At 49.0% G+C, this 65,298-nt stretch overlaps 3 protein-coding genes across 6 annotated transcripts; all 3 read right to left on the reverse strand.

Moving 5' to 3' along the window:
- Positions 1 to 21,974: 21,974 nt before the first annotated feature.
- LOC122385780 (cubilin-like) lies at positions 21,975 to 23,231 on the reverse strand. Its single transcript, XM_043374277.1, has 2 exons — positions 23,117 to 23,231; positions 21,975 to 22,925 (listed from the first exon to the last, which is right to left on the reverse strand). Exons 1-2 carry the CDS (start codon positions 23,193 to 23,195, stop codon positions 22,144 to 22,146), a joined length of 861 nt encoding a protein of 286 aa, XP_043230212.1. The 5' UTR covers positions 23,196 to 23,231; the 3' UTR covers positions 21,975 to 22,143.
- A 414-nt stretch (positions 23,232 to 23,645) lies between these two features.
- Positions 23,646 to 35,280, reverse strand: LOC122385781 (calpain-7-like). Of its 2 annotated transcripts, none has more exons than XM_043374279.1 (15): positions 35,073 to 35,280; positions 33,768 to 34,010; positions 33,382 to 33,542; positions 32,805 to 33,054; positions 32,221 to 32,495; positions 31,641 to 31,787; positions 31,021 to 31,227; positions 29,420 to 29,542; positions 28,984 to 29,088; positions 28,517 to 28,761; positions 27,787 to 27,859; positions 27,011 to 27,140; positions 26,579 to 26,784; positions 26,035 to 26,181; positions 23,646 to 24,974 (listed from the first exon to the last, which is right to left on the reverse strand). In XM_043374279.1, the coding sequence occupies exons 2-15, from the start codon at positions 33,994 to 33,996 to the stop codon at positions 24,750 to 24,752; spliced, it is 2,523 nt and encodes an 840-aa protein (XP_043230214.1). In that variant the 5' UTR covers positions 33,997 to 34,010; positions 35,073 to 35,280; the 3' UTR covers positions 23,646 to 24,749. The 2 variants fall into 2 exon arrangements, with proteins under 2 accessions (XP_043230214.1, XP_043230215.1); XM_043374280.1 differs by having other exon boundaries at positions 33,768 to 34,013; positions 35,085 to 35,215.
- Positions 35,281 to 35,778: 498 nt separating this feature from the next.
- Positions 35,779 to 58,664, reverse strand: LOC122385784 (protein-L-histidine N-pros-methyltransferase-like). Of its 3 annotated transcripts, none has more exons than XM_043374284.1 (7): positions 58,629 to 58,664; positions 56,739 to 56,847; positions 56,253 to 56,443; positions 39,700 to 39,909; positions 37,439 to 37,620; positions 36,946 to 37,055; positions 35,779 to 36,425 (listed from the first exon to the last, which is right to left on the reverse strand). In XM_043374284.1, exons 2-7 carry the CDS (start codon positions 56,838 to 56,840, stop codon positions 36,258 to 36,260), a joined length of 963 nt encoding a protein of 320 aa, XP_043230219.1. In that variant the 5' UTR covers positions 56,841 to 56,847; positions 58,629 to 58,664; the 3' UTR covers positions 35,779 to 36,257. The 3 variants fall into 3 exon arrangements, with proteins under 3 accessions (XP_043230219.1, XP_043230221.1, XP_043230220.1); XM_043374286.1 differs by lacking the exon at positions 58,629 to 58,664 and adding an exon at positions 58,210 to 58,217 and having other exon boundaries at positions 56,739 to 56,841; XM_043374285.1 differs by lacking the exon at positions 58,629 to 58,664 and adding an exon at positions 57,648 to 57,673.
- Positions 58,665 to 65,298: the final 6,634 nt, after the last annotated feature.

Raw genomic sequence — 65,298 nt, forward strand, 5'->3', positions numbered from 1 at the left:
GGTCTGTTTTGCTGTTGGGCAGCTGTAAGGTCATGTGACGTCATCAAAGGTCACCAAAGGTTTTTTGCCAATAACTCCTTACAGGAACAAGATACAGCCGCGCGGATGGTCTCATTGTGTTCAGCTCGTCAAGACGCATCGAATGATATACATGATGACCTCGAGGTCACGTGACCTGAGGTCAACCTTTGACCTTGACCTTTCGAGGTCAACATATATATCATTCGATGCGGATTGACGAGAGGATCACGATGATGCCCTTAGTTTGTTCCTATCTTGACTACTTCGAAAGTTATTCGAGAAAAACTCTCTCCATATCTAGCGCCGCCATTTTGACTTTTTCGACCCCTGTGACGTCATCTTTGACCTGACCTGAAAATGACCTTTGTAAAAATTGTAGACCTTGTCCGTGCGTATCCGATGCCGTTTACCGCTTGTCGCTATCTTGCTTCGTTCTCGAGATCTCAGGGGGGGGCGGTCATCCGCCCCCCCCCCGTCGGTACTAAGTTGGCGCAGACCCCCGTCGGTGCGCGGGTTAAGTGCTTGTAGTGAGGGGTGACGAGGCAGGCTGGCATATTTTCCGAAGATCGCTGTTCTAAAATAAAATTAGCACATTGGGGTAACCCCGGGCGAGCTTACCCCCAACCGAGAGCAATGCCACTGAACCACTGTGTTATAAACGTTATATATTAATAAACGTTATACGTTATAACGTTTATTAAAGGGACCCTCCCACCTTAACATTAGTTTTGAGTTGAGATAGCCAAGTTTGCGGCCAGGCTCAGAAACCACCATTTATCCTGGTCGCAACCCCCGCAGCTTTATGGTGTTCAAGAAATTTCTTCCCTTTACTTGCAGGGTGGGACCAGCGTGGTCCCTATCTCTTAACCATTACGGGAATCTGATGACGTCATCAGGCTTTCGAACGTCCGTTAAATGTTTGACTAAAACGTTTTGTAGCACGCGGTGGTATATGCTGCTTTGCGCGCAACAAATGCCGCACTTTCAAATAAAGTCGCTAGGAACAGCGGAGATCCCAAAAAGTAAACAAAAGTAAAAGTCTAATATCTTGAAAACCGATGAATATTTTTCGATGAAATTTGGTCGACATTCGTTTTGGCTCTTTCTGAACCAAGCGACATCACTTTCATGCCAATTCATTAACTTTTTTGAAGGTGGGAGGGTCCCTTTAATTACGTTACAACGTTTATAGATTAAACGTTACAAATGTTTTAAACGCACTGACTTCATGATTGATTTCTAATTGATGTAATTTTAGTATATGATGTAACGAATACTAAAATTCCCCTGCAAACGTGTGAGCCGTGGGCACTGCAAATGTGTAAACAGCGGACGAATGTGCATCGCCCATAGGGCTAATGTTAAAATGCCAAAATCAAAGGGGGTGCCAGTGCTCAAAACCAGTGCTCAAAACCAGTGCCCCAAGTGTCCTCCCCGTTCCGCCGCCTATGGCTCAAGCGGCCACAATAAGCGGCTGGATTTATTGATTTATTAAGCAGATTCCACTGTACAGCATTAAAAAATAAGTCCACTGCAGACCTACGCTGCTAATGGGTAGGTACATCGAATAGTGACTAGTTATTTGCTTAGATTTTATATGGCCCGAGTTTTGATATGGCCGTGAGGAAAACAGTGGGTTGTATTAATACCGCCCGGTCGGTATTAGAACTGCCCGGCCGTTATTAATACCGGCCGATTACCTACTGACCGGCCCGAATTTATACGGGCCGGCCTTCCGGTCATTATTGATACGGGCCGGGCAGTATTAATACGGGTCGAGTTTTCAAACAGACCGTAACGTTAAACCATGTTAAACCATAGTTAAACATACCTAAGTATTCTATAAAAAGCAAGGCTGTAGAGCTTTTGCGCTGTTGTTGATATTTTATTATACAGAATAATTATATTTTTGAAAACACTTTGGATTACGGGGCCATGCGGATTCCGGCAAGGGGGGGGGGCAGGGCATTTGCAATTGCAGACGGTGAAAATCCCAAGGTGTGCAAACTGCAAACACTAATTTTTGCACATCCACATTTCATTGCGGGGCTCATGCGGGCTAATAAGGGCTCTCACAGGCGCTTGCTTGTCTCAGCCCGATGCTCGAGAGTCGAGGGCCCCAGCCCGAGCCTGATGGCCCCGCACTGGAACTTTAAGTCCTAAACAGGTACGTGCGGGTGCTATCTTGCAGGTTATCTCAGGGCCCCATGCCAGTATCTAAAGGCTCTCGCCGGCTCTTAAGGGCCCCAGCCCCCTTAGGTCCTTGGGGCCGAAGTCGGAGGGCCCCGCACCAGTAGGTACCTAAAAAGCCCAGTTATCCCAGCTGGCCCCACGCCAGTTTCTAAGGGCCCTCACCGGCTCTGGAGTGGTGAGGATGACCCGGATATTATTTACTGAAATGGATAGGTCATTTGAGGTCAAATAAGGTAAAAAGTAGTTTTTTCCACGATATAATGGTGCTTCATGTCGATTGCTAGGTGCAAAAAGACCTGCTTGGGTCAAGACAAGACCTGACCTTGACCTGGGTCGAATAGTGAAAGTGACCTACTGACTACCGAGGTCTATCAAATACATATTTCGAACCATCTCGATGGAAAAAGGATGGTACAAATTTTATGTCTAACGAGTTCAAAACAAGCTAAAACGGTCGGAGTTTGGGCGGAGAAGCTACTTATTGGAAATAACGTCAGGGTGACGTCATGTTCGGCCAATTTCGATGCAAAACATGTCGGGCTTCCCCCGGCTTCCCCCACTGTACAGATCCGTATGTATTCTGAGTTCTCTCATCCAAGAAAAATGATTTAGTTAAGAAACTAAGCTATTGGGAGCGATTACCGTGGCTGAATGTTTTTCATCAAAATTGGCCGAACATGACGTCACTCTGACGTTATTTCCAATAAGTAGCTTCTCCGCCCAAACTCCGACTGTTTTAGCTAGTTTTGAACTCGTTAGACATAAAACTTTTACCATCCTTTTTCCGTCGAGATGGTTCGAAATATGTATTTGATAGACCTCGGTAGTCGGTAGGTCACTTTCACTATTCGACCCAGGTCAAGGTCAGGTCTTGTCTTGACCCAAGCAGGTCTTTTTGCACCTAGCGATCGACATGTCATGACAGTTTGGTACCACACTATTTACTAGCTTTAAGCACCATTACATTCTGGAAAAACTATGCTTTTTACCTTATTTGACCTCAGATGACCTATCCATTTCAGTAAATGATATCCGGGTCATCCTCACCACTCCAGAGCCAGTGAGGGCCCTTAGAAAGTGGCGTGGGGCCAGCTGGGATAACTGGGCTTTTAGGTACCGGTGCGGGGCCCTTAAGAGCCGGCGAGAGCCTTTAGATACTGGCATGGGGCCCTGAGATAACCTGCTAGATAACACCCGCACGTACCTGTTTAGGACCTAAAGTTCCAGTGCGAGGCCATCAGGCTCGGGCTGGGGCCCTCGACTCTCGAGCATCGGGCTGAGACAAGCAAGCGCCTGTGAGAGCCCTTATTAGCCCGCATGAGCCCCGCAATGAAATGTGGATGTGCAAAAATTCGTGTTTGCAGTTTGCAAACCTTGGGATTTTCACCGTCTGCAATTGCACATGCCCTGCCCCCCCCCCCCCTTGCCGGAATCCGCATGGCCCCATAATCCAAAGTGTTTTTAAAAATATAATTTTTATGTATAATAAAATATCAACATCAGTGCAAAAGCTCTACACGCAAAAACTCTACAGCCTTGCTTTTTATAGAACACTTAGGTATGTTTCACGTTACGGTCCGTTTGAAAACTCGGCCCGTATTAATACTCGTACTGCCCGGCCCGTATCATTAATGGCCGGAAGGCCGGCCCGTATAAATTCGGGCCGGTCAGTAGGTAATCGGCCGGTATTAATAACGGCTGGGCAGTTCTAATACCGACCGGGCGGTATTAATACAACCCACTGTTTTCCTCACGGCAGTATATCAAAACTCGGGCCATATCAAAACTAAGCAAATAACTAGTCACTATTCGATGTACCTATCCATTAGCAACGTAGGTCTGCAGTGGACCTATTTTTTAATGCTGTACAGTGGAATCTGCTTAATAAATCCTCGGATAATAAATCCAGCCGCTTATTGTGGCCGCTTGAGCCATAGGCGGCGGAACGGGGAGGGCACTGGGGCACCGTGCCCCCCTTTGATTTTGGCATTTTAACATTAGCCCTATGGGCGATGCACATTCGTCCGCTGTTTACACATTTGCAGTGCCCACGGCTCACGCGTTTGCAGGGGAATTTTAGTATTCGTTACATTTACTAAAATTACATCAATTAGAAATTAATCATGAAGTCAGTGCGTTTATAACATTTTCAGAATCAACCCTCGCCCGTATTGTTGTTTTGCCAGCCGCGAACGTATAGGGGGGGGGGGGGTCCGACTTGGACCCCCTTGCGTTTCACCCCTGATCGAACTACAGCTTCGGAAAAAAACGAGCGTGCTGCCCGTGACGAGACGAAGCCAGTGATACCCGATTTTAAGGTCCTATGTCATTGGTTAACCTTCCAGGTCAGGTCAATGACCCAAAAGTCTGGAAAATCGGGACCTGTTAGAACGTCGTAAAGCGTGGCTTCTATAGGATTTTCCGGGGTGCTGATCACGAATGCCATGTGGGTTTTGATCAAAGATGATGTCGTCATGCATTTAGGCCAGGTCGGTTCAGGTCAGGTCAGGTCAACCAGTAGGGGTCCACTTCCAGCCGGGTATTCGTATCAGGTGTCAACCGCCTCTGACAGCTTTGTAACATGTTACGAAGGCACGAAAACTACTTCGTAAATGCTCAAATGGCTGCTAAATTTAAATTCAGCTCCAAAAACTATAGCCTAGAAAAAATGTAAACTCGAAAAAGTGAACAGCTGTCATCAAAGGTCAATGACCTGACCTGACCTTCAGGTGACCTTGACACCCATCCTTATGCATGGGACCAACATCATTGAACATGCTCGAACGCTTGGAACCACGAAAAGACTGCAAACGGGCAGCTAATGCGAGCAGACATACGCCGAATCGCGATTCCGGCCAAACATGGTCTCGAAAAGTAGGACACCGGTCAAAGGTCATTTGGGTCAGGGTCATTAATTTTTAGGGTCGGAGTAGAATTGATTAACGCGAGGGTACTGAAAGTTTCGTCGCGATCGGCCGCTTTTTTATGCGAGTTATTCGCCAAAAACCGAGGGGGTCCGTTCGACCTCACTAGGGGAAGCCGGGGGAAGCCCGGCATAGTAAGCTCTTTTTCATTTTTATTACATACCATACGTGCTGTATAAAATGTTGATATCCTGCTAGCTAGCTAAGTTCATTGGCCGTGTTTTCCCAAAAATTCGGTTTCGTGGAATAAGTATAAGGTTGAGAAAATCGAGTTTTAAAAAAGTGTTGATTTTTCTGAGGTAAGCCCGGCATAGGGGTAACGCCGGCCACCTCCCCAGCGCTTTACAACGAGTTGATGAAACCATTATGTGTTTTCCAAATATTAACGGAAAGTGAAATATTAAGGTACTGATTAGCTCTGGACATCTTAGAGTTTATGTCACTACTGGTATTTTAGCTAGCGTCTACTACATATACAGTACAGGTCGATGAAAATCGTGATGCAAAATTGACAAAAAATGTGTATTTCAAAATTCCTTAAAATTTCTTTTTCTTTTTACCTTAATGCATCATATTGCATATCATTCGACTCGGCTGATGAAGAAGAACACAACGACACCATTTTTGAAGCTCTAGCTTCATTGTCTGTCGCGTTATCTGCAAAAACGTAGTTTGACCCTAGTTGACCTTAAGTGACATGACTGGCTTTGTCTATGATAACATGTTTATTTTCGAAATTTATCTTTGATCTAGGTGTAAACCAAACCTGCTCAGTACCTATTATCTCATGGAAAACAGTGGTTTAGTGGCATTGCTCTCGGTTGGGGGTAAGCTTGGCCACTCGCCCGGGGTTACCCCAATGTGCTAATTTTTATTTTAGAACAGCGATATTCGAAAAAATGTCATACTGAAGCCAGCCTGCCTCGTCACCCCTCACTACAAACACTTAAACGGTCCTTACACATAACATTCGTATAAATATTAGTACTGTATGGTATAACATTAACAGTGCAAGATATCTCACTTTTTAGCTAAAAACCCTTAAAATATCATTTTTGCGCTATAACTTTAACAATATGCAATTTTTGTCAGCCTTAACTTTTTTGCTGGCGTTACCTTAGCTGCCACGCTGAAAGGACAAACAGTTGAGCATTTTATTGTGAATAATTTAGCCGGAAACGGGGTGGCCGGGCTTCCCCCGCGCCCGGGCTTCCCCCGGCTTCCCCTATATACGGGCGAGGGTTAAGTTGCCATACCCTCTGTCCTCTGTGAAAACCACTCATTAAGATCAGACAACGAAGCTGATGAGATACGCCGATACTCACTGACCACTGTCGCCCCTCCAGCGGTAAGACTCAAATATCAGCGCGCGGCAATGTCGCACACCCTAAAATGACCTTGGAATGTGTTAGATCGGCTTTTATTCTCCTGGGCAACGTCTAAATCAGGGGTCGGCAAATGGTGGGGCATGCCTCCTTTGGGGTAACGGAGCCCTTTCGGTGGGGGTAATGAGAGATTCTGAGAAGGCCCATCTTTTTAGAGATAGGGGCTCCATTGATGGAACCATCGTAACTGTTGCATCCCGGGATTCAAAGATTAGCCCAGGCCAAAAGGCACAGCACACATTGATAAGATACCAATTTCACGTAGCTGTTCGCCTCACCATCTCACTGCCTCCGTATAGTCGTACAAAAGCAGCTGCAATTTTTAGCCGTCGCCCGTCTGTTGGCGTTTCCACAGCCGCTAACGTAAGGGGGAGGAGTCGATCGGACCCCCGCGGCCTCTCGGGCTCTGAGATGGAGCTGTGCATAAAAAGACGAGCGTGCTACCCGCAGGGGTGGACAAATGTGCTGAGTTGGGGTAGCACGGGCGCAGCAAATCCGCCGCCGCCCTAGCGGTGACCTTGACCTCCCCCGTCTGTTGCGGCTCTAAAGCCAAGCCGGCGTGGAATTGGGAAAGCTCGTGCTACCCCAACTCGGCACAATTATCCACCCCTGGCTACCCGTGACTATAGGAAGCCGCTGTTGCCCATTTTTAAGGTTTTTGGTCATTTCGTCTCATTCAAAGGACCCACACTGGCCTCTGAGGGCCCCAAACTGGCCTCTATGGGCCCCCAGCCGGCCTACGTGGTCTCTACACCGGCCACTGATGGCCCTATTATGGTCTCAGGGGGCCCAAGACTGACCTTTGAGCGTCACGCACTGGCCCGGGCCGTCATTGGCCTCTGGGGGCCCATACCGGCCTTTGGGAGGCCCCTCGCTTACCACTGTTTATCTTATACCTTATAATAAATGTTTGCTTCTCGGAATATTTATATATGTGTCCTGAGGTCAGGTCAATTTTGCGACCTCTCCATCATAAATCAACGTGAGAAAATGGAAATGCGCCTCTTTTGGACGAATGTCGTTTACCTACCTATCAGGGGCGTCGCCACGGATTTTCGACAGGGGGGACGGATCGTCCGACTAAAAACCCAGTATTAGGTATTGTTACCGTACTTTTTCGGGCCGATGCGTTATCACTCTATTGGTAATAGACCGAATTCATACACAGCACACGTTTGAAGTCAGATTCATTTTGACACTGTTAAGGACAACGCCTCTGGTCTTCTATCAGGATATACACTGAAAACACTTTGGAAGAACGTTAAGAACGTACAGGGGTATTTAGACCCTTGTGGGGTAAAATGTTATGCCACCGTTTTTCAGAACCCCCATGGTTCTTCACGTAGAAGGCTTTGCATTCTCATCAAAAGAATCCACATGATTCTTCCAAAGACTCTTATGAGGTTTAGGGTTTATAATAAGAGCGTTCTTAGCACCTAGATAAGAACCCCAAAGGGTCTGTGAAGAGGTCCCTGGGGTTTATAGGGAAACCACCCTGTGTTCTGAATATCGGTTGTAGAACCCTTTCAGTTCTATTGCAATACCGCAAAATCCCCGTTCATTCGCCTATTGAACCTCCCATGCATGGCTATCGACCTGCGCCGTCACATCTGCTGCGCAAACACAGTATTTGATACACCTTAAAATGTATTACCTTCCTCTTTACTCTGAGCAATCAGCCTGCAAGTCTCCAGTCAGGTACAACCAGCCCGCAACAAGCCCATGCGATCAGCCCGCAATCAGCCTGCAGGAACGCTTTCCCCTCGGCCGTGTCTCTTGCCTTACACATCCAAGCCAAAGAACTCCAGAGCCTTAACCCTATTCCTGGCGGGGGGGGCCTCAGGAGCCCCCCCCCCCCCCTGAGGTTTTTGGTTATTTCTCCCAAACGCGTTGAGCTAGGAAGCTCAAATTTTCTGACTTTTCCTAAAAGGCTTCTACGCAACATGTCTGAAAATTTTGAGTTGATCTGACCTCAGGTCAGGTCACCAGAGGCGGTTTGGCGACCCTACCTCAGAAAAGTTTGCAATCACGCCAGAGCTAGAGTTTTTGACCGATCAATTTCTTCTCTTCAGGCTTTAGTTAGGGTACCAGTATGTGCAATTTGTATGTCTCGGAATGTTGATATCGGTGACCTAAGGTCAGGTCAGTTTCGCGACCTCCCCATTATAAGTCAATGGGGGAAAAATCAACTCCCTGTTTTTACCACTAAAACGGGTCGGAATGGCCCCATATACCATACATGACTTCATATACGATCAACCTTCACTACCTTGAGGTCTGTTTTGCTGTTGGGCAGCTGTGAGGTCATGTGACGTCATCAAAGGTCACCAAAGGTTTTTGGCCAATAACTCCGTACAGGAACAAGATACAGACGCGTGGATGGTCTCATTGTGTTCAGCTCGTCAAGACGCATCGAATGATATACATGATGACCTCGAGGTCACGTGACCTGAGGTCAACCTTTGACCTTGACCTTTCGAGGTCAACATATATATCATTCGATGCGGATTGACGAGAGGATCACGATGATGCCCTTAGTTTATTCCTATCTTGACTGATTCGAAAGTTATTCGAGAAAAACTCTCCATATCTAGCGCCGCCATTTTGACTTTTTCGACCCCTGTGACGTCATCTTTGACCTGACATGAAAATGACCTTAGTAAAAATTGTAGACCTTGTCCATGCGTATCCGATGCCGTTTACCGCTTGTCGCTATCTTGCTTCGTTCTCGAGATCTCAGGGGGGGGGGCCGAATCGGCCCCCCCCCCCCGCCAGTTTCTTGTCCCGGCGGAGCCCGCCAGGAATAGGGTTAAGGGCATGTTTAATTATTCAGGTTGATTCCTTCACGCTCAGGGTTGCTTTCTGTACAAATATGAACACATTTTTAGCTTTACCTGCTTTAGCAAGTGGATGTTTTCCCAAACACAGTATGCGCTATCGCCCATGTCAGCAGCCGGGTGGCGATATCGCATTCTCCCAAATCACATACAGTTTCTCCTTCCACCACCAGCTTCAAGCCAGCGTTTTCGACGATGTCGACGTCTCCGCGCGCCAGGACGCTCTCCTCAGACTCCAGGGCCTCAATCAGAGCGGAGATGGCCTCGTCCCCTAGAATGAAGAGTCGGGCGGATGCGTTATTCAACAGGCAGGGAGTAAAGAAACTTAGATTGACTTCAGAGACCATGAGCCTACTCCAAAAATAAAATAATGCACTTAACATATAAAGTGCAGCTAGATAAAATATTGCACTAATCAGCAAAAGCATATGTTTATGAAAATCAGCCAAATTTAGGTATAGGTACCAAAATCAGTTGACCCCAAAATGGCAAGCTGATTCTATTCCTGATTTATCTTCATTTGGAAGATTTGTCTAAACATCACATGCATAATTTAAGCTATGGGGCATTTATACAACATATAAATACTTACTGCATTGATTGGTCTTGCATATGAATTTTCTTCATCCAATGCATTCATCCATGCATTTGAAGAGCGTTGTGATATTGCCTATCATCGTCAATCACAAGTAATATAGATAATACACAACACTTGACAAGCCAAAAATTAATCTTATTTCAGTTCTTCATTATTCGATTACTTGCCATTCACCCAATCTTGCACCAGCCGCTCGTCACTGCACAAAGCGTGATCCAACGCGATCGAAAAATGGCGATCGCTTCCGGTGGACGCTAGAACGTGGTACCGCGGGCGTGGTCTTGATGAAAGCCATTACACTGATCAAACCACAACTCCTTCTTCTTAAACCCGATGCTAGTTCGTGCAAAACCTTCAAAGGGTTTATCTTTCGCGCGCTTTGTGTGACGTAATATCACGTGACTAGAGAGAACGAAGAAGAACCGGTGTTGGTCGAATTGAAGTCCCCTGGGGCCGCTAAGACTGCACGCGAAGAAGCAGCACGTGTCTTCGGTCTATGTGAAACACTGTGTGTGTTCTTCATGAACCAGACGTTCTGCTTCGCCTCTAAGCCAGTTTACCCTAATACCCAAAAAACCTAAGTGTGGAATATTTTAAGATGCTTTTGCATTACGTTCTTTCAACTTGTTTTCAGTGTACCTAGGTAATTGTTCCTATGCCACCAGCAGTGGTGAGCACTTGTAACTTGAGCAGGAGTTCGATAACGATAATTCGATAACCTCTTTCGAAGTCAGCGACTTCGATAACGATAACTCGAGAACCAAATCGGTCACTTCGATAACGCGATAACGATAACGATAACTTCAAAAAAGAGAGGAATCAAAAGGATAAAACATTTGAAAGGAATACGCTTCTTATCAGTATTTAACCCATTTGCTCATACAACACCATTATTACCCAGCTGCTTACACAAAAAGGAGTGCTTAGAATAGTGAAAATGTCATTTTTCTTGTACAAACAAGCAAACAAACATACAAACAAAAACTTGAATATCTTTGGCGACAGAGCTTGTTGGGCGAAAAGACATTCCTAATAGCATTTTTTCAGTGTTCAATCTACAGAACTGCTATCTCAGTTCAAAACCCCATGTTGAAGGTGAGCTATTCTCTTTCATACGCTCGCGTCTATTTGATGAAGTTATCGTTATCGATTGACCGAAACGGGGACTTCGATAACATTACTTCGATAACGATAATCAATAACGATAAACACAAAAAAATGGTATCGTCGATAACGAATTCGATAATCGTTATCGATGGGGGTTATCGAAATGCCCACCACCGCCCACCAGTCGGATAGGTAATGCATACATACCTGCATTGGGGGATGCTTTATTAATCACTACTCACAATTTCTGTTTGACTCGTGTATGAATCACTTCCAAAACACCTTCATTTTGCAGCCCGTGTAACAAGTTTGATGCCAGAACACCTAACTTAGGTCTGGTCACCACTCACCAAGTCAAGTAGCCCTGCCTCTAAAAAATGTGGTCCTTTTAACCGTATAACTCATTTCTTAGATGTTTGAAGTTTTGTGTAGTGCAACTGCAGGACTGCGGGATCGGAGCCGGAGCTTGACAGCTCGTCAGCTCGATTTGACAGCTCTGGCTAGAGTCGGAGCTGGAGTCACCGAAGTCGTTTGTACTTCGACTCCGAAGTCAGAGTCGACATTCTCTGGCTTGAAGTCATGCTCATTGCTCTTTAACTGGTTAGTCGAAATTTATGAAGCCGTTTTAGCCGGTCGTTTACGGTACGCGTGGAATTCGTGGATGACAATAAAAATTAGCGGTTTCGAAAGGACGGGTGGGATAAGAGCTGGAGGTTCTGTTGGCCGTTGTGACTGGTGGACGGTGGTTGTATCAGTAAAGGGGTCAGACCAATATAGGCCCACACTGAGTATTCAAACCTCCTGGACCATCTCATACCACACACCGTTCCGTCATTTCTATCCTCAGGACAGTCAAACTCAAATCCCTCTCCTCCACGCCTCAACCCCTTGTTCCGGGCTGGACGGGCAACTTTATCCCATGCGGGAACCCCCGATAAGAGCACGCCCATAACCGGGTGCGGTGATTGGTGAGTGCTTGGGGTGCTGGTCGGCCTGCCCTCTGGACGGGCTCAGCCTCGGCGACTCACCAGGGTGCTCGCCCAGACCAAATGTCCCCCCTCCCCCTCCCCCTAATTCCTATCTCCTTCCATCTCTGAAATGGTCTCGTCAGACCGAAAAGGCCTAACCCAATAAAAAAAAATCCCAGACCGTGGCGAGGTCATCTGACCTCTCACACCAGCATCAGGTACTCGGTCATAGTGAACTGGTGAGCCCCTTCGGCTGTCGTTTTACCTAGCACGGGAGGATGGCCGTTTAAAAGTGGGGGTCTTGCTGAGTATTGTGAATACTCGAATGTGTGGCTTATGCAGCTGTCGCTGTCACCCCACCCAGAGGACCGAATTTCAGTCTTTGGTGGGTGTACCTGAGCCGCTGAAGTGTCTGAGTTCTCAGTTGTACCGTCGAACTGACCAGCACCAGTATTCTTTTAAAAATGGTTTATTTCTGTTTACATGACTCCATTGTGAATGACCGTTGCAAATAGTCAGACATGTGCATGGATCCGAGTGATGGATCTATGATCTCAGTGGATCTCGAGGCAAATTGTAGGTTCGGATCTATGATCCCACCGAATCCGGCGTGAAAAATTTGTCCTGGATCTATGATCTCACAGGATCTGACGATAAACCAAAAGCATAGATCTATGATCTGAGTGGATCCCACCATGAACAACATTTGAAACCAGGTTTCCAAGTGTTTCTATGTCAATAAGTGCCATAAAACTATGGATTATGACGTGTTATCACATAAAAGCACTAAATATGAACGTTTGTGAGTTACAACGAGTGATCTTTTGGGATTTCTGTGTTGACCAAAAATAAATGAGGATCTATGATCCCACTGGATCTCAAGCAAAAATACTAGACTCGGATCTATGATCCCTACGGATCTCTCGATAAATTTAAGAGCTGGATCTATGATCCCGACGGATCCGAGATCAGGATCCGTGGGATCAGATCCCAGATCCATTTTCTCGGATCCATGCACATGTCTGCAAATAGTCACTTTTGAAATGCTTTATGGGCGATTTTTTGGAGGGGATGTCCCCCCCGGATTCCTCGACTGCCGGGGGGATGCGTCCCCCCGTCCCCCGCTTTCGACGCCCATGCTACCTAAACATTTCCAGGGATGCAGAGTCGTGGTAGCGATTTCCGACTCCGACTCCGACTCCGACTCCGACTCCGGGTCTGATGCGAAATACGACGCAATCATTAACACTGTCCAATCATTGATCACAGTTTTTTTTCATAATCTTTTTTGATACATAGTCACTCATCCACATTCATCACACCTTATAAGAAACAAACAAAACATTTAAAATTGCCCTGTGCGGCCCACCTGGCCAAGTCGGGCGGCGCCCTAATCCCGGCAAACACCACCCGACCCCGGGGAGAGCTGGGGGATACCTCCCCGACCGGGGAGATCTGTGGGATACCTCCCCAGATCTCCAGATAAATTTATTTCCAGCAAGCAACGCCACAAATTTTGATAAGCTTCCCGGACTCGGAGTCAAGGCAGCCTGGTCGACTCCGACTCCGACTCCGGGCTCGCTACCACGACTCCGGGCGACTCCGCATCCCTGCTCTCAAACATCGGTTTACTGGAAAACATGACACACCCGAATATTGCACTCGTTGCCCCTCTGTGTGACCCTGAGGTTATCTCAGGTAATGAAGGGTCACCAGCAGTTTTTTAAAACTATTTCTTTTGAATTGATATAAGAGACGACAGACGTGCTAGAGCGGTAAAAACATGTCAGATGTGTTCAACTGATATGCAGCATGGCCCTTTCCGGTCAGGCCATGCCCTGACCCGAGGTCAAATTTTCCAAATGACCTTAAATGTCAGAATTTCATTCGACGCGACTCGACGAGGGGAACACGTTGCTGGCAAAAGTAATGTCGTGGCTCCCTTCAGTCAAAATCTGTTACCTAAAACTTTTTTTTTCGTATAAACCAGGGATGCAGAGCCGTGGACATTTCAGACGGTCCGGCTCCGGCTCCGGCTCCGAGTAAAATGGTCCGGCTCCGGCGGCTCCGGCTCCTTCTCAGTACATCCCCTATGCGATTAATTAAATGCCTACGGGTGGAAGAGAAAGGGCGATTGAAATTGGATTGGTAGGTACAAGTTGCCTCTGTAGGGGAGAGCGGGGAGAGTTGTATCATGTCCAAGTTGTATCAGGGCGAATTGTGCCAAACTTATCCGATGGATAGCGCTCGCGACACGACCAGCCGACGACGTTTTCTGGGCGCCATCTTTCCCTGTTCTGTCTTGTGGCTGAGTGGACGCGTCTCGAGGTGAGAGCCGATTTTATGTTTTTTTAATGCCATTCTAAAAAAATAAGTTGCAAGAAAATGTGTGTTCTGGGCATTTAGATGTGCACGAATTTGAAAGATCTCCGTAGCGGTGGTGAGGCTAGGTTCTAAGGCTGCGTGAGTGAAAACGGATTTCTCCAGCTGTCCGCTGTTTTTTTAGCACGAGGATGTTTTTTCCAAGATGGCGGCTAGGTACATGTTGTATCAGAGCCGGGTGGGGTATGTTGTAACATGTATGTATGTATGTATGTATGGGTATGTTGCTTTTGATCGCGAAAGCTAAGCCCTGGCTCGCGTTTGTAGGTAGCTAGTCAATGCTCGTTCCATTTCGGCACAATGTGTTGACTTCTTTGCTCTTAACGGGCGACTTTGGCGTCTAGTCTGTTGATGTTTCGTTCGGATTGCATTGACCTAAGTTTGGTCTAATAAAGTGAAGCCTTTGAGCATACCTATACATTGTATTAACCCCATTTAATGTTGTTGTTATGTTCAAAACCAGTAGCAAGCACACTCCCTGAAACGTGAAATAGTGATACAAATTACCCCACCATGTGATACAACTCACCCAAGCCATGGGGCAAGTTGTATCAAAAACATTGTTCTATTCGGGAGACCGTAGAAGAAAAACTGGTAGAGGTAGCGGAAAAGTTACTTTGCACAAAAAAGCAGAAGAATCAAGGAAGGGAATAGTATGGAAATAATGAGTTTATCACGGATAGTTACGAGGTTATGGGTCTCGGAGTAAAAACTGATACAACCCACCCCACTCTCCCCTATTTGCATAACAAAGCTAATTTGAATAGTGAATACCTGACATGGCCTTGTACTGTCAAACCGAACTAGGTCAATAATTTTTTCCTCTTAAAAAAGAGCCGGATCGCCCTCTTTTTTGACGGCTCCGGCTCTGGTTCCGGCTACGGGCTATATTGTTTCACGGCTCCGGCTCCGGCTCTGGGCAAAATATGCCGGCTCCGGCTGCTCCGGTTCCGGCTCCGCACCCCTGGTATAAACGGCTATTTTTATATTTTTTGCCCTCTGGAACATGGAATATATCACATAGGACAGGAAAAAGGTTAACTGTGAAGGAACGGGAGGAGCTGACGATGATAAGCGCGATCTGACGTTGAGATGAAGATCCTTGCGGAGGCTTGGTTACGGGGACAGTGGACACTAGACGACTTATTAGGCACTTCTGGTGTGAAAACTGAAAGGACAATTAATAAACCCACTTTCGGTATCGGTCTCCATTATCGACACTTCAGCCTACCTACATAGTGCCGCGCTTGGATACGCTGCAATGCGTCTTCATGTCATCTGTCAGGTTTGTAGTGGCATCGCAGCGATGTCGCTACCAGCAGCTACGCACCTCCGTCTTGAGGATGTAAGGTCATTATAGGGATGCCACTGTATAGAGACTCAGTGATGTCATACAATTCCGTCACTTAGGAACCGTACGTGCCACCACCTATCGGTCAGCCATTGAACTAATAGTTTGCAGCTTGTACAACAGATGTCACTATTTTGGATGATACGGTCTTGGATGCTGCGGTGCCAGAAATATTTTTTGGATGATACGGTTTTGGATGCTGCACCCTGGGATGTTTCACTCTTGGATGCTGCAATTCCTCGTCCTTGGTTGCTGCCAATTTGGATGATACCATTTTGGATGCTGTGGTCCTGGATGTTGCAGTTTTGGATGTTTCGCTCTTGGATGCTCTGAATCATCCCTAAGGGGTCGGTTTTGGATGTTATTTGGACGTTTTGATCGCTGGATGCTAAGGTTTTGGATGTTGCGTCCCTTGGATGCTGCGCTCTTGGATGCTTCAATACTCACCCATCTCTGGCAGGGGTAAGCTAGAATCAAGAATGCAGGTTTTTTAGTATGCCGGTAATTTGGCGGTTTTTTTGCTTGGGGCGTGGTAGCATGCCGGTATCCCAGAAAATTTTTGTGGGGCGGGGCGGTGCCGGTAGCAGCTTTTGGGGAAAACTTTGCAACTCTATTATTGACGAAGCACTCGTATGACCCTAGTGACGTCATAAATGACGTCACGCAAGGTGACCAATGCAAAAGTGAAGCATTAGACCTTGCCAAGAATGTATGAAGTCACGATTTCATGTGCTTGAGGTATAGTTTCAGATCATTTCCGACGCCAAATTAACAGTTTTCATATTTCCCCATTATGCTTAGGTATATGACATTAAGTGAATTGCGGATTGCATCATTTTATAACCGACAACCGTGCAGAGGTTTACCTTATTAAGAAGTCATAGTTAGGAGTGACCTGACCTGAAAACGTGGTTGATGTCAAGTGATCCGGCTTGAATGAAATGTAAGGCATGTGAAATGTCAGCCTTCTATCATCAGTGTGCTTTGAGCTACCGCAAAAAAAAAAATACATGGTGGCGGCATCCACCCGTTCTTCTCGGCCGGCGAGGGTTGAACCTCGCTTCGAATTATTGCAGATAATGATGCGACCGAAAACCGATACATACAACAAAGCATTTATCTGTGTCTAAAACGGCTGCTGACTTGTTGGACAAGATCCCCAATCTTAATTCGCTAGATGGAAATAAAATACTCGGTATATGATACATATAGTTATACCCCTCGATTTGCCCTCGCGCTAAGTCTATTATAATCATCACTGTCGCTTTTTTATCCGAGATGATGTCGCCGCTAAACGGGTTGTTTTGTTTGCTTGCTTGCGTTGAATGGCCATTACGGATTATTGAAGGATTATGATAAAATAGGAATGGGGCAAGGGAGGATATACACTGCAGGTGTTTAATTTAGATCACAAAGGCATCATTTCCGGCATCGTGCAGAGTCATTATCTTCCCCTCCTCCGCACTGCGGCATCTCTGCGCCCCACACACGGCGTCCTCACTCCACGGCCGGCCGCCGTCAACTCCGGTATATAGGGCCTTGCGCCAACTGACCCACTCGCCGGGCGCCGCGACCTGACCCGTGTCGCTGCCGCGGCCTGCGCAATAGAGTCGGGGCTGGAATCCGGGGGTTCGGCCGGCCGGCCGCCTCTGGAGCGGGGGACTTTTTTAGTAGACCTACTGTACCACCTGGCACCTGAACGGGCTGATGTTGGATTATGGTTTCACGCAGATGACGTCATTTGAGCTCAGAGGTGGGCCGATGAGGTCATGCAAGGTGGCAGTACACCTCGCTGAGGGCTGCGAAAGAGTTCACGGAGATCGGGAACGGGGAGAAACGCAAAACGGAGGTGGGATTGAACTTGAATGTTGTCACGTCGGATGTTCGTTGATTGTAACTTGTTCTTATAGTGGCTTATATGAAACACGCTTCCTATTCGCAAATAGGTATGTCCCAAAATGATCATGGATACAGGGTGACCTGGTTACTAGGTGCACTGTGCAGTGAATTGAGGTCAAAATTTTACATTGCGCGATGGTCGAACGACGCAGTATATACTAAATAGCTCCGGGGAGTTGGAATATGTCTGTAGCTACCAGAAAATTTTCCACTGGGATGCCGACGCGAGCGGGAGGCATCGGACCCGCGGACTGCGAGTCGTTTTGATGGGGAAGGGAGGGCAGAGAATGGGTTGCGTGGGCAGAGGCGAAGGGATGGAACGCTTCTAAACGCACAAAGAGGAAGGACTTCATCAGAACAGGCGCCGCGCGTGGTCGCCATAAGCTCGCCTTCTCGGTTGTCGTCGACAACGACAAAACGATGCAATTTTTCACCCCTGACCCAGCCTTGAAGGTCAACCGATGACCTAGGACCTTTAAATTGGGTACCATCGGCTTCCTGTCGTCACGGGCAACACGCTCGTTTTTTTCCGCGAAGCTCTAGCTCGATCAGGGGCCGAACGGCAGGGGGTCCTACCGACCCCCCTCCCCCCTACACGTTAGGCGCTGGCAAACGCCGCACACATGCGAGGGTTAAATCATTGCAAATTGCCTTTGAATCTTGAACATTATAGAACATAGAATATTTTCATAGAACCTTGAAAATGCCTTTAATCATTGTAAGAAACTTTAAAGCTGTGTAAGAATTTGCCTCCGATAGAAAATTACCGTACGAATGGCGATTTTTCGGCAACGTGTCTGGGAAAAATATGTCCAGTAAGAAAAGTTTTTTGTAAGAGAATATCCGCTTTGGAAAACGTCCGTAAGAATATGACCTGCCACTTAACTCATAGCCCTTTAGTCTGTCCCGTCGTATTCGCTCCCGACAACTCAACCTCGGCCGGGCGTCCGTTGCCCAGTAACCAGCAGTAAGCACGCCGCCGGCGATGATAACCACGACATATATATATAACGTATATTACACAAACTCGGTTGTGAAGAAAGTCAGTACAGTAAATAATGTAGCGCGTCGGTGTCACACAGCCGCTGGCCGCGACACAGGACACGCGCGCAGTACACAACGCTCGGCGTGGAAAATATTAAAATTTACAGTGGTGAAAATGCGAAATGTCTACGGACTAAAAAGACCAAATGTTGTATCTCCATCTCATGCTATGGTCAGCTAAGAATTTTTTGAAGAAAGTCTTTTTGCCCAACAATTTTCCCCAATTTGACGAAGTTTAACGAGTTCTGGTATGTACATAATTCTAGCGAGGTTGATCAACTCGCGCATATCTTCAACTTTGTTCCGAGTTGATGACATTCGATGGGCCATTTTTCCAACCAATGGAGGAGACCTTCCTGGATAAATTATTTGTTCTGAACGGGTATCCTTGGTTTCACCTCACACTTGCACCTTCGTCATGTTTTCTACATCTTCGTCCTTCTGTGGCATGTGTGACTCACCGGTTTGCTGCTTCAGTGACGTGCGATAACGGCGCACGAATAGAAGCAACATCCAAAACAGGATGGTTTCCAGAAACCCAACAGCGACTCCAACTTTTTGCGAGGGTTTTCCACTTGCCATGGCAAATGCAAGGCCGATCATCAGGGCCACGGTTTTGATAGAGCTGTATACTCCGTGGTAAATCAACCACGCGAGCACCATGCCCGTCTTCCTCTTTCTCACTCCGTGGATCAGTAGACTGTTGAAGATCAAGAACAAAATCCCGATGACTGCTTGGTACAGCAGCATTATCTTCAATTCGTCATACTGATATCGATGGAAACCTTCATATCTCCAAAACAGGACGGCCACCAGAAGCTCGACACAAGCTCCAGCTACTGGCAATGTTTTTCCACTTAACATGGCGAATACAAGACTGGTTATACCGACCACGGTTTTGATAGAACAGAATATTCCGTAGTAGATCAGCCATGCGAGTAGCATGCCTGTTCTCTTCTTCACCACTCCGTAAATTAGCAGACTGTTGAAGATCACGAGCAAGATTCCCATGACGCACTGCAGTAGCATTATCAATTCGTCACAATTCTGATATTGATGGAAATCTCCATATCCACGAATGGCACCACGATCTTCGCGCTCCAGCGCGCCGATGCAGATGAATCCACCGAACGTTATCAGGCCGCCGAGCACCAGCAATGTGATGCCGATGGCGAGCGAGCCGCTCCGCAGGTCAAAACACAGACAGACGCTCTTCTCAGACATGGCAGCTAGCGTGTGTGACTGATGGAGGTTTGTCAGACCAGCGGCACTAGCCACAGTCCACCGTCCGCTGTGCCCGTCTGGGAGCGCGTCCTCACCTCGTGGCTTCTCGCAGACTACTGCCGCCCCTGCCGCCGTCGCCGTTCGGCGTCCCCTGCGTATGGCGCCCTGGCGACCGGTCACCCCGACGCCGGGGTGACCGGTCGGAGGGGAGAGGGAGAGGGAAGTCGCCTGCAGGCACCGTACCACCTGAACGGGCTGAAGCTGGATTATGGTTTCACGCAGATGACGTCATTTGAGCTCAGAGGTGGGCCGATGAGGTCATGCAAGGTGGCAGTACACCTCGCTGAGGGCTGCGAAAGAGTTCACGGAGATCGGGAACGGGGAGAAACGCAAAACGGAGGTGGGATTGAACTTGAATGTTGTCACGTCGGATGTTCGTTGATTGTAACTTTTTCTTATAGTGGGTCATATGAAACACGCTTCCTATTCGCAAATAGGTATGTCCCAAAATGATCATGGATAAAGGGTGACCTGGTTACTAGGTGCACTGTGCAGTGAATTGAGGTCAAAATTTTACATTGCGATGCAAAATGGATGTGCGAAGTAGGCACCCTATTTTCTAAGCTCCACGCGCCGCGACTCTCTACACAGGCAATACAGTAAAACTAGTGAGCTCGAAATCGCCCCTCTTCAGTCCTTGCACCAAGACGAAGGTAAATGAAATTGCAAACTCTTATGGTATTGCAATCATGACTGCTTTGGTAAGAAATGCCGAGTATTTTTGTCGATAAATCACCATCACGGACTGTTCCGCCTGACGTCGCGCGGCATGCGGCGATCCCCCGCGGATCGGGCACGGGGCCGGCGCCTGCTGCATGCAATGTCTCGCCGCGGCGTCACCAGTGATCGCTCTGACCAGGGCCTCAGCTCCGACGGCCGAGACCTCAGCTTTGACCGCTTTGATCGCATGCATGCATATGAGAGAGCCTGCGCCTGCAGCCAACGGCAGTGGACTGCGCGGCGCACGAGCCGCCCGGCCGGGCCGTGCGGGACTGGATATAATTTGACGAGTGAGTTGATGTCGCCTGGAACTCGGGCAGGAGGCAGTGTGCCGTACACATCTGTCACGATTTTCCATTTGCTTTAAAAATGTCACCTTTGCTGCGAGTTCCTGATTTATTATGTGCTATCCCACTGCGATTCGCTGTCCGACTGTCTTTCAGCGTCCGAGTAATTTGTTTAGCGAGCCGTCTCCGTCCGTTTCCGTCCGCCGCGCCGGGCACGGCGGTTCAGTTCTTGTGGGGGTCAGCTGGCCTGTGGCCCTGGCTGTGGTGCGCGGCGGCCCTGCGTCCGAGCCCCAGCTTTAGTTGTCACCCACCCGAGTGTCACCAGGGAGTGGACCCGACCGACATCCTCTCCCCGGCACGAGCGAATATAGCCAATAGCTCTAGCCTACAACTGCGAGTGAAGACCTGACACTGTTTGTTTTTGTCTACTGGTAAAATCGCCCTGTGTTTTTTAGTCTGGCCCGATTACGTCTTTCGTATTTGTTTCGGGATGAGAACGTTGTCTTGAAAAGTGATGCGTTATCGGCTCTTACAGGCACTTGCAGCTCGATGATCTTTCGAATGGAGTGCGATGGAAAGAGAAAATGAGATAATACCCAGCGAGTAACGTCTATCTCGGGCAACGTTCAACCCGTCAAGGCTGAAACAGACTCTTTCCGCATTCAGGAAATCGCATGCGAGAGACTATTCAAATACATTATAATTTTGCCCGCCTCAATCGCATGCTGGAGGTGCGTGCGATTGATGCGAGCGAGCTTCCATGTATTTGAATAGGCTCTCGCATGCGATTTCCTGACTGCGGAAAGAGTCTGTTTCAGGCTTTGTTCTTCGAGTGTTTTTATCGATTTCACGGAGACATACCTATTATAGATACTTTATAGTCATGATCAACACTCTGCTGCGATGAAGATTCGTTAGAACCCGGTCGACTAACTATAGAATGATAAACTGGGGGACTCAGATAAAAAATCGTGTCTGCCCGTCACTCAATTTATTATCAGAACTGAAAAAATAATGCAATGCAAAATTTTTCGAAATCCGAATGGAACCAATGCCAAAATAATTAAACCACACATTTAACATCTGCATAGTCATGTCATTTTCTTTATGGGATCATCCCGAAATTGTGTGTTGATTTCGGCTTTAGTTTACCGTAACAGTGCATTTGAATCCCTTTCTTGTTTTGTGAGGCAAGTCTGGGGTGGAGTACTCCACGGTGACCCCGCCTGTGAACTGCTGCGGAGCAGGCTTGTTGTTGTTGCAGTGGCGGACGCCGTCGACCTTCATCCAGTCCCACTCGCAGGAGTTGTCCCAGGAGATCATGTCAAAGCTGCTGCAGCTGAAGTCCACTGTGTTTGACGGATCGCTGGCTACCAGCTCCCACTTGCAGTAGATGTTGGTTCCGTAGTTGTCGGGATAGTTCTGACTGAGGAGGCTGTACGTTCCCGGTGCAAGGTAACGTTTGCCGCAAGGAAGGCTGTCGCAGCCGGCCACCGCCTCTTTGGACATCACCGTGCAGAAGAAACCTTTGTCGGTAACAGATGCGTCCGTTTTGAAATGAACACCAATGCTTTTGACAAACCTCGTTTTTGGTGAATCGGTTCCACAAAATACTTCAAGTATATCCTCGGTATAAATTCCAAAGCTGTCTTTGCTACAGCCCGCGTCGCTATCTTCCAATTGAAAAAAGAAACAGTCGAAGCGCAGTATGCCATTGTCGTCCGCCGCTGTCAGGTCGTAGTTGCAGGAGTAGTCATTGGTGTAATTGCCAGGATCGTCTTGTTTATAGTTTGGCGACTGCATGTAGTACACACCCGGAAGCAGATGCTGTTTGCCCTGGTCACATTGGAGAAGTGTAGCCTTGTCCAGAGACCGTTGGTCGATCATACGCTGAGCTGCGATTGCTGAGAGCTGCCCGCTTGCATCTGAAAAAGGACAGCTTCAGTTTGGAAGTTCAACAGTGATATTTTTTCGACACGTCTGCATGACTGCAATGGCCAGCTCGTAGAATATCATAGACTGTCTTTAAGCTTTACGAAAGTGGTAGGCATACTTTTGGAAAGAAAGTTGCACCCGGCAATGTACATTTTTGGAGTAACCGTTGCACCCGGCTTACCTTTGGAAGTAATCGTTGCAGCCGCTACGGCAGTCAGTGCGACCGCCAGAAGGCAGACCAGTTGCTGAGAGGGACGCATGTCGGCGAACTGCTGGGTGTGGTCTGACGACTGTAACCGTCTTATATAGGTGGGTTAGGGGTGTGCTTACGAAGTGGTCTGTCACCGATCGAAAACACCGCGACAAACATGAACACTTGGCGGTGACTCGGTGCAGTTGTTTTGTGTCACCAGGACGGTCAAAACATGTTTTCGAAGTGCCATCTTGCAGTGACACTTGTAGCTTTATTGGAAACGCCATTAATATTATGAGGAAAATAGCAGTTAGGTCGTTTCACAACATGCGAATCTAATGTAATAAGTCCTGACTTTATGCGCGCTGCATAGTGTGTGGCTTAGTGCTTCCCATGCAGCAACTTGGCACCGTTGTAGACGCCAAAATGCTTACGACCCCTGTGCAGGAAATAAAGGAGGGGTTGTACAATATCTACCGATATGAACAACAAAGAAGACGACAGCAAAACCCTGGCATTTGCTTCAAAATGTATATATTTGAATCGATTGAAAAGCAACCAAGCACCCCATCGTGTTTAAAGCACTATCACAAATGTCATCATTCGAAGCTTACATAATAACACTCGCAATGCATTCGGCAGATTAACGATACATGCAATCGTTCAATATCAGTATCACATTATTTCGTCACAAAGCAAAACACTGTCACAGTTAGTTCTCATGCCAGCCCAACTGATAAAATTTCGTAGTAACACATTTTGCACACGCATGCTGCAAAATGTTGCGATTGCCCGTGAAACGTATTCCACAATTACACGTCTCAAGGATTGGCTGGCGCCCACTCTGATAAATGATCCTACGGAGCAGCTGCGCACTGCTGGGACGATCGACAGCCAGGCATTTGTAGTATGCCGCCGCACTCCATCACATCTGAGACTATCTCTGGCAGGGAGAGACGTCCCCCCCCCCCCACAAACCGCACATCATCACCTCATGACGCTGTCCCGGGCGCTCCGTATCACAGGTGCGTCGGCGAACAACAGCACGAGAGTCACTGCATTCGCTGCCACCGAGCGAGCTACTTCACTGGCTGAAACTTTGGCTCCCGACCGTACGGTGAATATCGCCCGTTAGTTGTTTTCGTGCGAATGAATTCGCAAGAAGAGAGCACCTTGAGCGAAAGGATGTTACAATAATTACTGGCTAGAGTTAATAAGTACCTAGTAAAGCGTTCCTGGCAAGGAATTGCCAGAGCGTGAACCGCACCAAGCTGAATGGAAGTTAGATTCCTGGCAGTTAGATCCTTTGTACGTTGTGCACTGCGCGGCACCCAGCATGAGACGCAGATGGACACACACACACATACCAAAACGTTATTCCACTCGGGCTCCATCCACGGCCCTCGCCTCGACAGCGGGGAAGCCATCGCCCGACCCCTACCTCGTGCACTTGCACCGTCCCACTCTCCTCATTCCACAACTCACTCTCAGTCATTCTGTAAGGACCAGCGTAGACCACATTCTGCACTCGTTATCACAAATTAATAGCCCCCCCCCCCCCCCCCCAGAACCAACATCTCCAGTCCGAGTCAGGAGACTGGTTCGATGTAACTTTGGTCCACTATTTGATTCTAACCAGTTTGGCCGGTTCGGCTGCCAGCAGACTGAGGATGAAGGGCCCCTCCTGGCCGGGCAGGTAGGTGCTCGGCACGATGTTGTACACGCCCCGTGGCACATTCTCGAGTGCCAGTACCACAAACCCGGACCGATAGGCACCGGAGCTGCGCCGTCGGAAGTAGCCGGGCGCGTCCGAGGCGGCCTCCACACAGGTCACGTCCATACCTATCTGAAGAGAGGGGAGCCGGCGGTCAGACTGCAGGGGAGGGTGCTGGGTTCATATTTGCTGAATCAACTGAAGAGCCGGGGGTTTGAATGAGAATAAGTAGGAGAGGAATAGTGGATGACAGGGTATTTTAAATTCCTCTGGGGTAACGTTACGCCGTATCGCGCTAGAATATTTGCGTTGTTTTCGGTGGTGTCTCCCCAGAAAACATGCGACACATATAAGGAGTAAAGAAACGCTATACCCTCGCCATTCTTCCTTACCGCGAACTGACTGATCAAGCACCACCGTTGTACCCTCCCCCCCCCCCCCCCGCCTTAAGATCTCTGAGGGTTATCCGTCATCGCCCTCCCCTCCCCAATACGACAGTGACCTGTCACTCCCCATGAGCCCCGGTCGTCTGCCACTCTGTCACGGCGCAACGCCCCCAGGTGTTGCGTGTCAAACTACAGACCTTCCACCGAGACAGAACACCATGCCTGGCGGATGTGGCAGCCACCGGCGCGGCGGCGAACGCTACATACGGAATGACGATACTGAATAGCGGTCTATATTTCTGTGCGGTACTAGCAATTCGTTTTGATCTTGTGTCGGTAAAAATGTAACCGATGTACCAAGAAGTACTCAAAAGAAGCAATCTTTTTTCTATAAATCCTGAGTAAATTTCAAAAGCAATATTCGTGATCGATAGAATATATTATAATATATTCATTTTCGTCGCTTCGTCGCATGTCATGGGTACTAGTAGTTTGCTGAGCTGGTTGATTGTCATGCGGCCAGACTTGCTTCCTGAGCCGTCCCAGTATATTTTCACCTAACAGACGCGATAACGACGGTCACCACGTCCTGGTGGGTCTGCCCGGTAGATCCGTCCCCCAACCATTAGATCTGCCCCTCCCCGTCCAGGCCCGTCCCTCACCCGTTAGGTCTGTGCCTCACCTGCAAACCCTGTCCCTCCCCCGCCCCGATCTCTTCCCTCATCCGCCCCGGTCTGTCCCTCACCCAATAGATCCGTCTCTGAACCATCAGATCTGTCCCTCTTCCGTCCAGGTTCGTCGCTCACCTGGTAGACGCGCGGCCCCTTCAGCTGCAGTGTGATGTTGGCGGCGCCCGGGCCAGCCAGCTGCAGCTGGTAGATCGGGTTGTTGGGGTACGTCTGGGGGTGGTTGGTGCACCCGCCGGCCGTCACGCCCTTCCATTCGCCGGTCACCTGCAGAACGTCACAGGGCGGCGTCACGGGGGCGATACACAGGCGTCACTCAGGATCGTTACTGTTCACAGAGGATCCTGTGATACGAGAAAGCACAGGATACATAACTTCTACGTGAGGCGTCGGAGTTTGTGAGCTATTCTTTCGCGCTCATTCCATTGTAACCCATATACCTAAAACAGATCTTGAAGCTCCAAGAAGTGTATTAAATGCAAAGTTTATGTTTTTGTTTACTGGGTTCGTTTGTTAGGAAGTAGGAACCACATCCTATCCTACCCTGTGGTAGGTACTCAGCAATGCCATGCCGCGCCAACAACACGGCCATCTGTACTGTTTCCTGGTCAACCATCTCCCTTCCTCCCACCCTCTCCCCACCCCGCCCCTTTCCCCTCCGTACCGAGTGCTGCGTCGGGAGCCATCCGAGCTTCCTCAGCGAGAACGAGCTGGCGCTGTAGGCCCGCAAGGTGTAGTGGATCGTGTTCAGCTTCTCGTACTGGGCGATCACGAACGTAAAGGTGTAGTTGCCCGGCTCCTTGAGCGTCAGCTTGCACAGGTAGTGAGGCGAGTTGATGCGCACACCGTCCATGTAAGGCTCGGGGTCGTCTGCGAAATGGGTGGTGGAAGGAGGAGGGTTGACGTGACGTTAGACTTCAGAGGAGACCAAGGGCCTGCAATGCAAGGATGAAGTTCCTCTCACAGTCAGTGACAACACCCTTTCCTTCAGTCCCAGGACCTCCCCCTCCCTTCCACTCACCCTCCCCTTACTGGGGTAGTAGACGCGGGAGCCGTCGATCCGGCCCTGGGACCCCCTTTCTCCCTCCCCTCTTACTAGGGTAGTAGACGCGGGAGCCGTCGGTGCGATACACGGCCACGGTGATGTACTCCTTGTTGTTGCGAAAGTCCTCGATTTCGGTTATGTGTCGACTGAGCAGCACCCAGACCACGGTCGGACCGCGCACCTGACGGCCGGGTCACAGGTCAGGTCAGGTCAGGTCACCGGGGCTGGATGAATGCAGTTTGAAGTGGACGGAGACGGCGGCGACGCTGTCATTGACCGAGTTAGCTGGGTGTTGAGGCTGATAAGGATGATTTATGAAGGGCAATTGATTCGTACCAGCATGACTTACAATGGCGACAACTTTATGGAGGCTATTTTAGGAGACTCATATGGACAGACCGCGAAATAGACGAGAGGGGTAAATGGGGGAGGAGAGGTGGAACATGCTGGAGTACCCACGGGTCAAACGTTGGCGCGCGTTAAAATATAAGATGTACACCCGCGACTTAGATGACGATCCCATCCCACCAAATAAGGAGCGTTGGGGCCCCAAACTCGTGACTCATGGTGGGCGCGGAGCGGAGACCTCAAACGGGTGGGTTAGACTGCAGAGAACAGAGGGCTGCCCGATTCAGCCGGCCGAATCGACCCGCCAGTGCAATACCGCACCGACCGGGTCAGTTCATTACCGCAGCCTGTGAACAATGGACAGGAATAGATTATTCACCCTGGAGACTGAGGGGAACCGTCACGATGAGCCCTCAAATAGGTCTCGCGGGCGCCGGGCCGGTCTCACCCAATATTTACCAATACGTAAAAGCGCTTACCTCGAGCCGGTACTGGGGGTTCTCTCCGATGTTGTACATGTCTCGGATCGGACCCTGGCCCGCCAGCCACGTCCTGAAACGCACAGAGAAAACAATCGGCGATCAGACAATACGCTCGTGAACGCAGGTCGTAAATATTGAAAAACGAGCACGTTGCTGCGCGCTGATACGCAAGGCAAACGTGACCAGTCACAGCCGAAAGGAATTAGTAGTTGTGTCTGCAGGTACAGGTTACCGATACTGCCGATTTGACAAAGATGAAAGTCCTCATGGCCAAATGCCATCAATTAAATCAGATGGCTTGATCGGTTACGACGCGTTTGCTTTTGGATTGTATATAAGGTGTAGTCATTTCACGTAATATCGTGTTTAACCCCGCCTTCGGAGTCTCTCGGTCGACGAAGATTCTAGGTCGTCCGGCCAATCTCGTTCCATAACCGCAGTCAAGCCCCCGCTGACCTTGAACGTGATTGGCCGGACGACGTAGAATCTTAGTCGTCCGGGAGACTCCGAACGTGGGGTAAATTACTCCCATTTGAAATTTTGCCCATCATAAATTTCATTCAAGTCTTGATTTTTGTTTGAAAAGGACGTCCAAAGCACCAAGAAGAACGAAAGGCTCTAGCCCAGTAAACGACTTCAGTTTGTCCAATAAATAGCCCTCCCAACCAAACAGCATCTATCCAGCCCCACTCGCCCTCCCTTACAAAACCCGCCCCGCACCACTCACTGATGGTGGCAGAAGGTATGCGAGAACAGCTGCGGGTTCCAGCTCATGTAGAACACATCAAAGAACCGGCACAGACTCTCGTAGTCGATCCAGAACACGCCGTTGTCGAACTGCTGCGCCGACTGGGGGTCGTAGGAGAGCGCCGACCGCAGCGAGGGCGTCCAGTGGCGCTGATCCATCTCGGAGAAGTTGCCCTTCCAGCGCAGGTGCGACCACGGGTTCTTGAGCAGCAACAGCCGCTGGCCCTGCGGGGTGGGGGAGGGGGTGATTGAAGGAGTGGGGTAGATAGGGGAGGGAAGATGGGGATAATCTCTGTCTGAATGGTGCAAGTGAGAAACGAAGATTCACCGAAGCATAGACCTCTGTATGTAAACAGAGGTCTATGACGGAACCAATGCGCAAGATTTCCTTACGCAATACACAAACAAGACCATTGTTTTCAGCGAACGTGCCTCGTGGCTCCTTACCTGCACCTCCCGGATGTCGAGTACCGCGTAGGCGTGGGTGGGCACCAGGCCGGCCCGGTCGGCCGCCTGTTCCGACATCTCACCCGTGGCCACCGTGATCAAGACCTGGGACAGAGGTCGGGTCAGGTCACGGACCGGTCCCTGTACTGAGAGCTCCCGTGCTAGGTACCTGGGGCAGAGGTCATGTGAGGTCACAGACAGGCTCCCTGTGGGTTAGGGATCCTCTACTAGGGCGTCGTGGGATCTCTCTACCTCTCTACCTAAAACTTCTCTACCTTGGTCATCCTTAGATCTGACAAATCCCATAGCGCTGCAATGTTCCGGTCAGTCGACCTTTCCCCCGCGACAACCCTCCCGGTGGCTTTCCTTCCAGTGTCCCCTCAGTCTCCCTATGACCTGACCTGTCCGCTAGTGACACACCTCCCAGTGGCCTGACCTGTCCCTTCTGGTGGCAGTCGTGCAGCCGCCGGAACAGGGCGTCGGCGTTGAACTCGGGGTCACCGGGCCGGATCGACTGCCGCTCCGGAATCCAGCCCGTCAGCGCGTACAGGTCGATGTTCTGTGGAGGAAAGGGGGTAGATGTCAATGCCCCAGACAGCCCTACAAGTCTCTGAGGAAGAGCGGACACAGGTCGATGTAAAACCGGGAATCGTCGGAGGTACTCACACACAGCCCACAAGTGATTTCTGTGCAGGGACAGTGATCCAAAACGAACCAAGAAACTAAACAGGCACGCCAGTAAGAAAAAAAAATATGTGAAGCGAGCTGCCCAACTGCCCAGGATTTACCAGCGGTTCGCATCGTCTGCACGTGGACTGAGTCACGAATGAGCTGCCAGCTCTCATCCTTATTCGCGGGCAGCATGCACGGATGTAATATGTTTATGTCCCGTGGGTAAAATACGAGGCCATTTCACAGTGGCGACTCCAACCGCGGGAAATGAGCCGTGTTCCGGTAAAGCACGGTGGTTTAATGGAATGACGGTGAGAAACTGACTGAATCACGCTCCTCACTGTCGGGACACCACTGTGACTGCGAACAAATGAACCATGTGCGACGTGTATTGTATTGTATTGTATTGTATTCACATTGCGCAATCGTTCCATGGACTCATGGCTATTATGATTGACATGTCATAATGACGAGAGAGATGATAAAAACACACGCACACAACATTCCATTCAGTCTGCGTCCGACAGCCAGCTAACCGCTGCTATACTGGTTTGTTATCAGGTGATCTCGGAGGTTTGCTCTAAACTGCCGCGGTCCCATATCTCGGAGACATTGCGGCAGGGTATTATACTCCGCGACGGCGGCGAACAGAAACCGCCGGCGGCCAGACTCAGAGCGTATCGCGGGCCTGTGGAGCTGGCCGGCCTGCCTGGTGTCACGGTGGTGAACATCACCGCGTGTCACCAGACTGCCGTGCAGTTGCTCTGGTTGGCCGGTGGACAGCATCTGCTTCAACAGGGTCATCGAGTGGTACCTGTACATGTACATGTACCTGTACACGTGCGTGAGTGTTCATAATTACGACTGTAGCCAATCCAGATGCAAGACACATGATGGGCGGTGGGAACTGACACATGATTGAGGATTACTGTGGAGAACGCAGCTGGAGAGCCGGCGCCCACATAGTCAGTCTCACGCTTATGGTTTTCCGTCTCTCAGAACTGCAATATTTGTCAGTGTGCGTGTCTGCAAGGAATACAATCAACACAGTGATAGAGCGCGTATAACAGTTGCGACACGGCTTCATTCATTCAGTCTCACATCAACACCGGTGACTCAGCGGTTTCCACCCGTGCAACACCAGACCCGTTCCCGAGCCGCTCGTTCCAAACGGACTCACACTAGTCAAAGCTCATCTCTGCCACCGGTCTGAAGGAGTGCACACCTCCCACACTCTCCCGAAACTTCCCAGCTCCCCACCTCTCTCTCTCTCTCTCTCTCTCTCTCTCTCTCTCTCTCTCTCTCCACACTCCCCAAACCTCCCCGCTCTCCCCCTCCCACCCACTGCCGCCTCCCACCACTCACACTATTGGAGCCGGGGAAGTCGTACCCTCCCATGACCTTCATGTAGGCCTTCTCCAGTAGTGACACCCACAGCTCTCTGCGGTCGGCGGAGTAGGAACAGAGCAGCCGACCGTGCCGGTCCACCGGCAACTGGTCGTCAATCACCACCTTCCGCGGCACGCCGTTAATGTGCAGACGCACCATGTACTTGCCGCACGGGTTGTACACCTGGCGGACGGCGGGGGGGGTGACTTGTCGCGCGGGTTGGGCACTATGGATAGAGGCGAGGTTAGCCTTATGGCCTGATGCCGCGGAGATTCGTAGCGTGGTAGAGGGTGTCGACACGGGACGAGAGGATGCACAAGGAAATTGGTTTAAAGGTACTGATAAAGAGAAAGTGATGATTCAGCAACAGATTATTAGGCCACAACTAAAAATAATCAAAGGACCGGCTGAGCAATTAAATTAGTTTCTAAACATAAAGCAACATAAAGCTGCAACAAATTTATGCGTAGAGCTAAGTAAATTAAACGAAGGATACTGATGCCTACACAACAACCTGACCCTAGCTTCCACTAATCGCCGAAAATATCCACACATTCCCATCGCTACCGTTTTCATTCCGTCGCCGCGCGTCTCACCGGCTGGTTGTTTCTGTTTCTCGGGTAGATGATACTGGTGATGAGCGGCTTGTTGAAGCGCTTCTCGTAGAGTGCGCTCACGGCCAGAGACGCCACGAACGAACAGTCCGAGATGCACGTCTGCTTGATGGAGAAACAGTCGATTTTCTGCCGGAACAACCGCAGAGGGGCGTCAGAACACGGAGGGAAGATGGAGGTTACGGTGTAGATGGCGCTTATGTGCTGAAGGAGGCTGGACTGGATGTGTAGCCAATAGAAATTCACTAAAAATTAAGGAGCATAATTTCATCGTGTAAAATGGAGTAGCTGTTTATCGGCGAAATAAATTATTTTATGTCTGTTACTACTCAGCGTTATTATGACGTGCTCAAAAAGAGGATGTATTGAGTGTCGGTATCAGAATTACGGGTGACCTCAGCCCCGTACCTGAATCATGCACGGCTGTTCGGAGAGCTCTGTACCACACCCTGTAGAACAGTACCGTAATATACATGTAGACCGTACCTGAATCATGCACGGCTGGTTGGAGAACTCTGTACGCCCTGTAGTAAAGTACTATACAATTCATGTACCCCCGTACCTGGATCATGCACGGCTGGTCGGAGAGCTCCTCGGGCCGGGCCCAGCGGCTGAAGTCCCGCCGCTGTTTGGGTGACAGCGCCAGCGGCCCGGCCCGGTCGGTGAAAGGCAGCGGCGAGGCGAACCGCTCGCGCAGGTCGGCAGCCATGAACGGCACGTAGACGTTGTCGTTGATGCGGGAGGTGGCGGCCAGCACGCGCAGCTCGTCCTTGGTGTAGGCGTCCGAGCCGGACACCAGCAGACCAGAGCTGAACCCGCGGTGCAGCGGCGCCTTGTCTGCGGAGAGGAAGGAATATGGAGGGCGAATTGAGATCGAAGAAAACTGACAGCCGACCACTCGGTGAAATTTGAAAGGCTAAGCCGAAAGCAAACTAAATTATTCCGGACACAACCGTCGTAAAGATATACGAAAAAGTGTATTGCCACTGTAACACGTTCCCATAGAGGAGGCGGGCGTTTGACAGTCTCCTTTCGGCCTCTCCTCTCCAGTCCAACGCTACCCTGCCGTCTCCAGACTCAATCCCGCCTCCCCTTACTTCCCTTCCCAGACTTCCCTCTCCATCCTTCTATCCCGTTCGTACGCACCGTTCCTCGGTGACCTGGCCGGCGACCGGGCGGTTCCACCGCCGCCGCTGGCGCGGCCGGCCGGCGGCGGCGGCGTCTCGGCGGGCGGTGCTGACGGTTCCTCCAGCTCCAGCTCCGGTAGATCGTCCAGCTCCGGCAGCGGCGGCGGCAGCGACTCCAGCGAGGCGCCCAGGCTGGCCTTGAGCCGCTCCGCCCGACCGAGCGCCTGCTCAGCCGCCTCCGTGAACCGCGCACTCGGGAACTTCTTGTTCTGTGGATGGAACGGCCGGGCGGAGGGCAACGTTGGTTAGGGGGCTACTGATTGGTGGTTGCTGAGATATTCCAATGTTTATTTGTCGGTCGTATTTAGTGAGGTTTTTGCTACATTTCAATACCAAGGCAAGAGTTCACCTTTACATTGCTTGATCGCCATTCACATCCTTAGATCATCATCCTATGAGCCCTCCTCCACTGCCATAGTACCGCCTGCCATCTTACCACCTCCAGGGAGAGTTCCACAGCATTCCCACAGCTTTCCGTAGCTTCCATTTCATAGCCCTTCGCCCGCAATTTATCCTCATTTCTCCTCTATCCTCACCGCCTCGAGACAGAGCTCCACGGCCTGTCCGTAGAGTTGCAGCGCCTCCCTGGCGTTGCCCGCCTCGTCCTCGTCCAGTGCCTGCGACATCAGGAAGAAGACGCGCTCCATCTCGGCCCGCCCGTCGGCCGCCGGCGCGTGCACCGGCGCTGCCTTCGCCGCTGTCACAGGAGAGAGTCAGAGGGTGAGGAATCTTAGGAATGATGGCGATATGGGTGATTGGAAACTTTGATCATCAAACTGAATCTTCTGAAGAGCTCCCTCTGCGATCGAGTTGTGAGCGTTGAGTATTCCCGGGTTTCGGCACTTGGCAGCTGCACAAATTATGTTTAAAAATGAGTTAATAGAGTTGGCCAGCAGACTAACGAGCTGCCCGGCGGACTCACCCTTTTCGGAGAGCTGTTCGGCACGCGACAGGTAGTCGTTGGCGCGCTTCTCCAGGTGGGCGATGGTGGCGCCCGTTTTGCGCGCCTCGAGCAGCGCTCCGGCCGCCTGCACGTAGTGGTAGACAGCCGCCTCCTGGTGACCCGACCGGTCAAACGCCACGGCGCGTGACGCCAGCTCGGCGGCGCGCTCAAACAGCTGGCGGCCCTCGTCACCGGCCGGGCTGGACATGGCGCCCGGTTAGTCTGTGAAAGGGAACAGAGGACAGAGCTAAGTAGTTTCTGTCACTGAGCATGGTGGCTGAATGCTCTGCAAGAGGGGGCAGAATGGTAGGGGACACTTTGCTAGGAGAGCTGACCTTTGACCTGACCTATAAAATGGCAAAAGTACTGTCCACATTATTTTTTATGCTGTTTCAAGTGCTGCTTACTGCATGTTGCTATGAAACATAGGAGCAGAGTTAGATAGGGGTGTGAAAACACCCCTCCCAAGCACTGCAGGAAAAACTCAGACCACCAGGATGGTGCGGGATAAACTGACAACACTGGCAGATCAGAGGATCAGGGGAGGCTTGATTGGGCTCTATAAGCTGGTCCATGGACATGACAAGGTGAATGCTTGAGAAAGGTTTCTGAAACTAGAGACCAGAACATGCACCCATGCCTCAGACTACAAGAGCCAAGGCATTCACTGCACAATGTACAAACATTATAAATTTTTCTATTTAAGGTCAATTGAAGAACTAATGGCATCAATTCTCTAACTCTTGAGTCAGATTGAGATAGGCCATGGCCAGCTTTCAGAGGCACATTAGCCTTTGGCATATAAATTTTCCTATTACCTGTAATTCAAGCATGTGAGCTCAAATTCAAATCCATTCAAACATGCAAGCTAATAGTTTTTTAAACTCCCGAACATGTGTTACAAGCAGTCCAACCAAACATCAACCCACTCAAAAACAAATATGACTGCCATAAAACAATGAGAAGAGGCAACATGCCATTAGCATCCCCCTAGACTATAAGGTATTGTATAGGTACGGTGGATGTAGCATGAGCAGGCACCAGTACCTACCTACCACAGCTCGTACCAGTTACGTGCACCACAAAATTATTGGCACCAAAGTACATGCGTATAAACTATATAATGGAACAAAATTGAAACTAACATCAGACAGCATATGGTGCACATTCTATTCGTACTTTGAGCATCTCATTTTTCGTCTAACATAGATAACATGGATTTTCTTAAACATTTAAAAAGGAGCAAAGAATTTATCTAGAAAAAAAGTTACAGTAGGTACCTACCTGATAAAGTAGATAAACAGACAGCGGAAGAACCTCCAAAAAAACTTGACTCAATATTTCATTCCAATCAAATTCCAACCACCAACCCTCGAAAATTATCACCGAATTTCTCCAAAATGTATAATAATAGCCTCTGTATTGTGTGCCTCCCGTGCGCGCTGTGCCATTTTTTTTGCAGCCGATTCGGCAAACATAAACATCTCCGTTCTCAGCGGCGTGTTTTGCATTAGCAACTACCGCTGTTGACCAATGAAACGCGACCTTTACCGGCACTGAACTTTGCTAGCAGCAACTTTTTATGGCGCTATGCGTTTCTGAACACATATTTACTGGAGCTTTTGAGGCGTAATCGACGGAGAATGCGGCTACTGAATTATTTACCTGAACCTATGGCAAACATTGGGCGTATTCCTCGGGCTTTGGGGCTTATTTTTGGCTGGTCTGTGGCTTACCAACTTGATAAATGCACAGAAACGATGCCTTAATTTTTCTTTTTCCTCTCATTGTCATGTCGCCTGTCTTAAAAAAGGAAAAGATCGAGAGCACTTTCCTGCAAACTGATTAACCAGCTCAGTGCTTATTGTAGGTATATATGGCCTGGTATATACTTCAAGTTCAATGTTCATTACACGCTAATACCGTGATATATGAATATTCGGTTTGCTAGCTTCTTGCACATGTTCCATCCAGACATTTTCAATCAATATATGTTTGAAGACAAGGTCACGAGACGCGAGTTGCCCATATATATTTCATTTGCTGGTACAAGCATCACAAGACACTTATGTTACGGATGTTCGACAAACAGCTGTTACACACCACAAGTGAAATGCCCTATCAAATGTCAACACAAAACATAATACTTTTCATCAAAAGCTGTACTGATCGGCCGCGCGCTAACGACGGGAAGGCGAATGCGATGGCGATATATGTACTTTTTACCGATGCTAAACATCGGCCAGTCGCTAAACCCAGAGTGCGCTTACCTTCCCAACAGAGCTTGCCATCGCTTAGCTTTACATAATTGGTCCCTATCCCCTCTTTCATGTTAAACAATGTGCTTCAAAACGATCACAGTCCACGCTCTTCAACACCCACGCTCACTGGTGCTACCAATGACCATACCATTATTCACACTCCCTGACCCACGGAATCCTCTCAGTCTCATCCTCATCCAGTCCTTGGCTAGCTGCAGCCCCCCTCAGAACCCCCCTCCGCCGGACACGACCCGGCCGGCGACTCCTCTGCGCCGTCGGAGACCGGCCTCAGCACGAACACGGCGTCACTGAGCCAGTAGAAGGCCTGCTCCAGGTCCCCCTCGCAGAGGTACGGCAGCCGCGACCACCGCACCACCTGGCGGGCAAGAGAGAAAACAGGATGGTTCGGTGGAGAGATTCGCGACCAGTGGCCGCATTCACAAGGGTAGGGGTAAGAGTAACGGGTAACGGGTTATTTTTGTGGCCGTATTCACAATCGAAGTTTACCCCTGATGCTCGCCCGGCGCCACGCAGGCCAGGTGCCGTCTGCTTGCCGTGAATGCGGCCACAGACTGTCAAGTGTCAGATATTGTCAGAGAAATGCATAAGCATAGTTGCTGAGCGGTTTTAAAAAGATGAGAACTGGATCTCTGATATTTCAATGAAAAGCTAAAAAAATCGAATCGAGAGAATCGTTTATCAAATGCTGGAATAAGAATGAAAGCACGCACTGATTACATACAGCCGCAGTTGACTGGCCGCCTAGCCTCTGGTGCGAAGTAATAATTGCGGCAATCAAACCACTTCGATGGTCGCAGACTAAAACTAGCACAAATCCCACACAACCCACCCCACGTTCTACGCCCGTGGTCGAACCACCCTCGTCCAGCGCTCACCTCCAGTCCTGCCGGCCGGAACACGGAGTCTATGACGCCAGAGATCTGACCGGAGAAGGTGCTGCCATCTGGCGACATCTCCTCCACCGGGCGGTGGTTCCGGTTCTCGCCTATAGAGGGCAGGGCGAGCGACGCGAAACGTCAATCGTGGTGGGAAAATGCACCCATCCATCCAATCCTTGCATCCTATCCATCGCTACCAGGATCTATTTTAGGTCAATATTTCTTGGCTAGGCAGTAACAGGTTCAATAAAATTCACACGATGCTAAGGCCAATCGCGCTTTTCTAAAGAAAATACCTACATCAAATTTGCATGCCGACATGACGCTAGAACAACGCAACGTCACGGCACACCACCTCATCCAATGCACGACACCTTATGACCACTCGCCATTCCTTGAGCACAAGGCCTTTCACTTTAAACTCTCAGTCATATATTCCTCTCCCATAACTCCCCCATCCCTATGGAGCTGCCCGTCCCCTCTAACTCACCGTGTTCGACGTAGGGTGACAGTGGGAGTACGAGGGCCACCACCAGCAGGCCGTCCGGTCGGAGCACGTGGCGCATCTGCCGCAGCAGCGTCAGCGGACGGTCGCACCGGTCCAGCACGTTCAGACACGTGACGACGTCGTAGAGCGTCTCCGACTCGTGCCACGTGGCCACGTCCAGCACACTGCCAACGGGAGAGACGCGGTGGTTAGAGCACGAAGACGAGGTCGACTGACATCAATCGGCACATCATCAAACATACCAGGCGTGCTCACACGTCTGCTAACAACATAGCCAATCTATAAACCAATCAAGGTTCAACTGCATATTTTAAAGCAGAATTGTGAAATATTGCCGACAAATTTCCCCGAAATTAGCCTATTCATATATTGTTTTTCATTGAAAAGACACAAATCCGCCACGAAAGAGCCCACTAATAACGCCTCCTCCTCTGACGCTCTTAAAGTATGTCGTCACACTTCTAATATTAATTTACTCCCACTGCACAGTGGGGATTTTTCCGATCTAGCACGTATTTATTCGTAGAGGGCAAACCATAGGTAGAATTGTAGCCAGATTGTGCACATATGTTGGCTGGTGTGTCCTGGTGAGAATTTTACCTGTAAATGTGCATAATCAACATATTATAGGGGGTTCGATTGGACCCCCGCTCAGCCGTTTGGCCCCTGATCAAGCTAGAGCTTCGCGGAAAAGTCAAGCGTGCTGCCTATGACGAAATGAGGCCGAATATATCCAATTTCAAAGTCCAAGGTCATAAGCTGACTTTCCAAGTCAGTTTAATGACCCAACTTAAGTTGGGAAATCGAGACCTCTTGAAACTTCGCAAAGTTAGGGTGTTACGGGGTATTTTGGGGTGCTGATCACGAATTTCATGTTAGTTTTGATCGCAGACGATGTCTTTATGCATTTAGGCCAGGTCGGGTCAGGTCAGGTTAGATCAACTAGTAGGCGTCCTGCCGGCCATCCATAGAAGTGTCACCTACTACTGATAGCTTCGTAGCATGGAACGAAGGCACCAGAACTACTTCGTAAATATTCAAATGGCTGCTAAAATCGAAATCAGCACCAAAAACTACCCTAGAAACAAGTAAAACTCGAAAAAGTGAACCAAGGTCATCAAAAGGTCAATGACCTTGACTTGACCTTCACGTGACCTTGCCACCCACCATTATGCATGGCACCAACATCATTTCACATATTTGAACGTTTAAAACCACAAAAAGACTGGAAACCGCGGATAATGTGAGCTGGCATACGCCGAATCGCGATTCCGGCCAAACATGGTCTCGAGAAATATGCCTCAGGTCAAAGGTCAGTTGGGTCAGAGTCATGAAATTTTTAGGTTAGATGTAATATTGATGATCTCGAGGGCACCGAAAGTTAAGGCGCGATCGGCCGCTTTTTGCGCGAGTAATTTGCGGAAAACCATGGGGTTTTATCCGACCCCTTCCCCCTCCCCCTCCCCACAAGTGCGATGGTTAATAAGGTTACGGTATGTATAATTTACGCTTGTCATCCTATTCCTAATGAATGTGTCTCAGAAAATATGCATCCTATAAATCACGAAGTAAAATTATTCGCCTATGTCCGGAACCTACCTATATCGTGCTGTTTGCCCTAGCGCTCCTCGAGTGGGGTGTTAAGATACTCTAATGTGAATATTCCGTGTTCAGGCAAGTTTCGGCAGCCAAACTAGGCGTTGTCTTGTGCAGGAGAAAGTGGCGAATTCGATAGGATATATTTCGGAGTGGAAAAGTGTGGAGAACATTGTTGATTTCCTACATTTATTTAGAATACCATTCCTTCAATATGGTGTCTGTAAGGGTTTTTTGTAAAGGGCATTTTTGTGACCTTAGTAAGGTTGTGGCATACTTTCTGTTTGCCATTCCATTCCTAATAAAGGTGCCTTTCAGACGATATGCAACTTTAAGACCTCGCAAGATTAAAACCAACAGGACAGGACAATGACATTGAGCTATACTTTCGGGCCTTGCTGAGCCCATTGAGTAATCACGCATGAGTGTGAACTTCGGGCGCATTTTTCCTAGTTTTGCTGTAGACATACAGATAAAACAATGCCATATATGAAAAATTCAGACATTTCTTAGCCCCACTGACACAAAAAATAAACAAAAATCCAAAAAAGATTTTTTGAATTAATAGGCGCTAGATCGGAAAAATCCCCACTGTGCACTGTACCCCGGCAAATCCACCCCAGTCCACCCAGTGTCATCGTTCCCACCTGTATCCTTTGTCTCTGAGGATGTTCTGCATGGTGCCGGACACCTCAGTGGCGCTGACCCGATCAAAGTGACCGGCCATGACCTCTGTGACCCGGCCGTCTCCAGCGCCCAGGTCCAGCAGCCGGTCAGCGCGCCACGAGCTGGACACACCCAGCAGGCGCACAAACTGCTCCCGGGAGAACACGAACATGGAGCCGCGACGCAGCAGGCTGGGGGAGGTAGAGAACGTGAACATGGAACAGCCGCAGCATGCTGGGGGAGGTTAGAACACAGAGAACACGAACATGGAGCCGCGCCGCAGCAGGCTGGGAAAGGGAGGGTGGTGTAGGCGAGCGTATCGCAAAGATGAGATTTAAATGGAGCCGCGTCATCGGTTACACTCCTTGGTTGGGGTGAGTGTTAGATGAGGCATGAGAAATGAGGATGCACTACATACTGCACAAAGAACTATCAACTAACAGAGAGAAGGGGCTAAATATTAGGGCATGGAAGAGTACGAGACCATTTTTTTTTTTTTAACAAGCGCTGACAGCCCGTTCTTTCAACATCAATGCACCCGGTCAACCTTCAGTTCAACGCAAATCGCTCGCTCCCAGCTACTAGTTAATCAAGAGGAGTCCGGGGTCGTCCCCCGAAAGGTGCAATTGTAAATGTTCATGAATGGAAAGAAGCAAACCCTTCTACAGTTGCTCCCCTCTCACAAAAAAAACACGCCGGGATCTAACGCCGGTGAAGTTAATACTCTCACCTGGCAGCCCTAACACATACCACGACACCCGATACCTGTCCCACCGCGAATACAGCTCGGGACATGGGGAGAGTCCGCCTCGTCCCGTGTCGTACCGTCATTCATCGACAAGGAGGTCAATTAGTTAGGTATTGGCCGTGGCGGCCGTGGCGGCATCTCCTCCATAAATCGCCGGGCGCTGCTCCGTCCGGGGGAGCGGGCCCCACCCGCCGCTCGAGCCCAGCTCGCCGCTATCAGCACTCATTTCACCGGCGGCAATTAGCCAGTGCTAGACGGCGCTCCAAGCAGCGGGACACCGCCGCTAAGGGGAATTTTATACAGATTTAATGTCAGCCCGTCCGCGCTTTCAATATAGATTGGGCCATTTATCTGGAGGAGTTGGGTGGTAATGAATGCGATATCCGCTGGCGGTGGTCGCGCCGGTCGGCGGTTCGACCGGTGAGAACGTGTCTCACCAGTCAGCGGTCGGCTCGAGGGGGCGGACGGAGGAGGTCCCAGCCCGGCACCCGAGCCAGACACAAAGGGGTGGTGGTGGGTAATCCGAAACAAACCAGGTGACATCGTGACGTCTATTCCATCACTTGGAAGGAACCGTCGGACCTGGGTGTGAGCAACAATGGACGCGGACGCAGATGCTCGAAAACTGCGGTGTTTGTAGGCAGACGGCATTGACATTCGACAGTGTATTGGTGCTGGACGAATCCGTAAATTTGATTCCTGTCCTTACCAACGAAACAATTTTTTAAGATTGATAATAGCTGTAACAAACAAGATGTTGATCGTGTTGACGCCGAGATAATTTGTATTCTCCACTTTGCCCCCGGGCCGCGGTAAGATGGGAGTATTGACGACCCACTGTGTTCTACGGTAGACCCCGACCCACACAAAGGGCGGACATCACTGGTGTGTAGGTGTTCCAGGGACCGCCTGGAAGCTTCTGCACCTTATAAAACGTCCAGTCCACTTGAGCATCATGTTTCTCTTTGTCAGAATTATATTAATCATGTTCATGATACGTGCCTAATGACCATATCCAAAGCTCTGCAACTTCATTGTTCAAGTTCACGTGGCATGTAATGCACTGCAACTCATGCAGATTAGTTCAAAATGTCTTAAAGGGACTATCCCACCTTTACATAAGTTTGAGTTGAGATAGCCAAGTTTGCGGCGAGGTTCAGAAACCACTATCTATCTTGGTCGCAACCCCCGCAGCCTCGTGTTGTTGAAGAAATTCGTTCCCTTCATTTGAAAATGTTCCCTATATACAAGTCCCAATCTCTTAACCATTAACGGCAATCTGATGACGTCATTTGCCTTTTGAACGCCTGTCACGCTATCAAGTGAAGTATCACTTGATTTACGAATAAGCCAATCAGAGATACTTTTGCTATTGTATGAGCCGCGTCATATTTGAGAGCAAATATATTTGCTGCCAAATTTCCCTCCACATTGACATGAAGTAAATCCTTCATTACGTCACAGATCCGATCTAAATGACGTCACAATGAAATATAAAAGTCGCAATATCTCAAAAAGTATAAGAGGAAAACGCGTAAAAACTTGCAGAATTCGTCACTATATCATGAGAAACATTTCCGAATCCTAAACGGTACTTTTTAGAAGGTGGGATAGTCCCCTTAAACACGCTTGCAATAACATCATATCCGTTTGTATAAGCCATCCAACTATGTCCTCCGACGGCTCTAACCTCAAGTTCCGTGCTCCAGCCTCCAAGTGAGCCGAGCCGGGGGCTGTTCTGTGGGACGAATTAAAACAATGCTCCCAAACAGCCTGTCCAGCTGAGCTCGTGGTCAGCCGAGGCCCTCCAGGCACGTGCCGGCTACAAATGAGGGAGCAGGGTGGCCAGTTGGGACGCATCTGAAATATCAGCAGAGTATCCTCATAGCTGGGAAGCTTGATAATATTTATTACGAGGTTGCATTGGTCGGAAGACTACTTTTCAGTATGAATGTGCATCGGGAGGATACTTTGTTGTTTTGATATCTTGGAACCGAACGGGTTTGCCGATATATTGGACGTCGATATCGGATTCGCAAAGCAACAATGAATAATATTTATAAACGTTGTCGGCACATTCTTTCGCAGTTCGATGCTTCATCAGGAATAGGACAAGGGCTCCCGCAACTTTTGCAACTTTCAACATCAGCTCGCGCCTCAGCCCTTCCACTGTGAGGTGCCGGAGCGCCTGTATCCGCCGTCCTCGTCCTCCACAGCGGAGACACGCCACTGCACGAGACAGGCGTGCCCAGTCATTCACCGTGTCATCGGAACTATAGCCGTCCGACATCGCGGGAAATTGTAATTTGTCAAGTGGAAGTCAACACAAGCGGGAGTTCGTGTTTACGATCCAATATGAGCCGAACGAGTTTCGCGGAAATTTTCATCAGAAGTTTCAAAGTTTGAATTAAGCATCGCACAAGCCAAACCAGTGGAAGCGGCTAGTTGATTTGAAAATCAACAGGAAGGCTAATCAGAAAAAGCAAACATCCTTCCGAGTTTGTAATAGCAAACTTGCCGAAAGCCACAGATCTGCTAAAGTTCTCCCTCCAAATTATACTGCATTGCGTATCAATTTGGGAAAGCAACGCAACTAAGCTTGGATGAAACCCGCAATCACCGTGCAACTAGCTCATGAAAGCATTCATTGCTGTATGGTGTATGTATAATCAACTGGTTCACCTATTTATGGGGCCAACACAAACACAAACACCCCCAAACTCCACAAACGCCTGCAGCGCGGTTGTTCGCAGCAGCGCCGCTCTCGGCCCTGGCCCGCCTCCCCCCCCGCCCCCTCCGTCGGCTGTCGCCCCCTCTCTCGGACCTAATGGCGGCTGTCGGCTCCGATGGGCCGCCGTCGGCTCTGGCTGGCGCGCGCGAATCGTTATACAGTTAGGAATGCTAAACAGACGCAGAAAGAAAGGGTTGAACACACGCCGCGACGGCATCGGTCGATACCAAGCGGGCCGAGCAGAGGCGATCTCAGGAAAAAGTGTAGGGCGGGCAGATATCTGCTCTGAATCGGGACGACCATGTCGCCCATGAATGAATGAAAGACAGAACGGACAGTTTTACGAAGACATATGTGAAGAAAGCTTCGTTACCCACCCAACCTGTCCTCTCTGAGCGCGCCTCTGCCATTCAGTCAGGCCCCGACGCCGCAGAAATTAAATTGGGAGCTGCGGAAAATTGGAGAAAAAATATAGAAATGTTTGCTAAGGAGTGAATATGAGAGGCGTCTAGGAACCAAAGGAGCTTGAGTCGGCCGGGGAACGCCAGCAGAACGTGATCAGAAAGTCAACGGAAGAGAAGGAGGAAGGGGAGAGATAGGGAGAGAAAGAGGAAAAAGATGCTACTAAAATAGTGGTAGATGCTGATCCAGTAAAACGCCGACCGTGCAATTGATAGCCCATCGCAGAATAGCGGGGGAAGTACCTGTGCCATGTCGAACATGTCGGGATGCGACCGAGTGCCTGAGGCATTCGATCATAATAAAACGCAAGGCAAATTGTTCTATGAGAAAAAACACTTTTAAATGGCCTCCTTACAATGAAATACCGAAAGATGAAATAATGAAATAATTATTGATGATTTCGACCACAGGTCATTATCAAAATCAGCCAGACAGAACTTTTGTCAGACACAACGGGAAGCTCACAATATCGGCAGAAAAATTCACATTTTCAAACATTTCACGTGAACACATTGCATATAGAGCTCACCTAAAATGCTGCTACAACTAACGAATGAAGTATATGTTATTAGGTTAAGTCCTATAGCCAAGACAAAGTTTAAGAATATTCCCTATAATATCTCCCCCCCCCCCCACACACACACACACCCCATAATAAATGACAACAGTGATTTAACAATCCCACAATCATTTCTAGATACGTTTACAACAAGTATCAGTAGGTAGATGTGCCACATACTCGATATGCACGTCTATGAATAGGCACCTAAGCGATGACATGTACTTGACACAGTCTAAAATATGAACCAGGAAGAGACATTTCTATTTAGGATTGGTTTTCGCTCGCGAATGTACAGGGATTCCATTATCTTTCGATTCGGGTGATCTTTGGCTTTGTGTAAAATTTCCACTGACAAAGGGTGGTCAGGTAAGGTCTCACCAGTATGACATGCTCTAAAATGTTCACCCAAGGGGGTGTCCCTAGTCGCGTTCTTTGCATTGAGCACATGCTCATTGAAACGTAATCTTACTGGACGCTTACATTCCCCTATGTACTGTACACGCTCATCAGTTGAAGTTGAAGTGCATAGGTTGCAAGTGACGCAGTAAACCACCCCTGGTGTGGTACACTTGCCCTCGATTCCTGAACTGCATGCATTGCATCTACGCCTGCCAGACGGGCACTCAGGACGCGTCAGGTCAGATTTGATCAGAGTATGTCTTAGGGTGTTTTTACTAGTCCATGCCACTTTTACGTTGAGTTTCGATTGTCTGGCTATGTTATTTATCTTTGCACAGAGGGTCTCGTCGACATAAGGTAAGGAAAGGTAACCATCAACGTCACTTCGAGTTTGTCGCTGCCCCTGCTGCTGCTGCTGCTGCTGCTGCTGCTGCTGCTGCTGGTGGTGGTGGTGGTGGTGCTGCTGCTGTTGCTGTTGCTGCTGCTGCTCAGGCGGCGGTGGCGGCGGAAGCGGTGGAGACGGCTCCTGTGCCTGCTGCTGTAGCCGAGGACCTGGCTGCGCCGGTGACTGCTGCTGCTGCCGTGGCTGCTGCTGCTGCTGTGGTCGCCGCTGATCCTGTTGGGGCCGAGCGCGTCCAGAATTGCGCTGTTGTCGCATTATTTTAGTCCGTTGTCTTGACACTTCCCTTCTAATGCCTCTGATCATCTGGTTGGGATACCCATTCTGCTCGAACATTTTCTGAACTTTGTCACATGACCTTGACATTGCCTCTTCGGTTGATGAAAGCCTTAGCGCTCGTTTAAACTCGCTTCTAATGACAGCCTTCTTCGTTGTCATCGGCTGTGCCGATGAGTAATGAATGATGATTCCAGAGTGGCTGGGCTTGATGAAAAGCTCTGTCGATAGTTGTCCGTCCTTGTCAACCGATATGAGGGTATCCAGATACGGAATGAAACCGGAATCGAAAGAGTCCTCCATCGTGAACTTGATACTCGGATGGACGGAGTTCATGTAGTCGAGGAAGGCTCGCAGCTCCTGATGGGAATGAGTCCACACCCCGATAGTGTCATCTATGTACCTTGCATACAAGTCCGGTTTAAGTGTCGCGTTTCGGAGGGCAGACTGTTCTAGCTTGTGCATGAAGATGATCGCTACTGGTGGTGCTACTTTGCAGCCCATTGCTATCCCCAGCCGCTGTTTGTAGAAGGACTGGTCGAAGCGGAAGCAGTTGTTGTCCAGACAGTGGGACAACAGTCGGGCGATGTCGTTCGTTGATAGGCCGAAAAGATCGATGTCGTTTTCGTGTTCGTGAATGAGGTCTTTGACGGCTTCTACAGCTTCATCGATCGGGATGCTGCCATACAAGTTGACCACATCCATACTGAACACAATAGCGTTCCGAGGTAACTGATACTCCGTATATTGTGTTTTTAAGCGGTTCAAATAGTCCTCTGTATTTCTTAGATGGGCCGGTATTTTCACTAAGAGTTGGTTTAGTATCCGGTCTAAGAGCCATGCTGTCTTCTCCGTAGGACCGCCGCACGCTGACACGATTGGCCTCAGCGGTACCCCTTCTTTATGGTCCTTAGGTAGGCCATATAGGACTGGTGTCCGCGAGTGCGCCGGGGTGAGGTCCTTGAGAATGGATTCTGGCAGTTTGTCGCGACAAGTTTGACGAAACACTTGTTTAGTTTTCGCTTCTATTCTAGCGGTGGGGTTTTTGTCCAATGTTTCATAGTTTTGCGCATCTTGTAAAATCACTCGTGTTTTCTCTACATACTCTTCTTTGTCTAACACGACGAGGCCTTTACACTTATCACTGGGCTTAACAATCAAAGAATCTGATTGTTTCAAGGTTTTGAGTTCTTTACGCTCTTCTTCGGCCTGCAGAAGAACAAGTCACTGACCCTGACCCTGCGGAAGTCAACAGGAGAGTGACACGGAGCTGCTCTCGCCGCGCTCCACAAGCCCCCTCGGAGCCTGATTCAGCAGTAGCAGCCCCGCCAGCGGCTACCAACGAACCGAATCATTCCATAACCCCAGCAAACGATAGCCTTGCTGAGCCCCGAGTGGCAGCTCAACGAGATTCAGAACAAGTCTCATGCAGTATTCGAGTCAATTTCCCTGATGTAGTGAAGAGACAACCCCCTCGTAGTTCGACCGATGCGGAGACCCATCTCTTACAACTTAAGAAGAAAGTCATGAACGCGTACAAGCACCACACTCCGACCGATACAAACACGACCGAAGAAGAGCGTAAAGAACTCAAAACCTTGAAACAATCAGATTCTTTGATTGTTAAGCCCAGTGATAAGTGTAAAGGCCTCGTCGTGTTAGACAAAGAAGAGTATGTAGAGAAAACACGAGTGATTTTACAAGATGCGCAAAACTATGAAACATTGGACAAAAACCCCACCGCTAGAATAGAAGCGAAAACTAAACAAGTGTTTCGTCAAACTTGTCGCGACAAACTGCCAGAATCCATTCTCAAGGACCTCACCCCGGCGCACTCGCGGACACCAGTCCTATATGGCCTACCTAAGGACCATAAAGAAGGGGTACCGCTGAGGCCAATCGTGTCAGCGTGCGGCGGTCCTACGGAGAAGACAGCATGGCTCTTAGACCGGATACTAAACCAACTCTTAGTGAAAATACCGGCCCATCTAAGAAATACAGAGGACTATTTGAACCGCTTAAAAACACAATATACGGAGTATCAGTTACCTCGGAACGCTATTGTGTTCAGTATGGATGTGGTCAACTTGTATGGCAGCATCCCGATCGATGAAGCTGTAGAAGCCGTCAAAGACCTCATTCACGAACACGAAAACGACATCGATCTTTTCGGCCTATCAACGAACGACATCGCCCGACTGTTGTCCCACTGTCTGGACAACAACTGCTTCCGCTTCGACCAGTCCTTCTACAAACAGCGGCTGGGGATAGCAATGGGCTGCAAAGTAGCACCACCAGTAGCGATCATCTTCATGCACAAGCTAGAACAGTCTGCCCTCCGAAACGCGACACTTAAACCGGACTTGTATGCAAGGTACATAGATGACACTATCGGGGTGTGGACTCATTCCCATCAGGAGCTGCGAGCCTTCCTCGACTACATGAACTCCGTCCATCCGAGTATCAAGTTCACGATGGAGGACTCTTTCGATTCCGGTTTCATTCCGTATCTGGATACCCTCATATCGGTTGACAAGGACGGACAACTATCGACAGAGCTTTTCATCAAGCCCAGCCACTCTGGAATCATCATTCATTACTCATCGGCACAGCCGATGACAACGAAGAAGGCTGTCATTAGAAGCGAGTTTAAACGAGCGCTAAGGCTTTCATCAACCGAAGAGGCAATGTCAAGGTCATGTGACAAAGTTCAGAAAATGTTCGAGCAGAATGGGTATCCCAACCAGATGATCAGAGGCATTAGAAGGGAAGTGTCAAGACAACGGACTAAAATAATGCGACAACAGCGCAATTCTGGACGCGCTCGGCCCCAACAGGATCAGCGGCGACCACAGCAGCAGCAGCAGCCACGGCAGCAGCAGCAGTCACCGGCGCAGCCAGGTCCTCGGCTACAGCAGCAGGCACAGGAGCCGTCTCCACCGCTTCCGCCGCCACCGCCGCCTGAGCAGCAGCAGCAACAGCAACAGCAGCAGCAGCACCACCACCAGCAGCAGCAGCAGCAGCAGCAGCAGCAGCAGCAGCAGCAGCAGGGGCAGCGACAAACTCGAAGTGACGTTGATGGTTACCTTTCCTTACCTTATGTCGACGAGACCCTCTGTGCAAAGATAAATAACATAGCCAGACAATCGAAACTTAACGTAAAAGTGGCATGGACTAGTAAAAACACCCTAAGACATACTCTGATCAAATCTGACCTGACGCGTCCTGAGTGCCCGTCTGGCAGGCGTAGATGCAATGCATGCAGTTCAGGAATCGAGGGCAAGTGTACCACACCAGGGGTGGTTTACTGCGTCACTTGCAACCTATGCACTTCAACTTCAACTGATGAGCGTGTACAGTACAGTATATCTAAAAAGTATGTCCCCTGGTTTGGCTCTCCCACAGGAGGCGAATCGGTAACTTGGCTGAATCCCAGTTGCGGCACCCGGCCGCCAGGGTCGCTGCCGCGCGAGCGGCCTTGACCGCTCGCATGTCATTGGCAGTTCGGTCCCTCCCCATCTATACCGAGGTGGGGAGGGGAGAAGAGGGGAAGAGAGGGGAGGGAGCGGCTTTCGCTCGGCACTTGGCGATACCTGGCTGACCCCGCGCTCCCTCGCTGACCTTTGTCCTGCCCTCAGGCGAAAATTGACTTCCTGGCCTGTAGCGGCCCAGCGGAAAACCGAGCTCGCGGGGCGCGACTCCATTGGCCCAATCTTATAAATGGAATGCTGTCGTATTCACGGCATTAGATAATATTAATAGTGATACCAGCAGTGGATGTGGTAAAATACAGTCCAAAATAAACGAAAGCACACGATTCGTGCATAATGCGCCCTCCCATTCAAATAAGCCCGCCCACTTCGATAGATGGTGTAGTTTCTTAGGGCGTAAAAGATGCAAAACACTACCGATTTTTTTTTAGCTCGGCCACTGGGACCGACAATATACAATTGACTGAAATGCATGAAAACCATTTTGCATTTAGGTAATAGCCGTTTTCTGCACCCAAACTTTAGCCAGTGACACCCTGTCCATTCTAAAGCGTTTATAAGATTGGTCCCAGCACCCGATTTTATATGAGGAAGTCGTTTAAAAAGCATCTTATTTCTAACGAATTTATTATTATGGCCACTTTTACAGGACGTCTATAGAGCTTTGACTTTCACATTTCTTCCTCGTTCAGGAGAAACGTTTTAACCCTCACCGGACCTTCAGGTTTTCTGAATACCGAGGGGACGTTGGGGGTTGGAAGTGAGGAAACAACCCCCTTCGCCGATTCGCCCCTAATTGAGCTAGAGCCTCACGAAAGAAACGATCGTGTGCGTCGTTACGAAATGCAGCGATAAACGATTGGTCTCCGATTTAAGGACCAGGGTCAGCCGATGACTTCGGAGGTCAGGTCAAGTGGCCCAAGGCACAGGTTCGGTTTTTGGTAAATAACTTCGCTAAAAATGATCGCAGATCCGCGATTTTAGCAGCATCGTGTTTGTCTAGCTCAGGCGTGTCGAATGGTATGCTTTTTCTTCGGGTGAGATCAACTTAACCCTCGCCCGTATAGGGGGGGGGGGGGGGTCGAACGGACCCTCTCCCTCGGTTTTTCGCGAATAACTCGCGTAAAAAGCGGCCGATCGCGACGAAACTTTCAGTACCCTCGCGTTAATCAATTTTACACCCACCCTGAAATTGTCATGACCCTGACCTTAATGACCTTTGACCTGCGACCTACTTTTCGAGGCCATGTTTGGCCGGAATCGCGATTCGGCGTATGTCGGCTCGCATTAGCGGCGCGTTTGAAGTCTTTTCGTGGTTTTAAGCGTTTAAACATGGGATATGATCTTGCTTCCATGCATTAGGGTGGGTGTCAAGATCACCGGAAAGTCAGGTCAGGTCAATGACCTTTGATGACCTCGGTTCAATTTTTCGAGTTTTACATGTTTCTAGGTCAGTTTTAGGAGCTGAATTCGAATTTAGCAGCCATATGAACATTTACGAAGTAGTTTTGGTGCCCTCGTAACATGTTGCGAAGCTGTCAGAGGCGGCTGCCACCTACTACGAATACCCTTACTGGTTGACCTGACCTGACCTGACCCGACCTGGCCTAAATGCATGAAGACATCATCTGTGATCAAAACTAACATGATATTCGTGATCAGCACCCCGAAAACCCCATAGCAGCCACGCTTTACGACTTTCTAACAGGTCCCGATTTCCCCGACTTTTGGGTCATTGACCTGACCTGGAAAGTTAACCGATGACCTAGGACCTTAAAATTGGGTATCATCGACTTCCTCTCGTCACGGCCAACACGCTCGTTTTTTCCGCGAAGCTCTAGCTCAATCAGGGGCGAAACGGCAAGGGGGGGGTCCAACGGACCCTTATACGTTTGATGCTGGAAAAACACCAATACGGGCGAGAGTTAAGGTGTTAACCTCGGGTCAAGGTCAGGTCACAGCCCGTCAGGTCACGAAGCTGGTCAAAGGAGGTCATATTGCACTTCGGCAGGTCTTTTCATGTCCATTAGTGGCTTTATCGACTCGGTAGCTTTAGTTGATCGGGAGTTATTGACGAAAAACTGATAGCCTTAGTTACGTGATAAATGACGTCACGCAAGATCAACAAAGCAAAATTGAAGCATCAGACCTTGCAAGGAGCCCATGAAATCACGATTCCGTGTGCTTGAGAATTTGAGATAGTTGTATATCATTTCCGGACCAAACTAGCAATTTCCATATTCCCCTGACTTTTAATGGTGAGAGACTGACCTGATCTCAGGCGACCCTTCAGAAAATCCTAGATATACATTTATACAAGTTGTGAGACCTCTCGATCATACTATAAGATCCTGTAAGTTTCATCTCCCTATGAAAGCTCTGCACTGAGGGTGTTGCGAAGTTGGAACATTTTAGCACAGTCCTAAAATGTTCATTTTAGGACAGTGTAAGACAGTTTCACACAGTTCATTTTAAGACTGCTCATTTATGACGTCATAGATCAGTGACCTGACTTGACTTAAAAATGCGGTTGGCGTAAAAAAATCCGACTTATCAAATCCCGACTAAAAAAAAAACGACTTATAATCCGGTTAATCAAATCCCGACCATGTTTTTACCTGGCCATTAATGTTCTAGCCTTACAGGTGATTGTTTGAACGCGGAAGATGCTGAATCTTGGTTAACCCCATACTTATCGTATGATAAAGAACGTCAGTGTTAGAAAGTTAATTAACAATTTTATTTAGGATAGTTTAATTCAAGTGGGTATAATCCGACTTGACAATTTACTAGGAGGGTTTTGCAGCGCTATTAGTTCGGCATTTAATTATAAATCATTGCTAATTTCGATCCGGATATCGTTATTCAATGCTGGCATTTGCGTCCACAGAAAAGTTGTTTATAGTCATGAAGGCTTGCATTGACCCATACTTTCCATTTTTCAGCACCATTATTCGCCTTAGTTGACCAGATGTTTTTCTTCAGCTCTCCCCTGAATCCTTTGGCTTAGACCTGGCGTATCACCCGTGCATCGCAAGACGCACCTACCACACACAAGTTCATGATCCCCACGAACCCACATCAGCGTCCGTTCGCTTGGTGTGTGACCCCTTGACCTTTGGCCGCGACAACTGCCAGCTTGCTGGAGCACCCCTCCCTACACGCGCTGCCCCGCCCGCTCCCCTCCCCCCCCCCCGGGTCGTGTCACGAAGGTTCGGGCTTACGCTACTACCGGCCGCTGCGCAGCTGTCACCTAGCGCTTGGGAATGTGTGGTCTGGTGCGGATTCAGCCAACTACCGGCTCGCGACACCAGCGCCACGTAGTGGCGACGGTACATTCTTTTTAGACACACTGTACATAGGGGAATGTAAGCGTCCAGTAAGATTACGTTTCAATGAGCATGTGCTCAATGCAAAGAACGCGACTAGGGACACCCCCTTGGGTGAACATTTTAGAGCATGTCATACTGGTGAGACCTTACCTGACCACCCTTTGTCAGTGGAAATTTTACACAAAGCCAAAGATCACCCGAATCGAAAGATAATGGAATCCCTGTACATTCGCGAGCGAAAACCAATCCTAAATAGAAATGTCTCTTCCTGGTTCATATTTTAGACTGTGTCAAGCAGGGCTGCGGAGTCGATGGATTTTCGGCGACTCCGACTCCGACTCCCACTCCGGCTTTCAAAAACCAGCTCCGACTCCGACTCCGACTCCGGGCAGAATTGTCGACTCCGACCGACTCCAACTCCCGACTCCGACTCCGCAGACCTAGCAGGGCTGCGGAGTCGACAGATTTTCGGTGACTCCGACTCCGACTCCGGCTCGGGTTTCTAAAATCGACTCCGACTCCGACTCCGACTCCGGTCACAACTGTCGACTCCGACCGACTCCGACTCCGACTCCGACTCCGACTCCGCAGCCCTGGTGTCAAGTACATGTCATCGCTTAGGTGCCTATTCATAGACGTGCATATCGAGTATGTGGCACATCTACCTACTGATACTTGTTGTAAACGTATCTAGAAATGATTGTGGGATTGTTAAATCACTGTTGTCATTTATTCTGGGGTGTGTGTGTGTGTGGGGGGGGGAGATATTATAGGGAATATTCTTAAACTTTGTCTTGGCTATAGGACTTAACCTAATAACATATACTTCATTCGTTAGTTGTAGCAGCATTTTAGGTGAGCTCTATATGCAATGTGTCCACGTGAAATGTTTGAAAATGTGAATTTTTCTGCCGATATTGTGAGCTTCCCGTTGTGTCTGACAAAAGTTCTGTCTGGCTTATTTTGATAATGACCTGTGGTCGAAATCATCAATAATTATTTCATTATTTCATCTTTCGGTATTTCATTGTAAGGAGGCCATTTAAAAGTGTTTTTTCTCATAGAACTTATACCTATGCCTTACATACAGCAAGTGCTTCAACAAGCAAGGCAAATTTGTGAAAATTAGGGAAGCCAATGCATTTTTTACATGGACGCTTTCGTTACTATTGGGGGCATATCTCACGTTCTTCCGGCAGCTCCCTTCCTGAGTATCCCTCATAACCCGAGTGCTGGGTTCGTTGTTGACGCTGCCCGGACGCCAGAGAAATTTTCCGGTGCTTTAGCCGCTGATGAACGATGGATCTTGTTCTCGGCTCCATGCTGGTTCGCTGAGAAATGCATATTCACAAAGCGCTTCATACATGTTGATCTGCATAAAAATGCGTGTTGTGCTCAGCGCAATGGTGTGAACATCCCACTGGAATGTTACGTCAGTGACGTGGAAACGAGCTCCCGTATGTGGCGTAGTTTAATCTTGTCCAAATAAGAAACTGCATTTTAATTCTAAATAGTTAGAAAAAGACAAAGTCAGATGACACACGATACAGGGTTAAAAACAGCTAATCCAGACCAGAACACATGAAAACGATTCTCGGAAGGTAAATGTTGGACAAGAACAATATATCCCGCTGTCAATTCCATTACGCGTTCACTGTTATCAGTTATGAAATGTCACAAAACCCCACCAACACCAGCGCTCATAGCCCTTCCTCAGATCTCATTCTCCCTATTCACCAAAACAAACACACAAGCTCACCCCATCCTCGGCTCGGCCACAGTCCGGCCACGAGCTGACCGTCCGACTCCGGTGCTCGCGCGCCCGCCCCTCGCCGGCTCGTCCCGGCCGGCGGGGGGCGGCCAAGACGTATCGGTCGACGGCACGCGGCCGCCGCGCGCCGCGGGACGCCTCTTACGCCGTATTAAGCAAAAATGGCCGCATGTATAATTTGTTCATTTGCGATCGGTTCCCACCGGCGTGGGGGATGATAATTCTCGGCCGGGCGATGAATCACGGGCTGGGCCGTTCGGGCGAGACGACGCTAATTATCAAATGGAGGAGCGGACTGGCACTGGTGAAGGGCATGGAAGGCACCGACGGGGAGACGGAGAAACAGTCAGGAGATGGGGCAACGGAAGTGCGGGAGACGGGCATGGGAGATACTCGTGACGGGAGACAGGACAATGAGGTACTGGCAAACACACAAAAGCAAGGAACAACGGTGTGCAAAGCGGACACATTCAGACGGAGGATCAGTCAAGCATTATCGTTCCATTCATTGGTAGTCACTCTGTATCGTCCTTTGGGGATGAATTATATTTCCTTCCACTTCAACAAAATATCTTGCAGGGCATGAAATAAAAAACGAATACTGGGCAAAAGGCACAAAATTGGCTGAAGAGCCACGAGGTAAGTTATATCGGGAAGGCAAGTTCCAATATGGTATTGTCGACGACAGAAGCCATCCAACTACAATTATATTGGTACGGTAAACGGTTGACGCAGTACTACGCCAAAGAAACGACACAATCGCAGAAGCATGACGTCAAAACGCTAGCAATCTTGCATGTAATGTCCCACTAATCCTGCTTTAACTTAAACTTTTTGTCACCAATCAACCCTGGACTTGTCGGCGAACCGCCCATGATTGGGGTATAGTTAGCATCCCGGCTGCGGCCTGCCGACTCCGGCCGATCGTCCGTCTCCCAGACGGGCCCCGCTCGTGCCGCCGCGGGCCCACTCGCCACCTCAGCCGCACCTCTTTCTCTCCGTCGGGCGTCTCCGCCGGCGGCAGCGCCGCCTCAAGCGTATTGATTATTCAGGGCGCCCGCTCCCGGCTAAAAAAAATCTATTGAGAGCGCTCTCTCGACTGATTCCGGCGCAAATCTGGGTGTCTGCTCGGCGCGCGCCCGGAGGCGTCCAGACGCGCTGCCGATGGGTGAGGGGGAGGGGGCGGGGCCGGGGGAGGGCGCGGGAGGAGTCGGCAGATCCGACGGCCGTCACAGCCACCGCCCCCGGGCGCACAAAATCAGCCGTGCAACGAGTAATTCACGGCATTCGGTTGTTTTACTGCCTGCAGACTAGGATGCTGTCGCTCCTCATGATCCACTTCACGGAAGAAGAAAGAACGAGACGCGACGCTGCGTGAGAGGAAGCTGGCCTAATGGAGACTCAAGACAACCGAAAAGACTAACACTGAAATGGAGGGCGAAATAGAAATAGATTGTTGTGGCGGTTAATGCTCACTGCAAGCCAAAGGAGCCGAGTACTTCACTTCTGTTTCAATCCTACCAATCACAAATCCTCCCCTTCAGATCGTCTATCTTCCTTCATTAGCCCTGCAAACGCTATTTCACTCGCGCAACTACACCGTTGGACTCCTATTGGGCTCGGAAGCTATTGGCGTCGCGTTTCTAATAGGCACCGCAGCGCGGCCGGGGACATTCTAAATTCATTACGGTCGGCTGGTTTCGTGACTGGGGGGTGCTAATATGTTTGTTCTGCGCACAGTGGAATCGATGCGCGATTCCACTGTGGCCGGGGGCCACTCGGTGTGGGACAAGGGTAGCGCCGGACCCTCCTCAATAAAACTCGTTAGGTGACAGTGTACGTTCACAGATAGTCGGTGACGGCAAAGATGAGACTGAAGCTTATCACAGCCAAGACCAGTACCTAACAGCGAAGTTCTTACGTAAAATAAGACACGGGCAATACCTATGCACCACAGCTAGTAATAGCTACCAAGTAAGAATCAACAAAATTACTTAGAAAACGCCAGAGCTTCATGGTCTGCATACTGCTAACGCTTTCGGAATCGGATTTCACTGTAGCGTTTGTCAGTGCTGTTCGGTGCTAGCCTACAGTCCTCTCATTTCAGGTCAGGGTTATCGTTCACAATGATCCGACCCAGAGTCGACTTTGAAAAGCGAGCGTGCTGCAATGCTCGCAAAACTCATCCAACATGCCCAGAAACAAAAACCCCCATCGTGTCCCAAAGAGGTCGGCTGGAACATTCCGTGACCATAACATCTTATATCCGTGACCACTGACCAGTTTGACCGAGACCACAAATATAAAACGATTCAAAGCCGGCGTAAGTGGACAAAGACTAACCCCACCCATCAGTACTCACCCGTTCACTGAAGTTTGGGTCATAAAGAGCGTGAGGATCGATTTGACCAGCGTGTGCCATAGCTGTGTGAAGAGCCAGTCGGACTTCTCGTGACATTGCGCCAGAAACTCCTCCGTTTGGGAGTCAGCCGACAGCGGCAGGAACAGTGCAGAGTGCTCTGGGTTCACCTGAGTCATGTCTACTCGGTACCACTGAAAGACAAGGAGGGGTCCGATGGGGTTAAAGGTTACTGCCAGTGTGTCCTGCTCGTCGTGCTCATTTACAGGCTACCTCTGAAAGCAGTGAAGGGTCGGACAAGGTTGGATGCCACAGCTGTAAACTGTGGCAGTGTTAAATGACAAGAACTACCCAAAGTAGCATTGACAATTTGTTCATTGTTGACACACTAATCCAATTATCCAAAGTAGCATTATTTATTTGACACTGCGACTCCTAATGCAACCTGTGTAGTGATCTATTTGAAGCTCTTAGAAGAACTAAACTCACCTGGCTTTTATCAAATGTCTTCAGCTCCTCATCCCTTTTGATTCTATCATAAAGAGCTCTGCTGAGAGTACTTCTTAGGTAGACTCTTTCTCCAGAGGCCATCCTGAAACTGAACAAATGTTATTATGTTGGGCTAAATTAGTGTTATCGTTTATCAGATGGTGTAGTTATTTGTCTTGTAGAGAGTAAGCATTTTAACAGAAAGGTACAGAGTTTTAAGGAATAGGTACCGTAAAGTGGGGCTATTTGAGACAGTGGGGCTATTTGAGACAGTATTTAAAATCGCCATAAAATGAGGATCGTTTGATTTTTGTGTGATAGTTTTGCACAGGGAGGTGTGGAATTGAGCAGTAAATCACCTGAGCAAAAAATTAAGCATGAATCTTAGGTGGTTTTTATTTTATAGCAATTTAAAATACTGTCTCAAATAGCCCCACTGTCTCAAATAGCCCCACTGTCTCAAATAGCCCCACTTTACGGCAGTTAAAGTCTATGAGTATTAAGCTAGAGTGAGTAAGCCTATGTAGAAAATTGTAAACATGTTTTATGTAAATCAGGACCGTAGAACTGCAAGTCTTAATGTCATATCATATATTGCAACAACCACATGTCCCCTTACTTGGACATTAGTGAGCTAAAGACATCAGTAATCTGTACGATGTTGACCTACATATTTATCAAGGAATACTTTGCAGCAGAAAAGGTGAAGGTGGTAACTGGTAGGTCAATGGTGATGAAGCTCTGGAATTGATCCAGACAATATAGTTAATATTGGCACATGGTTGAAAAAATGGTAACACTTAAAATGGTAAAAATGGTTAAAATGCTTGATATCAGAAAAATATCAATTCAAAGTTAGGTACCTACTGAAATCAACCAGCTAAGCTCCGAAAATCTGAGGATTCATACATCAATTTTAGACTGCTTAAGTGAAACAAAAGTTATCCAAACCAGGCCCATGTCACTCCACTTTTGATGACATCATATGGGGGCCTCAGGACAATAATGGCGCGGCGCGCCACAATCGCTTCAAAGCTACTTGCCAACAGTTGTCATTTTTGAAAATATTATTTTGAAATAAAGTTCCAAGTAATAAAAATATTGTAATTAAGTTGTTGGATAAATCGATACCATATCTAAAAACTTACTGAAAAATGATTTATTCATAGTAAAAATATAAGTTTGATGCGTTTTTACGTTGCTTTCCTGCAACTGCAGAGGGTTTTTAAATCGTCTATATCTTCAAAACCGGCCATTTCTTAGCATATTGCTGCTCTTTTTTATCGCTAGAAAATTAGTTGGACTTTCCAAAAACATCAATGGTTGAGCGATATGTCTAAAGTGTCACCAACAATCTTCAAATGAAGTTAGTCATTTTTACGTTGTAAAGGAATGGAGTACCCCTTTCGAGCATCAGGGGTCACGTCACTCAGGATCTGTCTCTGATTGGTCGGCAGGGGAGTGACTGTACCTTCTATAGATGGCCTTGATCCAAACAAACTTATAAAAACATCACTTCATTAAATCATCTGGAGTCATCCACATGCCTGGGTTACATTAGTAGGCCCTCTCATTGATTAGCATTATTTTGCCAATAAAACACCATTTGACAACACCAATTATTAGAAAGTACCTATTTCAATGTGATAAGCCTTCAATTCAAACAATGTCTTGCCACTGAGCACCATACCGCAAGGTGTGGCAGCAGTTAACAAGGCACACTAGCTAGGGTGGCAGATCCGCAGTCTGCACCAGCCTACACCAACCTGAACCAGACTGAGACCCAAGGCCGACTGATTTGCTGAGACCCGTACGACCCGTACCACCCCTCAGTATTCACCAAACAAGATCAATCAGCAAAATTATGAGCACAAATGCCAACCTGCCAACCTGCTAAAATAGCAAATCACGATTCATATATTAATGATATGAATTTGCAAAAAGTGCAAAACTGTAAACTTATCTAATTGCAAAAGCAGACTGAGACTGGCGGAATGTAAACACCAGAATTGTCGCAAATGCGGCATAACCGTCTTGAGATTTAGACCACCATCAGCTGATAAAATCCCGGTCAGGGGGCTGTTCACGGACCCTGTGTGCGGTCGGACCGCACACAGCCTCCAAGCTCCGCCCACTGCGTCCCTACGTCAGCCTTGCGTCACCGCACACAGCGACCGCTGTGGCCGGTCGGGACTGGCCACAGCGGACCGTCCACCGCACGCAGCCGTGACGTCAGAGCCGCCTACCCATCCCCTACCCCCACGCCTGCTGGACGTACCGCACACATCGCACGCAGCAGTGTGCGGTGCCCGTGAACACCCCTCTGTATGGTCCTGCCATCTCTTGTCCAATTTAGGAACTAACCGGTATTTCTACCCTATTTGATCTATTGAAAGCCGTCAATGTTTTTATCATGCTAACAAAATAAAATGTTACAAAAAATCCACCAGCATTTGTGTATATCACCATAGACCATAAAAACACCTTGCCAATGCTTCTGTCTTGATTACCGTCTGCTTCCGAGTTCCGATTCAAGTCTCTTGACTTCCGGTTGACATCTGGAAGGGGTCGGGTTATTTGCCTCGGGCAAGGCCATATATACTTTGCTATATACCGCCTCGGGGCTCGGTTGCACCAGGTTGCGCCTTGCTGCTGCGGGCTGTGTGTTTTGGAGTTTCGTAGGAGGAGAATAAGCCCTACCGAACAAATGAAGGCAACTGGATCAGTGCAGGTCAGTGCCGCCACATTCACGTCCATCACCAACTTGCAGCCATCGGCACCGTCGCTTAGGGGTGCCGGGTAGGGGTTGGAGACTGGAGTGGAGCCAGTGGAGGGAATGGGATCCTATGTCCAGTCTGTCTTAAAAGTAGGTACCGCGCAAAGTGACGGTGGATCCATCGAGCCTGACTAAGCAAGGGCCTGCTAAATTTGAGTCACCGAAGCAATTGACATCCTTGTCCATTCCCTAGGTCAATTGGTCGGTGACTTTTAAATTAAAACAGGCCCTTTCTCGGTCAGGCTTGATGGATCCACCGTCACTTTGCGCGGTACTTTTAAGACAGACTGTCCATGACAGTTTATCCCAATTTAAAACAGGTATGCTCTCAGCCCGGCTAGATCCGCTTCTAGTGGTCATCACCTGCATTGGTATGTACCTACATGCTGTACCTACTGAACTTATTTATCGATTGGAAAATGAAACGTTCGGTGCCGAGACATTGCCTTATAAATTTCATCGTCCCACCATTGCACCCATCGACACGGGGCAGATCGGCCAGATGAATGGTGATTCAACTCTCGGTGCTCGGATAGTCGGCCTATTTCTGGGCGCACCGTGCCGTTGAACATACCCAGTTGCTTTGCGCCTGGACTTGTCTCTGTATACAGGCTTGGGTTGGAGCGTTTGACCAGCGTTCCCCTTGGTGATCCGGGTCAGGTCAGGCCGAGGTCAGGTCAGGGATCACCGAATACCATTGTTATTTGTTCAGATCTAGGATCTATTTGTTCAGATCGAGTGCGTTGTGTGCGGAGCAGTGCATTTCTCTCTGGGCCTACCTATGAACACCTTTTTTGTTTTGCTTCGAGCCACTAGTGGCTGTTTTGAACATCAGTAACAAAACAATATGATGTTTCATATTATGCTTTAGGTACGCATGGCGCAAGATGCCATGAATGTTATGAGCGAACGATCGGATCGTCAATTCTAATGCCGGCAGCAGAGAGTGTTGCCGCCGTCCCCGTCCCTAGCGCAACTTCCCTAAACGTTCGGCTCGGACTTCGGAGCTCCGAAGGGTAGCGCATCCGGTCCCGTAGCTCAGTCTGTAGAGCGTTGGACTCTGCGTGGTGATAGCACGCGTTCCCGGTTACAACAGTCTGGGTTCGAAGCGCGACGGGCGCTTGACGTTCACGAGCCTCCTGACAGGCATGGTTGCGGTTGGTGGCAGGCCGTAGCCAGCGGAAGTCAGTGAGGGGGCCGGCCGTGCGTGGCTATATGCGCACGTTAAATTTTGGACTCCAAATTCTGCCGTAGAACCGGAGTTGCGCGATCGGAGGGTAGAGGACAGGATCGGACTAAACTTATTAAAAAAGATCCTCTCTCCGCGGCGATCCGCGGTCATTCTATGGGCCCTGTCCGAGGCCAAGTTGCGACGTGGCTGGTAAGGTCAGCCGGGCCAGGTCAGGTCAGCGGTCACTGCAAGGACTGCCTGCGCATTTGTCCTCACTTCGCCAATAGGCATGGACGGATATGCTGTTAGTCGGAGGGATGTTAGTCTTTTTGTTAATCTTGTCGGCCGGAACATCCCGTGGGGATATGCATTTCTGTTGCGTTATGCCCTGCCTGCTAGTGTACCTATTACATACTCGAAATTCGGTAAAGTCTTTCCGATTCTGGTCGATTGGCTCACTCTTTAACCATTCGAATCAAAGTCTTACTGTTTTACGCCGAACAATTAACTAGGCTTTTAATTGATGGCGTGCTTCTAATTTATTATGTCAATTGCATTGATACATTGGATGCAAATCCGCTTAAGATTTCCACTGGGTCATCTTTTGTTAACTACCTAACTGAAATTGTGAGGGCGAGTCTGCCGGTCGGCCAGCCACGCTCGGCAAATCCTGATGGATTACTTATCCTGAAATGATTCTTCAGAAGAGTTCTCAGTTCGCATCAGCCGGCCGGCGGGCGACAGCTAGTCGAGAGCGGGCAGTCAATAAATGAATTGGTGCCGGTAAGGTAGCAGGCTTGCATGTTTGCAGTGATTGATCATTGCAAACCTGTTTGATCTAGCCAGTCCCCTGAGCCACTGCATAAAAAGATGGTCGCCAATTTGACTAAAACTAACCCTAATGTTCCCGTGGTTACATAAGTCGTGAGTGCCGTATGCTCATATTAGCACAGATGCCTAAAATTGCTAGACGGCACTGGTGTTTACATCTAAGGGCACGATAAACGATTCGATGGCGGGATGCACCGATGCGCCGACTTGCAATGCGCTATGTAACGAAATGCGAAACTAGCTTAACATTTCGTCAAATTCTGTCGTAGCTTCAACTATCCCGAGTAGGAATCCGAATGTGAACCAACAAAAACCCCTTCTGCCTCGAACCTCGGCTCCAGTCTATAACCATCAGCGATCGCCGCGAGCCGTAGTACCGTCGAAGCAGCGCCGGCGCTACACTGGCGCCACCTACAGGCGTCGGAGAGTGTCGGCTCCGACTGGGTCCTTCGCGGCGGTCCGCGGGCGCCCCTCTGCCGGCGGCGGGCGGGGTGACGCCGGCGGCGGGCCGCCCCCGGCGAGCGGGCGGTCGATTTCACGGTGCTGGCCACGGCACCGTAACTGAGCTCATCAATCTGTCCACCGGCGTCACTGGCGACGGAGTGAAGGTGGACACCGAGGAAGAGCCGGTAGCTGGTTAAGTTGGAGCTGGAGTAGAGGTAGAACTCGGTAGATTGCCAAGTTGTAACTGGGGTAGAACCGGTACAGTGGAAGTTGTGAAAGAACCTGCTAGCTCGAAAAGTTGGAGCTGGGGTTGAGGTAGAACCGGTAGTTGGTAAAGCTGGTCGCTGGATTTGAGGAGGAAACGGTGGCTGCAGCAACAAGCAACAGCATTGCAAGCGGCAATGGTAGCGAGGACACTTACGAGTGATCGATGACGTCTCTAAAGCCGGCCGGATGTTTGGCGACAATTATTTATTTAGGACTGTTATGCCTAAGCGCCTTGCGTTCTATATCTGATTAAGAGACAGTTGGGATAGCCAAAATCGACCACGTGAGGCCGGAGGCGTGAAGGAGCGTGAAGCGCGGTGGCTCACTCCCGGGTTCAAAGTCTGACTCCCGCGTGACACTATGAAACCATTGTCTTTAAAAGTTTCTGCATCTAGTACCTACCTATTCTGTGTCAGATTTCTTCCTGCCATCAATTGACGCTCGTAAATTTCCGTTATGCTTACATCATGTCAGTGTATGTAAGGCACTTTGACGATACGTCTGGGAAAAACCTGGCTCATTCTGCATCCCGTTCAGTAAAAATCCATCGCTAATGGACCATTATTCCGAGAGGAGTTATTATGTCTTGTACATATCACAACTCCCTGCACATTCCAGTTTCGGGAGGCATGAATATATGGATATGCTAATGCTGATAATATTCTGCTCTATGTTTTGTGACCCATCTTGTTCTCCTTGCTTTCTTCTCTGAAACTTCAGGTAGATAAAGGGATAGATGGGCCTACATCGCAGGGGTTCGACTCAAAATGTAAGGCGCTCACCGCGGCGGTGTCCGTATTCGTGCCACGTAATTCACCATTTCTGGTCATCGCCTTTCATGATCATGCTTCATTTGGAGCAGAATCCTCCATCTATCATTGTAAGCGCATTGCAATTTCCATTGAGTTATCTGTCACAGCGCTAGTTCATTGTTCCCTTGTCCGCTGAATGGAAGCCGAATTTCCCATTAGTGAAGCAATGTTTCATTGTCCACATCACCTGCATACCTATGGGCAATTTCAGGGCCTCCTCTAACATACCCACTGGGTGGGCAAATGCCCACCCAGTCACCACAATTGCCCACCCAGTGGCGTCGATTTGCCCACCCAGAAGCAAATGCAAAAATTCTGGTCCGGCCGGACGTCCGGTACTACCTTTCTGGTCTTAAGCAAACTGGATGCTGTTTGAAGGTCAAGAAAAAAAGTTTTCTGGTTGCCCGATATTCAGGGGCGTAGTCAGAATTTCCTCAAGGAGGGGGCCAAACGCACAGGGGCCCAAAATAACCCCCTCAAAATCCAAAAAGCCATCTGGTTGGATCCAATATTTTTTGGAGGGGGCCCAAATAAATAGAAGAATATTTATTAACAAAAATATTAGAACTGAGGGGGTAAGCAGTTCATGGGCCCTGTTAGATAGGCCCACGAATAGCTTCATAGAGTCGCCAGTCGGTTTGAGGGCGGTCTGAGGGCCCGTAGGTCGGATGAGGGTTCTTCAGACCGTCACAGGCCCCTACAGCGCATGAGAGCCTCGTAAGCCGTCTGAGGGTCATATAAGCCGCTTAACCCGCGCGGGGCTGGGGTCTCCAGCCGAACGCGCGGTAAATTTTAATTTTAGGGGGTAAATTTTACCCCCCCCCCCTGTTATCTCCCGAACTAATGGTCCGATTTGGAAAATTCAAACGCCAATCGAAAGCTCTCATCACGAACTACTAAAAACATGTACTTAATTTAAAGTTTGAGGTCAAGGTCAAGGTCAGGTCAAGGGTACAAATTGCAAGTTTCTACAGTATCAGCCTTGCACCGTAGTTGCCGAAGAATGGAGTCATGGACTGAGACTGATCGCCCAAAACGTGTTCTTAGGCTACCAAGACAATATTCGTTGCATACAATATCATTCAGAGGTCAAGGTCAAGGTCAGGTCAGGTCAGGTCAGGTCACCAAAAAACAAAATATAGAAAAGGGCATGTGCGACACATGTTTTATGGGTCATTTTACTCATAGAATTCAATAGGCACACTCAATAAGTGATATGGACCACCTCTGGATGAATTTCAGGTCAAGGTCAGGTCAAGGTCAGGTCAAGTGAGGTCAAATTTTGAAGTTGGTTGTTAAGGCCTAAAAAGGTGTCTATCTGATGCAGTTTTTCACGGCGAATCGAATGGTGCTATTTTTGTTTCCGTACGAGGTCTAGAACTTCCAAAAAAGTCATTTTTCAAAAATTTTGTGTGTCATGACGTCATAAAATTTTGAATAACTCCCACATTTTTGAACCGATTCTTCTAAAATTTGGTATGTAGGTGCACATAGACCACTCCTCTGACATATATTCCGGTTTTTTCGATAGACTCAAAATTTTGGATTTTATAATGATTTTCCCAAAAAAGTCAGTTTTTTGAAAAAATTTAGGCCAAAATCCAAAATTTTCAAAAAACTGAGATAGCCATTTGATAGACAAAGTAAAATTACGTATAACCTTTTTTGTTACGTCTTGATTCCTTTAAAAACGAAGATGTTAGCGGCGTTTGAACTTTTGCCGTTTTTGAGGCGAAAATGGCGAACATGACGTCACTAAAACGTCAATTTCTCAAAAATTTTCCGACGGATTTCGCTCAAATTTTCAGGGAACGTGTCAAATTGATGTAAGAAAAGGTACTGAAAGTTTGGCGGCGCTGCGCGCCGCCGTTTTTGAGATATCGCAAAAATTCGCGAGGGGGGGGGGTAAAATTTACCCCCCCAGTCCCGCGCGGGTTAACGGCCACTAAGACCGACAAAAGCCCTCCTTACACTTGCAGAGGCCCAGTCATGCCGACGGAGGGCTCTCTCAGACAAACTAAGGACCCGTTCAGGGCATTTGAGGGCTTCCTCAAACCGATAGGGGCCCCTCAGATCGACAGTGGATCCGATCCGAGCTCCCTCAAACCGATATAGGGTCAGACCAACAGTCGGAACGCATTGATTCTGTTTACACACCGTTGGACCCAAGTTGGACCCATCCCATCCAACTGGCCCCCTGGTTTCAATAGGGCCCCAAGGCTCTAAAATTGGGGCTCTCTTGGCCAAAGTATAACTACT

Source organism: Amphibalanus amphitrite, unplaced genomic scaffold, assembly GCF_019059575.1.
Source record: "Amphibalanus amphitrite isolate SeventyFive unplaced genomic scaffold, NRLGWU_Aamphi_draft 000230F_arrow, whole genome shotgun sequence".
Taxonomy (NCBI): Eukaryota; Metazoa; Arthropoda; class Thecostraca; order Balanomorpha; family Balanidae; genus Amphibalanus; species Amphibalanus amphitrite.

Coding starts and splice junctions, on each gene's coding strand:
- LOC122385780 (XM_043374277.1), bottom strand. CDS start 23,195: ATGCGTCCCTCTCAGCAACTGGTCTGCCTTCTGGCGGTCGCACTGACT. Junction 22,926..23,116: donor TGCAACGATTACTTCCAAAG/GTAAGCCGGGTG, acceptor GTCCTTTTTCAG/ATGCAAGCGGGCAGCTCTCA.
- LOC122385781 (XM_043374279.1), bottom strand. CDS start 33,996: ATGTCCAGCCCGGCCGGTGACGAGGGCCGCCAGCTGTTTGAGCGCGCC. Junction 29,089..29,419: donor ACTGCCACCAGAAGGGACAG/GTCAGGCCACTG, acceptor CCTCTGTCCCAG/GTCTTGATCACGGTGGCCAC. Junction 26,785..27,010: donor CTCCCGCGTCTACTACCCTA/GTAAGAGGGGAG, acceptor CCCATTTCGCAG/ACGACCCCGAGCCTTACATG.
- LOC122385784 (XM_043374284.1), bottom strand. CDS start 56,840: ATGGCCTCTGGAGAAAGAGTCTACCTAAGAAGTACTCTCAGCAGAGCT. Junction 39,910..56,252: donor ACCCAAACTTCAGTGAACGG/GTGAGTACTGAT, acceptor TACCTCCCCCAG/CCTGCTGCGTCGCGGCTCCA. Junction 36,426..36,945: donor TCCGGCCGGCAGGACTGGAG/GTGAGCGCTGGA, acceptor CTTGCCCGCCAG/GTGGTGCGGTGGTCGCGGCT.